Below are 67617 nucleotides of genomic sequence, written 5' to 3'. Positions count from 1 at the left end.
CTATGTACCAGCTTCTTGAACCTGATGCATTTTCAGTATTTATTCAGCGATTCTTGAAGATAAGGTGTGTGGAAAGCCCAATTGGTTTCACTAGCAGCAAATGTCCTCTGTCATTGTAGTATAGATGCCTCTCCAATTGTCCTTAGCAATCAGTTTATGATGTAAATGCAGAGAGATTTTGTGTATTGGGAGGATTGAAATATTGTTAGGTGGTATATGATGTATTAAACAGTGACATCATTATGAAATAAAGATGAATGTTTTGACATTTATCCAGGATGTTCCTCAATATACAACGTCATCATTGCAACAGAAGTACGTGTTATACTATATTTTTCAAACTATCTGAACTACAACTCAATCAGAAATAATGCAAGAATGCAACAGCAGTCCAAATCTAGCAGCTTACAATGGTTGCTTCCTACTACAAATAACTAAACTGCACTATCCATCAAATCTAGTATCATTTGCTAGTTCGCTAAAATGTAATTTCTATGCAGCTGAAGCCTCTTGATCAAGACCAAGCAACAGACTTGTATATCCTCCGTCCATGAAATTAGGCACATTTGTGGAAATGCTTGGGTCCACTAAATTAACAGCACAATTATCTCTTGTGTTCATCATTTCTTCTCCTACAATATAGCCAATATATTGCAACTATTAAAAAAAATAAGGTAAGATGATAATAGTAAATAGAACCAAACGTTGTGTAATGGATATAATGAGTACCTTTCTTCTGAGAACCTTTGTTTTTTTTCTTGACTTCTTTTCAACTACATTCTTTGCTCGTTTACTTTTGTGCCTTTCACTACTTGTGGAACTCTAAATAAATGATATTGCACTATTTACTCTATCCAAACAGCAGTCATTTGAATCAACACGAGGATCATTTTCTGGCATCTTGCTTAAAGAATCATCTGCTTCCAGTTCCAACTTTTGTAATGCTTTCTCTAAATCATCAAGAAGTGGTTTTGACACTGAACACTTCAATGCAAGGGATGTTGCCATTCAAGATAGACGTGCAGCATGTGCTTTCATATTTTCTTTATCACTTGGTTCTTTATGAACATATAAACCTCTTTTTGCATATTTTTTTCATCAATTCAATATATATTGCGATGGTAAAATAAAAATATCATTCATATTGAATACTTTGAAGGCGTGCTTGCACAATATACCTATAAGAAATGGAAGCCAAAGATCAACAATTTGTACTAAAACAAAAAAAATGTAATTTCAAATGTGTATGCATACCTGTGGATTCAAACTTTCTACATGCACATGTAAGGGTCTTATCAGCAGTGTTAAAACGAACTGTTGCTTCATAATTTGAATGCATATGCATAACCACAAATGTTGATATTGGCCCCTCAGTATGTAACAACTTACAGGAAAATGAAAATTGACCCTTGAATTCTTCCTCAAACTCTGAATACATCCTCCTTGTATACGACTCAGCAGCGGTCTTCAACAAAGGAAAATTTGGGATGTAATTAACCGGATCTTTTGTACGTGATTTAAAATCTTCATACAACTCATTTCACGAAGAGAAGCAGAGACCTTCTCACATTCTACAATGAGTTCAGAGAGACCGAGTTTTCTACGAAATCTTTTTTGAAGATATTGTTCATACCTTCACTCCTCTGAGTTGTTGTCTTGTCAGCTGTAAAAGAATCACAATAAATAGCAGCCCACTTTTCCCTCAAATAATATAGATTTAGCATCCACGAGTGTCCTCAAGCTTATAATCACTCAACAATTTATTCCACTTCTTTTGAAAACACTCCTCTGATCTATCTTCATGGACACAACTTTTGAAAGCAGTTAGGAACTCTTTAGGGTGCTCATGAATTACATGACTGAGATGTTTTGCAGCATTAAGATAAATGTGCCACAAGCAAAGGCGATGACTTGTATTTGGTAATACAAAAGCAATTGCTGCTGCCATAGCTACATCTTGATCCATGAAAATTGTGCTTGGATGCTTGCCTGATATTGCTATCAAAAAGGTTTGAAAGAGCCAAATAAATGAGGGAATTGTTTCATTTAGTAACAGTGCAGCTCCAAAAATTATTGTGTGCTTGTGGTAGTTGGTTCCAAGAAGTGGAGCAAAAGGCATTTCAAACTTATTTGTCTGAAATGTGATGTCGAATGACACATCATCACCAAAGCATTTGTAATCCATTATAGATTGACCATCAGCCCAAAAAAATTAGTTATCCGACCATTTTCCTTATCTATTTCAATGGCATAAAAAAAATTCTGGATCCTCTGCCTGCTTTTTCTTCAAGTATTCCAAAAGTGTTTGCGCATCATTGTGTTCTAAATATTTCTTTCGCTCACGACCAATCTCATTATCACAATCCACCTTTAAGAATGGAACACCAGTGGGACTATAAAATTGCTTCATGAATTCAATCACCTGCACTGGCTTCATCCCGACTTCCCGTATTTGACTGATAAGTTGTCTATCTGCTTCTATAACTTGTCGTTGGGACCTTAACATGCGCTTCTTGTTTGGACTAGCTAGAATATGGTTATGTTCAAGTTCAACCTTTTGAACTGTCCACATCCCCTCTCTGCTAACACTAAACTGAATGCGAGCATTGCAACCTGTCCTTGTTGTGGCTTGTGATGAATCAGTTTCTCCGTATCCTTGTTTGCTGCAAACAATCTGTTTGGAATATACAGTTTTATCGGCTCGACGCTTTGTATCATGCTTTCTTATACTAGACCCAACCTGACCGGCATAGGTGTTATACATGTCATAAGCATTCTTTTCGGAGTCAAAACACATCCCAACTATAGGAACAATCACAGATGGTCCAGCATCATCTACCACCTATTGTAAAATACGTTCAGAATAGAAGTCCCATGGTCACAATACAAAAAGAATTAATATGCATAATTCAATTACCTCCATAGCTTCAGGAATTGAATTGTCATTGCCTTGAGTGTTTGCACCAATTGTGTGTACTGTCTGCTCTTCCTGAACGACAAGCATTATTTTTTTTTGCACACATCATGAATGTTCAAACTACATGTGAGTATCAAATGCGATATCAAAGAAATAGTTTATTCTACCTGCGTGATCTGCTGTTCCTCGCCTCCATGATCCCCAAAAATAGTAGAGTCCCCATCAAGAAAAGGGGGCACAAGCTTATTTGCCATGTCTTCATGTCCATCCATGTCTTTGTACCATTTCCCTGGTGAGTAGCGAGTAGCGGCGTCGGAGGTACGATCCGATCGTCGTGAGAGGAGGATGGTAACAAAGGCTCACCAGAACAGAGTACGATAGTCTACGGCGGCGGCGGCGGCTCGTACCTACGATCCGATCACGTGAGTGGAGGACAGTAACAAAGGCTCAGTACCATCCGATCGTCCACGGCGGCGGCGGCGGCAGTTCGTACCTTTTTTTCTCTTCGGTGACTTCCGATCAGTTTTGTGTCTTTCCTTCCTTTACGTGTGCCTACCTGCAGGAATAGATTCAGCCGAATGGCTCGGCTCTGATCGGTAATCAAGCCGCTGAAAGGAATTGAGCCTATACCTGATTTGTGGGTCCGCATATCGTGTTTCTCTGGAGCTGCAGCGGATGTGTTTTACATCCGGGCTGTAGTAAATTTTTTTCCTATTTCCGGTGACGCTGAAAGAAGAATGTGTAGATGCCAAAACATATTCATGAGAAAGGGGCGACGAAGCTACCAAAAGAGAAACAAAAGAGCTCATTTCTATTCAGCATCGTGCAGACATCTTTTGCTCACAGCACGCTAACTGTGTCTTTCACACCAGGGATGGTAAAAAGGAAAAAATCTCCCCCTATCGTCGAATTCCTTTCCAGTGATCATTGTGGCCTCTACCTAATTAAACTTCAGTTTCGGGCAATGGAAAGACAGTTCCTACGCCCACCTTCAGCACCAGCTCATCCATGGAAGCGCTAGCGGGTACATCAGTACCACTGCCTGAATGATGCCAACACCCAACACCCTTGGAACATAAAACAAATTTGCTCTGCTGCTTATCTCTTTTTCTACATACTTCCTCTGTTTTTTATTTACGTGTCGTATTAGGTCTGTTCTAAGTCAAATTTGACCAACTTTAACCAAATTTATAGAGAAAAATAATAATATTTATAATACCAAATTTATTTTATTGAATCCATCATGAGATATACGTTGACAGTACGTATGTTGCATAGTATAGTTGTTGCTATATTTTTCTATAAATTTGACCAAAATTAGCTAATTTTAATTTAAAACAAACCTAATATAATATGTAAATAAAAACGAAGGGCGTCTCCCACTATACACACATTATCGTGGTCTCACGGCATAGATTTTTGGGCACGCACGTACAAAACAAAGTACAGTACTAGCAGACTTGGCTCAAGATTCCCTTGCTCTGCAGCATACTGAATGCGCTGGTGTCAGCAGACTGCCAGCAGAGGTTCGGGTAACTGGGTTACAGCTCCGAAGGAAGGAGGAGCGCATATAAATTTTAGCACGCACGCACACACATATAAATTTTATCCCTACCAGCCGGTGGGACAATGGATGTTTGCTCCGCGCTGACGCGCAGCGGAAGCACAAGCGAAACCGCACCGGGTGATTACAGAATGCGAGGGGGTCGTCGGGTAGCGGGCGGGGGCAGGTCGCGCCCATGTGCCGCGGGAGCTCGCCCGGCCAATCGGATCGCGCGCCGTGGCGGCGGCGGGAGGCGCGGCGCGAGATCGGTTGGCCCGTCCCGTCGCCGGGGAATATTATTTCCGCAGCCGCGCGCGCTTGTTGCTTGCTTTCTCGCCGGTGCGTGCGTTTTGGATAGATAGGGCAGGGTGGTGGGTGCCCGGCAGCTCGGGTGCGTAGCGCCCGTCCGTGCCCCTGCGTCTGATGAGCAGGCCGGGCTGCCTGCTACTTTCCTCGCCTTCGCTGCGCAAGCTGCGTCGATCCACCCTCCGCCTTCCAAAAGTGCACACCGCAATGCAAGGCACGATTACCTAGGAGGAGAACATGTTCTAAAACACGAACCTTTGTAAAAAAAGGAAATACTCCTACACAGTAGGTTCGCGCGTGTAATGATCCTACTCGCCTGACTAATAAGCCTGCCAGCCAATTGTAGAAACCAAACCAAAGGCGTGTTGACATCATACGGGGCTGTGGGGGTTTTTTTCTTCTCTTTTCTTTTCTGGGGATGAGATCAGTTTTATTTCCACCTCAGCAAAGTACTCCCATATGCAGGCGAAGACCTGCTCAGAGATCTAGAATACTACACTAGGCAGTAGCTGTCGCTGGATGGTGGCCCCGGCCTGAGAAATTTCACGGCCAACGCAGCGTCACGCTCGCATGTTGGCTCGGTGAATTAATGCTGATGCTGCATGTCGGGTTGACTGACCCTCGCGAGACGAGACGACCGCGGACTTGTACGCCCCCGGTGGATCCCGACCTATTAATGGCTCTTGGGAGAGACCATCAATTTTTTTTTTAGCAAATCTCAGAGTTTGTGTGGTGCTTCCTTCTCTCGTGCCGAGTGAATGTGCGGTACGACAAAAATCTAGTCTCCGTCCCTTTCTTCTACTGCTAAAATGGACCAAGATCATTGTCTCTTTTTTTTAAGGACCAAAAGGCTTTAAATATCATTGTCTACAAGGAAAAAAAAATCACGTGCTCCAGCCTCCAGATGTGCGCCGTAACGTGGCAGGTAACTTACCAGACTGACGTGCAGTAATTATCCGAATCCTTTGCTTCAGGACAACCAGCTCTGTGCCCCAGAAGCGGCTGCAATCAGAAGCCGACCTACCTCACTCTAGCCCCCCGGCTCCGACAGGCCGCCAGGCCAGGCCGGGCCTTATATAAACCACTCGCCAGTTTGCTCGGCCTTCACACGCCACTGGACCGCGCAACCACTCCCTCCCTCCTTCCATGGACTCCCTCCTCAAGGCGACGAGGGTCGCCATGGTGTTCGCCGTCCTCGCCGCCACGGCGGAGGCGGGCCCCGGCTCCTACGTCCCCGCAATCGCCACCGCCGACTTCCTCATGTCGCCCGTCTTCCTGTGGGTGGCAGCCAACGCCATCATCGTCGCCATCTGGCTCCTCTCGTCCTCCCACGGTGGTAGCACCAACGACGCCACCTCGTCCCCACCCGGCGACGACGGCGAGGCCGTGCATGACGCCGCGGATAGCCTCTACACGTCTTCGTCCGAGTACGAGTATTTCTCCGACGCGGGCAGCGCCCGTCGCGCGGCCGACGCGCCGCCGGTGTCCAGGAGGCTGGCCCGGGAGGCCAGGAGAGCCGACCGCCCCCGCGTGCGCAAGAAACCGGCCGTCCAGGACGACGCGCCGGGCCCGAGGAGGGCTGTCGCGGCGGCGGCGGCACGCGAGCCCGACGACGAGAGACGCGGCGCGGAGACGCCTGTAGCCTTCGCCGCCGCCGCCGCCGACGGTGTCGACGGCGAGGGCGAGGACGAGGACGTCTCCATGGACTCTCTGTGGCAGTCCATCGTGCAGCGGCGCGCGGCGCGGCCGGTGGTCGTGCAGAAGAGCGAGTCGTGGGGCAACGACGAGCTGCCCCGTCTGCAGCGCGTGGCCAAGACGGCCGCTGAGACGCGCCGGGAGATGCGCAAGTCCGTCTCGGCGGTCAGCAACACTGCTGCGGCAGCCCCGCAGCCTCCGTCGGCGCTCCGGCAGCTGGGGTGGCGCACGCGGGACGTGCTTGAGGCGATCGCCCCGGACGAGCTGCTGCGGCGCGCCGAGAGCTTCATCCGGCGGCAGCACGAGCACCTGCGCCTGCAGCGGCAGGAGTCCGAGCAGCGCCAGCTCCAGCTCCAGCGCCGCCTCCAGCAGGTCCCCGCCCTCATCCGCGTCTAGCTAGACGGCGTGGTGCCGCGCCGGCAGGCCGGCCAGCGGCCTTACAGACACCGTACCCATGCATGCTTCATCAACCGACGATCGATGCCCGTGGCGGCGCAAGGCCATGTACAGAAGCCGTCTACGTGTGCCAGACTCAGGCAGAGGCCGCAGCTCCGGCACCAGCATCGATCGAGAGGCAAAGAGGCTGCAGCCTTTGGATGATCGAATGGACAAGATGGAAGAACTACTAGTTTATGTGTACACGTAGGTTGGACCTTGCCATGTTTGTGTGCGTCGGAGAACTCATCAAGTTTCACCCAATGTAGATTACTTAAGGAGATCACTATGTGCAAGTAGGATCATATGTTTGCAACTTTGCATGCAAAAGTACCATAATCTCACTGTAAATTAGTATACATAGCCTATAAATAAGTGTAGAGGTGTGCACACTGCACAAGAGTACCATGCATGTTTCTTTGTTCTTTGGTATGCATATCGTTATGGTTTTCATCATGTATCATGTATGCTAACTTTTACCTGTTGATGGCACATTTAAAATCTACCATGCTTTTATTTACTCTAGTAAGTAGTAACTAAGTATATCTTAACTTAGTACAACCTACTAGATGTATCATGGCTCACTGCTACAGTGCTACTAGGCCAGCAACATCACAACAACCAGACATGCATGTTTGCAAACTGTTAGCCACTACGATGGCCGCAACATTATTTGGCTGCATGCGTCTGCACTTTGCAGAGCAGTAACCAAGAAGTCGGATAGATAGATTTGTATGCTGTCGGTTGGGAAGAAAGAGCTGGATTGGAGTCCAGGGTTAGGTGCTGATCGCCATCCTAGGCTAGCTCTCGTAGGGGAGACAGCAGGGCGCACGCACGAGTGACAAGATGCATGGCCTGTACCAAGGCTCCCCTTGGCACCGGATATACCTGTGCCACAACAGTGCTGCCTGCTGCGCTAGTGATTGGCTGATTGTTCTCTGCTATGACAGTGTGAGCATGTACACGGCTGGCAGCAACCAATTCTCTCGGCAGGCGACAAAAGCTAGCAGCTCTCGGATCTTTTTGAAGCTTATAGTGGGTTCCTTTAAACAGCATGAAAGTATGTTCGCCACACAGGAAGTTTGGAGAAATCATAGCAATTGAATAGGGATTTGCCTTGATTTTTTGCTCAGTCATACAGTAATCATACTGAATGTTGTTCATAGTTATGCCAGTCCTCTTTAAACATACTTTCCAGGTGCAAGATAAAAGATTTCAAGTTAAAAAACAGTCAATATCCCCTGGGTGGCCTACCCCTGAGTTCCCAAACTAAGCCTCAAATGGATTTACAGAAATGCCTGTTGCAGCTGCACTGCACACAGCACACGCTACAGATAGACAGTCTAAATTGAAAGGCGAGTATATATGTAATAAGGTCTCACTCACATCACACGTGTTCTGATCGATACCGGTTGCCGTAGTATGTATGATTAACTGACGCTTGCATGTAAACGCAACGTGAAAGACTAGTCAGAGCTTGCATGACGCAACCGCATTAACCAATTACTAATTACTGGAGTGCAGGCCGTGCAATTTGCATTGGTTAGGATGTCAGATTATTCCTTCTTACAAGGAACTATATATGTTTTCTTTGGGTTAATTAGGAACGATCATACATACATATATATATATAGCTGGCTGACCCATTGTTTATATCTAGTTATTCCCATCTAAATGACTAATGAATGATAATATATGGTAATTATATTGAGAGGTGAGTTTTCACCTCCTATCACTCCATATTCTTAAAACTGAAAATTCAGTTTTCTTCGTTGTCGCAAGCGACGACGGTCGAACCAGGATGGGTAACTTAAGTGTGGAACTCAGTACTGAATTGCTTTGCAGCCAAGTAAGCAGTCAATCATGCTATTAATTATTACAAATTGTGGCGCTAGTGTATTAAACACTCCAATTACTCTGGGTTCTGAACCATGAGATTTGCCATTAGTTTAACCCAAGTGGTTGCTTGCACCCAGTCGAGGACAGAAGCTGATGTGGGTGTTTCTCCCAATCCAACAAAAAGATCAATTTTGTTCTCCAGTTAAAAATAATTGTACTCCTCTCATTTTCCTCTAACAAAAAGGGGCCTAAATCTCTAGATTGAATTATCGAGTGTTGTCAGTCAGTGGTGAAAAGGGAAGTTTGATGTGGAAGGGAAACCATTAGTTAGGTTGCTTCTTGTCACAAAGCCAGCTTATCTCCTCTAGAAAACCATTGTCTCTCTTGACTTGGCCATGTTTCATTTTTTTAAGTTGACTCTTGACTATGCTGGCATAAAGCATAGTATAACTTCTCTGATGTTAATGCCTGCTTTTGGTGATATAACATAATTGTTCTTACCCTTTCGGTTCCAATTTTACCCCTTCCATGCGTGGGCCACTATCTATATGTTGTGGTCACTTCACTAGTTACTACCACTTGTTTGGTGCTAATCCATTCAAGTTAATTACTGGTTTAGTCCATGTTTTTTTACTATGCCCTAGCTAGTGCCAACTCATTGTGCTCTTACTGGTCTCCATGCTTCCATTTTCAATTTTCAAGGTGTCTGTTGGTGATGGCAGAAATTCAGTCTAGTGCTCCTTAGGCAATCATGCATGGAATCAAATCTATTTGGTATCATTTCACAGTGTTTTTCTCATTCTTTTCAGCGATCTTATCACAAAATAAATAACAAATAAAATTTGACATAACTCCTTAGCTGAAAAAACAAACGCAATTATCTTACCTTTTGCCCTTTTTGATTAGTCAAAGGTCGAGGCAAATATAAAGGGTTGTCGCTAACTCATCACTACACACGTCAGACGAATAAAATTTTCTCTTCTGAGCTATCGATCTCTCTGGATGAACAGGCTTTCGTGACAGCTTACGCTGTTTGTATTTAAGCATTGACTTAGCTAGCCTGATCCTCTATCTACGTGTATCACCACCAAAGAATAACTTCTGCGAAATATCTTCAACGGATGCACTGATACTTTACTTAGAATTAAGTCAGGACTTCTTTACCACATGAACTAAAAGATATTTCACTTGTTGAACATAGCCATGCTAATTGCAGTCAAATTGATAGGGCAGCATACTGTTTTTCCCTTGCAGGCCACAAGTGTATTTTTAGACTGACTGCAAATTCAGATTCAACTCGACTTGCACCAACATGCCCTATGATTTGGCCTGCAATTACGGCACAATTTATAATACAAGGTCAGTCAATAACACTGATGGTCCTTCATCAAATGGCAAATGATTAAGAGAGAAGCAATTGGACCCCATGAAAAAACCATCCAAGAAATACAAACGAGGAGTAACCGACAAGAGCGATACTAGCTCAAAAGAGTTGGCATATTTCTCTCTCAAGTAAGACAATGAAGTATACACGTTCTTATATTGAGACATGGATCCTGAGCACTGATCTTATGAAGGGGACATGTGACCTATGGCAGGCGAACAAGAACTAAGCTGAACTCCAACTTGGCACTGAAACAGCTTCACAACGATTGTATATTATTCTAGACAGTAGCAGGCAATAAACTAGGTCAGAAAACCTGTTAGTCATATCCAAGTAGTCACATGGTTCTGATTTCCTGACACGTCGCAAAAGATATGCATCAATCAGGGATTCATTTCATGGTTAATCGCCCCTATGACCAGTTTTCAGGTCGTGCTAGAGTGAACAAGAAAAAGAGAGCAAGTACTGAGGAGTTACAAGCAAAGTCATACTCCCTCCATCGTGAAATATTAGATATTTTAGTTTGTCCTAAGTTAAAGTAGTGTAAATTCAACCAAATTAATTTATAGAGAAGAACATTAACACCTAATGCATCAAATAAGTAAATTATAAAAATATCTTTCATAATGGATCTAATTATTCTCATTTGACATTCAAAGTATTATTATTTTTTCTATAAATATTGCCAAACTTAGAAGAAACCAAAATACCGGAGGGAGTATGTTTCAACACATCACTAGACAGGCATTATTAAATTGGCATTCGGGAGAAAATGGTAACACCACTGCATCATGCACAAATACACGTCCAAACTGAGTGCTCTTAAGACGGGCTACTGAATGAAGCTATAGTGAAATCAGCACCAAGCTAGGCCATAACCAACACCAACATTATAATAGGTGTACTTTACATGCAACTAGCTAGAAGCACTTTGGAACTATATGCGCAACTAGGATCAAAGGGTGCTCAACTTGGACTCCAAGAAATCAATCTAGTAAGATTTTCCTAGGATATGATCAATCTATAGATCGTGAGATCCATGTAGGCAGACCAGCAGGAGAATTGGCCATGTTACATGTACAGAGTTCAGCACGGCTCGGTCGCCTGCACAAGGTCAGCAGAGGCACCAAATAAAATAATAACATTTTGAAGTCATCCAAAGATCGTCACAAGAATGGCGTCATTCATTGCACATCGATCACCCGCACATGAGTTGAGCTGGGATTTGTCACCTAAGCATGTTACCCACTATACTATACACATAGGTGGTGTTTAAACTGCACGAAATAAGAAAGCAGGTGTAATAGGTTGCAGAGGTAGTTCATTGTTCACTGGAACAAGCAGATGTGGATTTAGGTACTGACGAATCACCAGTTAAAAACTCAATCTCTGATCTCTCGTCAATCCCTATTGAATCAACTGAACAGTACAGTTGACACAACAGAGAGAATGAATATCTACGGATCCTTTTGCTCAGGATCAAATACTAAACTAACAACTAACTCCAGCAGAGACAAGATGCCATAAAAAAATTGGGAGGCAATAGGGTTATATAGTTGCATTATTATGATTCGGTGCAGTTGTTTGCGAGCATATACTAGAGTTGGTTGGCCGATAAGCTAGCGGTTGGCAGTTGGCACACAGGACTACAGGAGTCAAACCTGAAATTGGTTGGTATTTTCGTTTTAAGCAACCCTACCGTGTACTACTCCCGTTTTAAACAACCTAGACGACTAGCTCCCGCCTCGATCCAAAGCTTGATGTCGAGCTTGATCCGGTCTTGGAGCTCCAGCACGGTAGATTCTTGCCGCGGGCCGTATACCGTCGTGAGCCACCAAAATGGTTCACCGGAACACGGCGTGACCTTAACCGTCACTGAGAATGTAGAGATGACTTCAGGGGAATATATACTCTTCGCGTTGGAAAACAGACATATTTCTTCCAAGATGAGTGTCACCCCATTTCCATTAACCAGAATGGAAATACAAGAGTTTGGGTTGCAGAAAAAGGAAGCAGAAGACAAGACATAGAGTTCAGACACTTCAAGCGCGCAGGCCAAGGCCTCGAACGGTAATACGGCTCCTCGTTTACACATAGTACTAGTGAAAAGATGATATTGTAGTGAGAATAAGCACAGCGCAGCAGTGACGTAATAGCAAGAACTGGCTGATGTTGCATAAGCTAGCCCTACCAAAATAAACAAGGTACTGTGTGCCTGTCAAATAATGCAGTGCCTATAAACATTCTACCAATTGTCCACGCAGCCACAAACACACGAATATACTGAATATATGATGAAGCAAAGCTGGCGTGCATTTCGCATGTTGTACTTGTACCGTCTCAAATCATTCGGAGTAGGATACTCAAGTTCTTGAACGGGTAATGATGAACCTGTGATTGAGCCGGCAACAAGCAATCAATCAACAGCAGCTTGACCTGAAGCATTTGTTTACAAGGCCGTGGGGCAGGGCTGCCTCCCTTCCCGGAAATCTTAAATCTGCTGCCTGAAAACGAGCTGTATATTTTATGGCCAATTGCATGCCGGTCGATGCTGTTTGGACGAGCTGGGAAGATGCTAGATCGTTTGATTTGTTCAGAAACAAAGACGTTTCGGACGATAGCAACAGGGCGAGTGCCGAAGCCTGATGCCGATGGCATTTTCAAGCTGGTTTACTTAGCTTGTTGCTGAGGAAATTTCCTCATTAGCTGCCCGGTTTTCGGAGCCTGCCTCACTCCATAGTCCATACGTGATGAATCGTCTGAGCCCGTCACCTGAACACATCACATCGCTCAAATCTGAACGTCTGCGACTAAACCAAGTACAAATAATCTGGAGGAGAACTTTTGCTTTGGTAAACTGCAGGGGACTCGACGAGTCGACGTGGAAGACAAACGTTATCTCTGCAGTAAACTGCATGGCACTTTCACGGAGTTTATTGCTCTGCCGCCGCCAGAGTTGGTTGGCCGATCAGGTAGCTAGTAGTCTCTGATTTCTCGTCACCCATCATGAGGCCATGATTCAAAGTTTCAAACCTGCAACTGCTTGGTCTTTGCCTACCGTGTCTTTGGTCCTTGGCTAGATATCAAATTTTAGTGCTTCGTCTCGGCGCGTTATTAACGGCTTCAAGTTGTTGGTTCCATTTCACGCGCGGATACAGGTCAAGCAAGAAAGCTCATTCTGAGTAACCGAGTCAAGCGTCGATGGTCGATACCCTATGAAGTTTTACCAAGAAACTAGTACGCGGTTATCTTCTGTTCGGCATCTGGATACTATTGTCAGATCATGAACAATACCGTTTCATTCTGAAATAAAATCAATTCGGGATCTCACAAGTTTGTGCTCTCTGCTCTGTGCTAGATGAATTCTGCTAGCTTATCCAAGACAAAATACAGCGCAGCAGTGACGACAACAGCAAGAGGTCGCTGACGCCCCCAACAATAGCCCTACCAAAAGATCATCTACTCTGCTTGGCAACAAACATGGATTAAAAAAAACAATAAGGAAGCCGGCGCGCATATTTCTCACGTCTGCACCATCCCAAATCATCCTCCAGAAGATATTTGAATTCCTCGACAAGAGCAATAAACTGAGGGAGCTAGCAGGTGACCTGGCGATGCAAACTGCCAGATCGGAGGGCGTGATCGGATCGGCGACCAATTCATCAACAGCAACATGGCGGACCTGAACCTGAACCATTTGTTTAGAAGTCATGGGGCAGGCCTGCCTCCCTTCCTGGAAATCTTCGGCCCGCACGCGGCATGAAAACGAGGGATGGTGTGTAGTTTAGGGCAAATTGCCGGTGCTGTTTGGCCAAGCTGGGAAGCTAGGCTGCTTGGTTTGTGTAGACCAGAGCCGGTTCAGACGCCTGCGTGAGGGATTCTATTTGATAGCGATGGCGTTTGCATGCTTGTGTACTTGATGAAGGGGGAGGTTTTCTCATTAGTCGGCCGGATGGCAGCGCCGGCGGATGAGGCCTGGCCGTGTACGACGCGGGCCCTGCTCCCACGACGCCGGCCGCCAACCCGTCGCCCTCTCGCCGCCCGCAGGTAAACACCCCCTTGCTCTTCCCTCCCTCTGTCTAGAGCGATTAGCAATTGTGGAAACCCGATTGTGTGCGCCCACCCGGGGTTCATCCGCAGCAAACCGATTCGTTCTCGGTGCTAGAGCGATTAGCAATTATAGAACGGCGCTGCTAGTGTCCGGAGGTGCGATAGGAAATTTCCCATCGGACGGTCCGTTGTAACATGAAGAATTCACTGAGATAACATCGGGCATTATCTCTTGCAACATACGAAATCATACGTAAAATTGACTATGACATCTGATTCCGTGAAATAAAATTCCTACAGCAATATATACATCATATTTCATGCAACATCCGCTCAAAATGGTAACATGCAGAAATAATGTTTGCAACATTTACGCTTACCTTTCGGGATATCTAAAATTATATGTTGCAACATCAGAAAATCACAAATTGAAAACATTGAATAAAAACCGATCACCCATTGCGACAGCATAAAATCATCTCTTGCAACATCAAAAAAGAAAGTTTGCAACATCTCAGCTCGGCACCCTACGGCTGCAACACGGGGCGTGGCCAGCCCGCGCACGGCGCGGCACGCAGGGGCGGCCATGGCCTCGCCGGCGATGAGGGGCGGCAGAACGGCAGGGGCGCGCGCAGGGGCTGCACTGGGACGCGGCGAGGCTCACAGGGGGGACGCGGGTGTGGGGAGACTCGACGACGAGGACGTGGGCTCACAAGGGGTCGCGGGTATGGGGAGACTCGGTGACGAAGATGTTCCACGGACGGTGACGGCGGCAGGCGAAGCTCGTCGCTGGGGAGGGCCTGCACGGCGGCGAATGGAGGGGTGAGGGCTCAAATCAGTCAAGGAGGACGAGGGGGGTTGTAGCCGTGAGGAATTGAAGAGTGGCTCACTGGGGGCAGCGGATTTGACGGTGCCCCCCGCAAGGCCTTCTCCTGCGCCGGCGACGGCCGCGGCGAGCGAGGCGTCGTCGAGCGAGACGCAGGCGGAGAGATCAAGCCGCTCGAGCGCCGGGAATGTGCGGAGCAGGCGCGGGAGCGGCTCCTAGCGGAGCACCTGCAGCGCGCGGCGGTACGCGGCCTCAGCGCGCTCGAAGGTGCGGCTGACCCTCGGATGTTATATTAGTTGACTCTCCAAGGTGCTAATAGTGCATGGGAGAAAAATGAGTGGATTGGAGGGGTGGGCCTAATGGAGCGTCGGAGCGTCCGGACGACTGATGCCAAGCATTACCGATTATGGAAAGCCTCGAATTTGCTTGCCCTGTGTTGTGGGCCTATTTTGCCCGAATCTTAGTCGGCAGACGCGGGCGAGGTCGGTGCCGTGCACCTGCTTTATCCTTGATCGCTAGCCCTAGCAAATCCGGCGAGCGAAAAATCCCCAATTCCACCGCAGGCCTCGTCGAAGATCCACCCCCAGATCGTAGGAGGGCGTCGTCTATACCTCCATGTGCGATTGGAATATCCAATCGCAGCAGCTGAGCGCCCCCGCCTCCCTCGGCTTCGGTGGCGTCTCAGCCACCCCCACTGCCGCCCTCTACCGCCGCCGCAGCTAACCACTCTCGCCGCCGCGCCGGCCGTTCACCATTGCCGCCTTCTCCTCACCCCCGCCGCCGGCCACTGCTCACCGGGGGTCCTGCCCGCCCACGCCGCCTCACCCTCCACCGGCCGAACCATTGCCGCCGCCTGTCCTCTACCGCCCCCAACCCCCTCCTCTTCTATAGCCGGAGGCCATTGAAGCCCCCCGGACCCTGGTAACCCCAAACCCTAAAGCTCCGCCGCCTCGTCCACCACCCCGGCCGTCGGTGACCTCACCAGCGGCCACTCCACCCGTTTCCCTCCCCCCTCCCCTAGCTCGCCGGCGGCCGCTCCCCCTTCTGCGACGGCTCTCCTCCCACCCGGCGCGCGATATATAGATTTCCCCGATCGTAGCGCTGGCCTTTTTCATGTCTTCTGATCAATAGGGAGGGCCCCCTCGCCCCGGCTCGGGGGGCATTGCCCGTTCCCTCGATAAAGCCAATGGGTTCAATGACATGGAGGGGTTCCTGCGCCGGGGGAGGTCACCTGTTACCACGGGGAGGAGGATAAGCAGCCTCCCCACGACGAAGTCATGCTTAGGAACGGCGAGGAGATCACGAAGTCCATAGAGAAACTCTATGTGGAGGCGGCGCGCCGGCTACCCCTCGACCAGATCCCGGAGCTTGTTGGTTGCATCCGCTTGGGTGGCCACTGCATTGGCCTCGCCGATCCCGTCAGTAACATCATCCACAACAGCATCCATCGGCTCCCTTTGCCGCCCTCCACCACCGGAGGGGTGCAGTCACATCTGCCCGAGGGAAGCCACGATACTACAACCCGCTGCAACTTGGAGTGGTCTACGATGGCGGTGGCCTCCCACTTTGGTCTGCGCTCCTTCATGAGTGAATACTTCCGGTACCTCACCGACATCCAGGCTAGGTGCTACCTCCACCTGGCCTCCTACGACCTCTCCCTGACCATCAAGCTCGTCCACTACGAGCGTTTCTCACCACAGTCGCAACGACCCTTGCTCCCTGATGGTGGCAAGATCGTGGCTGCCTTAAGGATTGCCGCTCTTCAAGCAGGGCACACTGCGCCAGACGACCTAGCGGGGCTCACGACGGCACGTTACCCCTCTGACCTGCTCTCTAGTATTGTGGCCAACCTGCAGGGAGATAAGCTGCTCACCACGGGGGACGTCTGGGCCATCAGGGATATGCTGGCCCACTGATGGCCTCCAACCCCCTCGGTCAAATTCGAATTCTTGCTCCGTCCAAGTGGTGACACTTGTATTCAAGACACCTCTGATGGCGTGTTGATGCAGCTCTCTTCGTGCATTGGGGAAAACCTTCTTGCCGAAATCTCTATTGCAAGCCTACATCACAAACATCCTGTTCCACTGGGATACATCTCCGACCTGACAGTTGATAGTTCATACATGGAGACCAAGCTATCCAGGTGCCTCACGGAAACCACCAGGGGGGCTGGTGGCAACCTTGGCCCAGCTGTGGATTATGATGCCTTCCAATGGGAGCACATGATGTCTTTGAAGATGTGCCTGCTCGATGCCACCCACGCCTTATACATCAAGGCACTAGCCATACTGCCCACCAGCGCTGGGAGTCCCGCTTCCTTCGTGCCCTCCTTGTGTCTGGACATTGCTACGGCCCCATGGACCCTGTGTCCAACATCATCCTCAACTCCATCTGGTATGACATCGCCTTCCCCGTGCGAGATGCCCACACAGGATCACATTGAAGCACAAGGAGGCATTCTGGACACCAGCCCCATGTCCCGTGTGGAATCCTGTTCCCTCGATGGCCTGGTTGCCATCTTGTGCTCCACCAGCAGAGCCCCTCTCTCAGTGCACGAGGTCTTGGAGTACCTCTACTTTTGGAACTGCGACCTCTCCAGATTGCGCAGAGAAATACTTGGCATTTGGATCATTTCTCATGTCCCTGTCCCCTGAGAAGCTCACCCGCCTGCACTCTTTGCTGCAAGCCCCAGCTGGTGGGAGGATCTCTCATGCACACTGGATCCAGCTAACAGCAATCCTCCATGCGGAATCAGTATGCAATGCGGTACAATCAGCCCGAACATGAGAGGCTCTCTGCGCGTCGCCGCTGTGGCACAAGCTGAATTCGACTCGATCACGAGTAGGAGCCGGGTTGGATCTAGACTCGTCCTTACGGTTTCCGATTAGATTGGAAAATCAAATTCCGCCGAGATCTTCGGCGAGGTCATCAATATCGCGGCAGGATGCTGGAGCAGATGTCGTCGGCTCCCTGGAGTCGACTAGGCGGCTGTTGAAGCCACCACCTTGTCGGCGATGCAGATCCAGAAGCCAAAGGTGAACGTTGGTGAGGTGGCCGACTCTTCGTTGGAATCCAAATCGTAGTCGAGAACAAGGAGGCCCCGACGCGCGGTGGCTCCCTCGTCTCGAATCTTGAAGAGGCGATCCAAGTCCTCCTCCAAGTCGGGGAGGGACTTGGATCGCGAAGCCTCCTTAGATTGGTTTGAATCCGATCCGAGTAGTCGTGGTGCAGCACGAGTCGAAGTCACGTCGAAAACGGATGTCTTTTCGATCTGCCTGGGCAGATCGGGGAGCAGCAACTCGTCGAGGTTGCAGCTTCGAGTCGATGTAGATGTCTCTGGCTTCCTGGAGTCGACTAGGCGGCTGTTGAAGCCACCCAAGCCATTAGCGACGCAGATCCAGGAGCCAAAGATGAAGATTGTGCCCTCGTCGAGCACGGTGCCGGTGAAGCTGAGAGATGCCATCGAGTTCTTCAGTGGATGCTCGATGAACACCCCTACCTAGCATGCCAGCTGTCGGTGTTTTACCTCCACGCCCACCGAGGGATACCCCCGAGGTGGTGAGTTTGTAGGTAGGGTGTCATCAAGATCAGGAACTCGAAGGTACAAGGAACACAAGGTTTAGACAGGTTCGGGCCGCCGAGAGCGTAATACCCTATATCCTGTGTGGTTTGTATTGCCTTTGATGGTGATCGGGTGATCTCCTAAGTGATTTTCCTTGGAGTGGGTCCCTGTTCGCCCTTATATAGTCTGGGGGGACAGGTTTACATGGAAGTCCTAGTCGGATATATACCCTAGAATCCTACCCGAGTACTTTTCTGGTAGTTCTCTACTGTATCCGACTAGTTTTACTACTGTAGGAGTAGTTCTATTAGGCTACAAGTAGTTACAACAGATGTAGGGCGTAGGTCATGTCTCATCCCTTATCCAATGAAAAGTACGCCACGTGCACAGTCCCGTGTGTCCGGATCTGACATTAATTATACCGCCACATAGGACTTTTAGCTTATGTGGCACCATAATAAATGAGAGAGAGAGAGCGGAGAGAGGAAGAAATTGGATCTCATGCAAGATTCAGTGTTAACACGTAAACCAATACACTAGACACTACAAGTTGTCCATTGGGAGTGAGATGGTGTCTTTATAATAAATGGAGAACAAATATGATAGTTGGAGAAAAGATGGTGAGTTTGATAGAAATCCACACCAAGATATCATGTGTTGTAGAGTGTAATTTCTAAAGGTGATGACTTGATGATATGGCAACATAGACACTGCCTATAGATACTATGGGTTGAGATTGCCCTTACTGCTATTCTCCTCTTTATTCCATGTTTTGACAGTATATGCTTGGGTTTTTAGTTGATACCACTTCGCTGTAATTATTGTGTTCTTACATTCCTTGTTGGAACACCCATAAGTCATTTGACTAGCTGTCCAAGTTCACAAGTCACCTCTATTCAGCTTACGACTTGAACAGCTGTGCTCGTACTCTTCTGAAACCTTCTCATTCTTTGTGCTTGCTGCAGGAACCGAGGTATCAGCTTGACATTATCTGTGGAGTGCATGAATCCAGATCCTTTCGCTCCCCGAGATTCTACCATGCCCACTTTTTGGCAAGCAGAGATGCTGCTGCAGCTGATGGTCGTGTCTCATTGCCACGTGAGCGCACACTGTTCTTCGCTGAATTCTGGGAGTTAAATTGGTATCCTGAGCCATCCAGCCCCAGCTGCTGCCCTGTATATGATTACCATGCATGTATCGGTGTCTCCTCGTTCCTACAAACAAAGCTTGATTGTAGTAACCATGTTCATTATCATGATAAGCATCACAATCGGAAAACAACAAACCTGGCAGACACCCAGTGGGGTAATTCTAGCAACGATAGGAACCACAACTCAGTTTATTAGCCATCAACTTCATGTATGATTATTCCTTAATGCCTAGGACATGAACATAGCAAAGCTCAGTGGTATAGATTTCTACACTATTGCTATGCTGTAGTTCTGAATACAAAATCATCACGCTTCTATCTATCAGTATGAAATTAAGGATAGCAGCGTGACACTGTCTTACATAGCCAACTCTTGATCAATGGCATTGTGCATGCAGCATGCTATCAACAAATCGAGGGCCCAGACACTAAAAGGCCTGAAATAGCTTTGACCTCCAAAACCTCCCGTGTACCTTGATAATTGAACAGTTCTACAGAGCGCTAGAAGCCCTTAGAGCTTTCCCAAAACATAGCTTTTCATGATTCACATTGGAGAATTCCTTAATAGTGAGACAATAATAACCTGACTGAAAGGAAAGAGAGCTACTGATTAAAGCTGGTGAGTCTTTTCTGTTCAAACTTACAACACTGTTAATTCTCAACTTGTCACTTTCTTTCTGGGCAGGCCATTATTGCGATGCTTGCGGGTTTGCATCAAGCAAGATTGTGCATCCACCGTCCGGAAAGTCATTGTGGGAACAAAGATGCTGGCTCGATTGGAGTTGGAGGACACTGGACGTTGTACCACTCTGCTACTGACGCCGGCGATCGTGACTTGCTGGAGTCCGACTATATTTATTTCGATCCTTATAGAGATGCCGAGCTTGCGAGGGTTATGAATTACGTCACCATGCCACAGATGTTTTTTCCACCACCACCTTCTTAGCTTGATCTTTGGGGGTTTGTCAGCTTACAAAACATGTAAGCCTGTAACCCGCAAATATTTGACTACTTGTTGGATTAGATGAAAGTGCTGCTGGGTATTGAGAGCGAAGCGCTGTTTGTACACAACTCAATGTAAATCTGCGGAGAAGAAATGAAGAACCATGTTTCTGAATGTTTTCGTTGTGCATTGCGTCCTGTGTTTATGAAATGTTCCATTTCTTGAGGTCGCAAGAAGTCGAGAGCCTTGGCTTGGTTTTCTGCATGGTCAGGTTTGGTGTTTTCAGTTTACCCACGCAATCTGTCAGATTATGCTGTGGCGATCTCGACCGTAACACATGAAAGCCTATTATAACTGTTGATTCCTGTACGTGCATGGATTGTTCGCACCAATAATGTGCACTTGGCTGGTTTCGAAAAGAAAAAAAAATAGAAAATGAGAAAAAGCGGGTCCCAAACTTTATCCTGAAGCAACAGCTTGTGCGTGTCTTCTTCCGTCCTCTGCGCCTCTTCTAGAGTCTAGACCTGAGAATCAGATCAGTGTCGATGATCTGGAGGAGACAGCTTGGACCTTTTGGTTTTTTGGTTTTCTGAAACAGAGTGCTGCCTGCGTGCGAAGGAAACTGTTTTGTTCTGCTTGTAGCGTGGATCGGTAGCACCAAAAGTGAAACCCAAGCCCCAAGAACACTCTACCTGGCTACTAGCTGAATCGCTCAAAGGTTATACCACCCCTAACCCAGCCGCCCCACCCCCCCCCCCTCTCATGTTTGGCGGCGGCGGCTCGTACTCGTACCCTCTCCGACTGTTCCAGATTCAATATCGCCAGCTCGCCGGCTTCTTCTCATATGCCAATGCCATGCCACTACGCCAGTGCCACAGCCGGAGCGAGCTCTCTCGATCGGCCGGATCACCATCCACCACTCACTTTCCGATCGAATATACATGACCACCTCGCTCGCATAGTCCACGCATGGAGCGGCGGCTAGGACTACGCGAGGGCGCGTCGCGAGCCCGCGCAGGATAGAAAGGGCGGCGAATTCATGAAGTGAGTCCCTCCAAAAACGAAAGATAGTGTGCTGCGGTAGTGCTCGGCGTGCGTACGTCCATGCTCTGGTCATCATAAAAAAAATGGACTGCAGAGCACTAATGTGATGTACCTACTGCAGACCTCCAATCCAAAAGGAAAGGTATGTGCAGGAGCGTACGTTGTACTTTGGTGGATCCTTAAAAGCTGGGCTGTGCAAATAAGAACCACACACGTCCTACCTACGGTGTGCGGTGCATGTACATCCAGAAAGGGGGAGTCGCTTACAAAAAAAAATGAGTGAGCGTATCGTTGAAAAAATGGTGGTGGAGATGCGGGGTATCGATCCCCGTACCTCTCGCATGCTAAGCGAGCGCTCTACCATCTGAGCTACATCCCCGTTCTGTGTGCGCTACACTTACTTAATTGAGGTGAAACGTAAATATCAGCAGCAAATGGGAGGGAATTGGCTACGGATCCCCTTCTCCCCGCTGCTCCACCACTGGGCGGATCAATCGAGACACTGTTCGATCGAAGCTTCGCGTCCGCGCCAGCGTCTCGCTTTCCAACTAAAACATGACACGGGCGCGTACACGCGGGTCAGAATCCTATATAGCAGAGGAGAGCGACGCCGACGCTTCAACGCATGCGCCGGAACGTGCCCATCCAATAATCCAATCCCAGGGAGGAGCTGGAACAAGGGACCGCCCCAGCTGATCGGATCACTTGGCAGATCAAAGGCCGCCCTCGCCAATGTCGACCCACAGGTCAAAAGAAGAAACCGATCCCCGCCCCGGGACCCGGATCTCCCAGGAGTGGCCCGGGGGGGGGGGGGGGGGGGGGGGGGCACTACTCATGCCATGCGCGTGGCACGCCTGGTGAATGCCCCCGGTGGCCGCGCCGCTCCATCCACGGACGCATCATGCACCCGCGCGCTTGCCGTCCATGCCGGATGTGGCCCCTCCTCCACCTTTAATTTTGTGCGTGGTCACATGATCGTCATAAAGCACGCCACACGTATCATCATGCTAACTAAACAATCATTTTTCCCTTTTTTTTCTTCTCCCTAGCGGCTAGCGCATCATCTTCCACAGCAGTTTTTCCTAATTTAAAGACCGTTGTAAAGACAATATTTGGCCAATGCAACAGAATTAACGTAGTAAAATAACTTGCATTTGGGAGTTTGTACGACATCATGTCTAATTGAAAAGTTGAGATTTATTTGCCCCCCCCCCCCGGCATCGCAGTGTATCGCGGACACATGGAGAGTAAAGCCTCGCAGCAGAAAATACATGTCGTAGAGAAAGTTGCGCGGAAATTAAGTTGAGCGAGCATGCATGTTACATTCTTGTAGATCAAGATCAAGTTAAACATGAAGGGGAACTTCAGCACCTGCGATGATGGACAGCAAACCAACGGACAAAACAGTGTATCGGTTGCATCGTATGATTATGATTGATTGATCACAGAGGCACCGGATCCATGAAAACATTTCCACCTACCGGGAGAAGGTAATTTGTCCTTTTCTTTTCTTGAGAAACAAGGCAACTTGGCTCCTTGTGGTTTGGGAGATTTGGAATATGAGCGAGATGCGAGAGTTTTCAGAACAAGATACTCTAGTGCAGCTTCTTTAGTTCAGAATATCAAAGATCAAGCGAGAATGTGGTGCATGGCTGGTGCAAAAGATCTGAGAGAGATTGTTCCGGGAGAGTAGTTCTTGTGGACTCTACTTTTTCTTTTTCTTTCTCCCTATAAATTTTTTTTAAAAGTTTTGTCTCTCCTCCTCTATCGATACATGACGGACAGCAATACTGTTGGCGGTTTTAGAAGGAAAAAAAAAAGCAACTTGCCTCACTCTTCATTATTCTCGTGACGTGGATTGGCGGAGACTGGGTGCAAGAAGCTAAACTTAGCTTATCGTGAAGAGTTGCCCTACGAATATTCTTTTCTCGGCATGCATGACAGCATAAATACTGCCATTGCATTTAGGTGGTGCATTACTTTCATATGCTGCTATATAGTAACTCTTAATTTCCATGAACCATCAATCGTTTTCCTTTTCCTTTTCATCTCTTAATTATTAGCACAACGTCACCAACCGATTCCTGATTGACTCGGTTAAACTGAATTACGGTAAAGACTAGTTACAAAACGGCCGCATGTTTGCGTCTCTGCACGGCTGCCTCCATCTATCATTCATATTCGATCCAACACTTCACGGTGGGAGGTGACGTTTCAGGCCCGGGTCACGTGCCTTGGCTGCTGCCTCCGGGCCTACAATCACAGGAAGGGGAGGGGGTTCAGAGAAGCATTTTCATTTCTACTGCTCTCTCTCTCTCTCTCTCTTTAAGAAAATTGTAGTTCTCGAACTGGCCAAAAATTCAAATTCTGATGGCACAGCTGTATTTCTTTTGAAAAGACCTTCAAAACAAGAGACGCCACTTGCATATGTTTCAATAATATTTTTTTAAATACATATAAATTGGTTATGTAGGTTAGAAAAATACCAACATAAATTAGTAAAAATGCTCAATTGACTTGCTAAAGTTTCCTATCACTGGTCATGCAATAAATATCCCCCTACCCCAACACAGTTATTTGCCATCATCCACTAATCACATCATCCAATTATCTTCTAAATATCAACATCAATATCCACTTAACTAAACTCAGGCAAGTCAATCAACATTTTGTAAAATGATGAGCAACTTTTGCGAAATTCATAAGCAAATTAGAATATAATGAAAAGTATTTTCTCACACAAAAAAATATATCTTTGAAACATAGTGATGTGGGATCTTGTTTTGAAGCTCTTACTAAAACGAGTACAACTGTGTCACCGGATTTTGATTTGAAGGCTCAATATTGAAACTACGGTCTTTTTATTTAAAATCGTATATTATGTACATGATGCGGAAGTTGAGCGGAGTAGAAAAACTGCCAAAATAGAAAAACGTGATTAGGAATTTCCCCTAAAAGGAGCGGCCGTATGGCCGGCCTAATGTATGGCTGGCCGTACATTAGTCAGGACCTAATGTATTTTGTAGTACTCTTCTAATTTAATATGGCTTCACATGTATAAGTTCACCTAGGTTTGCACTAAGTCAGACTGTTTTTTTATCTTTGATTGTGAATATCTGAAATATTGTATAGATTGAGTCATTGAGACACAAGTTTTGCACATTATTACTAGATTTATTATGAAAAATACTTTAACAAGTATAGCTTAATTGCTTAGGCTGTGGTACGGTGGAACATACAAACCTAGGTTCAAGTCTCGATAGCTAGGTGTTGATATCAAAATTTGGTAAGATTTTTTGAGAATTCGGTCAAGAAAAGAAATGAATCAGCCGATGGAAGTCTATCCAAAAGAGACCAAGTTAAAAGAAGGAATTGTGAAGACCACTGCATGGTAGTTTAAATTTATTTATTAATTAGGCAGAGTCGGTTGTTTTTCCTTTTATCTTTAGGAAAGTTTGTGTCGCGTTCAACAGGGACTAGTATCCACATATGGGTATAAATATGTACACCCAGGGTCATTGTAATCCTTCTCTCGATCAATACAACACAACTTTCAGTGCATCACCACCCTTTTTTCTGAAGTTTTCATCACTGGCTAAACTTGGCACCTGACGCGGGGCTGAAGCGCTTCGATCTGCAGCGAAGGGGTAAGCTCTAAGTTCCGCCTTGCCTAGAAATTGTATCAGCTATATTGGCATTGTTCAAGGCTGCATCGTTTCGATCTCTTGGATTGCTCTGGTTCGGTTGGTATAATCGCCTACCAGTTATCAATTCTTATCAAGTATTGTAAGGCTGCATCGTTCGATCTCTTGCTAGATCTGATAGAATCACAGTTATCTTGACCTTGCTTAGATCTATCCGCTTATAGTTATTGAATCTGTTGCTTAGCTGCTAATAATAGATTGATTTCTTTAAAAGTATCAGATTAGTTTTCATTAGCCAATAGTTCTTTGTCTTGATCTTATTTAAGCTTTTACTGTGCATGTGTCTTGTCATAACTAGATTTATCGGCTTGTAGTCTTTAGTTTATTGCCATGTTGTCAATACTGTCTCGGTTAGGTCTGATCTGATTGGTGGCGACGGTAGATTAACTGTTATTGGCTTGGTGGTTCTTTTTCGATAAGATAGATGTTCAGTAATCGCTTCATCCTTGTCGGACTCCCAACTGATGTATGCTTCAAACATCGAGCCTAGATTTACTATTCTGTATCAATGTGGGCCGACTGTTTTGTATCACTATTTATGTGTCAGGATCAACATCAAACATATAGCCGATTGTTTAAACTCCTTTCAACATCGGCTGATATCGTTACATTGCCTATCAGCCGATCGGTTCTTTTTATCTATCTTGTTAGTTACAAGATCAAACTGGCTGGAACGCCACGAACCTCAAGACTCAGGACCTGCACTGGAGTTAAGCGGATCTCCCAGGCTGATGTGTTGCATGTGAGAAAGCATCATCGGCCAAGCGATTATTTGCGGCAACACTAGGTTATATGTTGGAGATTGTTTTGATATTCAATCTATATGTATATGGAGGGGGCGTCTAGCTGACTTGATATATATCCCTTCCTTGCTTTATGATATACGCAAAAATGTCGATATAGAGTTCCTATAGCTGGCTGTTTTGTCCTATTAATTTGAAATTAGAGACACCCTTAGATAATATGCAGTAGCAAATACACCATTCATTTTAATGTAGGCAAATACACCATCCTTTTAGTTTTGTCCTAAGTCAAACTTCATCAATTTTGATCAATGTTATACAAAAATATATGAACCTCTACAATACCAAATAAATGCACTTACAAGATGTATTTTATATATGGTGGATTTAACGAGACTGAGATTCGAAGTTATTGATATTGGTGCATTATTCTATAAACACAATCAAAATTAGAGAAGTTTGATTTAGGATAAAATTAAAACGACTTCTATTTTGGAACCAACGAAGGTAGTAATGCTAGTCCGCTAATATACTTGCCCATGATACGTGACTTCGGAACCAGCTACATTATTGTTAAATGCTGACCTCTTCTTTTCTGGAACAAACTACTCAGATCCCAAGGATGATCTGGACACCCGGAAGCCTTCTTAATTGTGGATTTTGTGATCAATACAACAAATGCACGGTACCGACAGTCTGCATGTAGAGCCAGAAACCCTGAATCGCGAGACGATAGAAATAACAAATGCCCTTCATCATAGGGAGCTCGTGAGAAAAGCTCATCACGACCTCACATGCCTGCCGATCTCGCGCCGCCGACGAGCAGATCGATCGCCCGGGCGCATGCATGCACGAGGCTCTGATTAATTACTCGCGACCCGTGCTGTGGGCACCAGGGAAAAGGAAGTAGGATCGGAATCGGAGTGAGTAGAATTAAACTCTGCAGGCACGGTGCTGAAAAAGGTTTTTTTTTTTGGGGGGGGGGGGTGTCAACATGACAAATATTCGCCACTGGCAGGTGCCGGTAAGCTAAACTATTTATGAACCGATCTGCCGATGTGCCTTTGAGCGGAATACACCAATTTTAAAAAAGAATCTTTTAAGATTGTTTTTTTGGCGAGTAATCTTTTAAGATTGTTAGTAGTGCACCGATTGTGAATTTGTGATCTGAATTTGTGAATTTGTGCTTTCATGTGATGGGGTCGTACGTAGTGTACTTGTGTAGAGAACAAACTTAATGCATGCCAGAATAATCCTGAATGCTATTGTTATTAGGTGTAACGTCTCTGTTTATCTCATACTGTTAGGAGCTTTTGGGATTGGGACCAACGTCCTCGAACTCTCGTAGGCAGAACAGGAAAAGTGTTTTGCTTGAAATGGTACTGCCTTTCTGCATTGCCTGTGATTTTCTGAACTGTGGTCCTGAACTAGTGCACGCATACATAGGCCCAGTTGGGGGGTTTGGGAGTCAGTTGAGATCATGTGGGTTGCGGGGTTCAGTGCACTTTTGTATATGGCGTTTCCTCCACGTTTCTCAGTGGATTGATTCGTTGATTAAGGAGTTCCATCAGGATAAAGGAGTAAAATTAACACGCAGTCGCAAAAAGAGTATAGTCAATTGAAGGAGAACACCGCAAGCTTGTTGAGCTACTACTTACCTCTTCCGTTCCAAATTATTAGTCATTAGGTGCATAATTTCTAGTTATATATCATATCTAGGTGCATAGCAAAATTGATGTATGTAGAAAAGTTAAAATAACTAATAATTTAATAATTTAGAACTAAGGGAATACTAACTGACGAGAAATATTCCGAAGTAATCAGGACCGAGAAAGCCGTGGTAGGCAAGTTAGGTTTGTTGTGAAATCGTGTTGGCTTTTGACTTCTCTCACCGTCAAGTTTCTGACAGCATAATAATGCACACCAAAGAACAGGCAAGCGCAAGTGAGAAGATATCTTTCAATTATGACGGTGGACCATGTCCAAACCCCAGATCCTTAACTGACTCCGATCCACAACTAACCACAACCCAACCAGGTATGAATCCAAGTGTGATGCAACATGGTAACGCCAGACATGCATTGCTTCAATTATCGATCCTCCCTATCAATGACAATGCAAGCTGGCTATTTACTTGCGATTTGGGGATCATCTAATTCTTTCTTGCGTCTACTAGAAATTAAAAGCTTTTTATTTGGGTACCGAAATTAAAAGCTCTAGGGTCTAGCTCGGTAATATCTAGTAGTATCTCACTTCAGCCGTTGGCTAATTCAACCCTAGTAATTTGGTGCTGAGTTGGCACATGACGTCTAAATGCCTGATTGGATGGGTTAAAATTAAATGCTAAACTTTAGCACACTCGTACCTTATTACTAAAGTTTTTGAGTCTTAAAAGTTCAAACCACCCCATTAACACTTCTGTTTGTATAAAGTTTAGCACTTTTGCATATTAATATTTGGATCCAAACATCTCATAATTGATTACTATATCTCGCTGTAGAAAGGTGCCTTAGCATTTTCGCCGATCCGATAAGAAAGGAAAAGGACGACACTTGAAAACAAAGGGTTAAACAAACGAAAGCATCTTCCGTGTCTCTTGTGCGATCCCCATCAAACACGAAGCACCCTTCGAACCAGAACAAAACCGACCATTTTGGACGACACGGCCATACAGACTACACAAAGCCCCCAATTTTAAATGGCTCGCAAGCAACCCGACCACTGTCATGCCGCCACGTGGCAAACGGGGACTCGTTCCCCCGAACCACCTCTCTTCTTCTCTGTAGCCGCCGTCTCTCCACCGCTGAAAAGGCCAAATGAAAAAAGAAGGTAACCACCCTTCCCGTCCATCGGATGTCCATCCGGCGGCTGCGATTCAAAGCGCGAGCGAGACGTTGGACCGCTACCCAGTCAAGAGGCCGGGAAGTATTTGTCTACCGACCGCCCCCTGCAGTCTTCGGCCACGTCACGTGCTCCACGGGACCAGACCTCCGAAATCCTGGAGAGGTACGGGTACAATGCGCGTGGGTTTCGGAGCGCGTGAAGTCCCGGTCTTGCCCCTGGTGTCAGCGGTCACTGTTCAAAAAGCAGGGGCTTCCGCGTCATTTCGCCGGAGCCGTTTAACCGACTCACGTGCTAGCGGTAGCGGGAGCGGGTGGTTACTGCAGTACTCCCGCTCCGTGCGCGCTGACAGAATTTTGACTGGTGGGCCCACGTGTCATTGGTCGCAGACTGTAAAATTCGCTTTCCTCTGCCCGATGCCGTGGGCGTGGTGTGGCCTGCGAAAAGTGCCGTGCGGTAATGACGGAAAAGCCCTTTGGCTGGTCTGGTAATTGCGGAGGTGATCACCACACCTGCCGCCCGTACCCTGACAGAGTGGTTTCTAGAGATCATTTTGCTCTTAGGCAATGAGCGTACTTGGTACCTGGTTAATCAGGACCAACCTAGGACCCCCTTGCATGTGAGAGCTAAATCTACGTCCTAACAATCATTCAATGTCTAGAGGAGTTGAGCTTATTATGGCCTACTCTTTGTTTCTACTGTTGCCAAGAGGATTCATCCCAAAAGGTATGGCTGGTTCCAGGTAATCAATGTGCTAGCATTGCTCCACCTCACAAAGAAATTCAAGTCCTTTTCGACATGAAAATTGAAATTACATCTTTTTGATAAATTTACTAACATCAATCTTACACTATCATCGTATCTAATGTGTTGTTGTAAATATTTTGGAAAGCCTGAAAAAAAGAGGAAAATTAAGCGGCTTATAGTTAGATCGAAGGGGGTGCTAGCTTGCAGAATCAGTTTCGGAGCATTTTGCCGAGAAAATCAAAAAAGAAACTCTCAAAGTCCCCCAGATCGCAACATTTTGCAAATTTGGAAAACTCCCGGGGCAATCCTGCCATTTTCAGTGCACGTTGCGGCAGCACGGGCGGGCGCGCACTATGGCCGTTAGCGCCGTTAACGCGGAACCCGGCGGCCGTTAGCCAACCGCTCGTGACTGGTGCTGCTGCTCCCACTCGCTTTTTTCTGGATCTGACGGAGCAGAGCAGCCGAATTACGTGCGCCATGTGGCGGATTCAAAACCTTCCCGATGCGATAGCGAGGCAGCCCTCCACCCACTGCTGCCCCCATTTAAATTTAAACATTTTTAAACCCAACCCCCCCACGAAATTCGCAGGCCACCTTAATTCCATTATTAAATTATTATTATTTCTCCCGACCCAGCCCGCTGCTTCCTTCCTTCCCTCTCTTTCTCTCTCTCTTCCAGCGACAGAGACAGGCAGAGGGGAAGCGTTCGCGACGGGAGCTGGAGGAGGCGGTGAGCCGCGGCCGCGCGATTCGCGTGCCGGAGGGGTCGGGCTAGCGGCGCCGCGCTCGCCATTTCTCGGGTGGCGCGGCCGGGTGGGTCTGCCCGCGAGATCGGCAGTTTTTTCTGTGGGTTTTTTCCTGGCCTGTTTTTGGGAGGTGTTTTGCTAGGCGCGAGCGTGGATTCGCGTCGGGCGGAGGTGTCTGGGGGCCGATTTGAGGCGGCCGGGGCGGAGATCCCGCGGGGAGCCGCGGTTTCGCTGCGGCCCGTGAGGTGATTCCGGTCGCTGTGCCTGCCGGCCGGCCGGCGAGGCGATGGCGTCGGTGTCCGTGCGGAAGTCCACGGCGCTGCGGGCGCGCAACGGGCCCAGCAAGCTGCAGCCGGCGCGGTCCATGCCGCTCGACTACAGGTACTCGGCAGCGGCGAACGGGTCAGGCGGCGCCCCTGCGGCGAACGGCGGCGGCCGCCGAGCTGCCGCCGCGGAGGCGGAGAAGGAGGAGAAGGAAGGGGAGGTGGTGCGGTTGGAGGGGGACGACGCGGACTCGCCGTACAGCTCCAAGGCGGCAACAGCTGAGGAGGAGGAGGTGGGGGAGATGGGTGGAGGCGGCGAGGAGGTAGATTCCGCAGCCGCGGCAACGCCGAGGCGGCTGTCGCCCACGGCAGCTACGAGCCCCACCCAAGGCGATGCCAGGTGGGGTGACACCAGCTCGTACGGCGCTAAGAAGGTGAGCTGTTCTTCCTTTTCATTCATGAACCTTTCGGAATGTGACCAACAGGTTGGGACTTGGGAGCTCCAGACATTTGGGAAATTAATTTGGTAAAACCATGCAAATGAAATGCTGATCTGCTATGAGTGGTAGTCTTCCAGTATTATGTGAAACCAAGCACTAGGATGAGCTATGCCTATTATTACCATTTTTGGGGCACATGCAAAGGTGTGGCATTTGTGTGCTTTAGGTTGTTTTTTGCATAGCATTTGCTAAGTAAGATGCTACAGTTGAGTTGACACGAGAGTTTTGGTAATTTGTTTTTTTTTTACTTTTAGATCTGAATTTGATTTCTTTAGTGCTATCCTTCTAGGTTGTTAGTGCACCACAATCTGTCATAAACCTTTCTCCTAGCAATTTCAATTGCATAAATGTGACATGGGGAAGTGATGTATCTTCTTTGAACTTTTGTTGTGACTTGTGAGTTGTGACCAGGTCGTTTTACAATTTAGTCCGAAGCAACCTTTTACTTTCCATCTGTCAAAGAGTTCAAAACCTTTGTTTCCTAGTAGAGTCTAGTAAGAAAAACCTTGGTAACTGTAGCATGTTAAAACTAAGAGAAGCATCTGGGTTGGTTATTTAGATTTCAGCCAGTTAATTAGCCTCTCTGTCTATATGATTTCAAAATTCAGGCATGCCTGTTTGAACATTCACCTGCTGATATTGTACATGAAACATAGCCCCTAGTTTCCGTACTTATGTCTCTTTTAACAACTTGGACTTGGAGTACAATGCCAATTCAAATTCGACGCTATTCGTGTTGCAGAAGCATAGAGTTTTTTGTCAGCTTCCGAATGGTGATTGGGCATTATGCACTGTCCTTACAACCTCTGGTGACGAGTCCGTCCTAAAGGTTTCTGAAGGAAAAGTAAGTTTCAGATTTTTTTCTAAGATATACTCTTATCGCTTGGAAGCACGACCATTTGACCCCATTCTTCTAATTCTAAGGTCCTGAGGTTAAAAACAGAGAGTCTTCAACCTGCAAATCCTGAAATTCTTGATGGAGTGGATGATCTTATGCAGCTAAGTTATCTAAGTGAACCATCAGTACTGTACAATTTGCAGTACAGATACTCCCAAGACATGATTTATGTAAGAACTGATGTGAATGTTGCCTTTTTTATGGGGTTGGATTAATGGCTTTATTATTGATATTTATTATATTATAGACTAAAGCAGGCCCAGTTTTGGTGGCTGTCAACCCTTTCAAGAAAGTTTCACTATATGGTACTGAGTACATTGATGCATATAGAAATAAAACAATGGACAACCCACATGTTTATGCAATAGCAGATGCAGCTCTTCGTGAAATGAAACGAGGTCAGTCCACAAATGTTGATGCATCAAATCTTGTTTCTACATCTACATTGTGCCTAACTAAGTGTTCTATTCATTTTTCAGATGAAGTTAACCAGTCTATAATTATAAGGTGGGTTAGCTTTCTTTTTTTCACCTTGAAGTATTATTAGTGTATTAAAGCCATGAACTTTGATGGTAAGTGATGGTAATATATAGTCAAGCCTCAGAAAATATTCTTTTTCAAGGATGCTGCGATTCCATTTGTATTAGTTTCTCATCAGCTGAATTGAATAAATCTGTCCATCCAAGTTTATTTTACTTTTGCCAGTTGCCTCACTGATGGAGAAATTCCTATGGCTTCATCGAACAAGTTAAATTTTTCTTTAAGTTAGTTTTGTTGAGGCCATTTGAGAAATTGACTCCATTAATATTCTAATAGCACCGTTATCAATAATGTGAATAGATGATGCCATTTTTCTTCTTTTGATACAGTGGTGAGAGTGGAGCGGGAAAAACAGAAACTGCGAAAATTGCTATGCAGTACCTGGCTTCTCTTGGAGGTGGAAGTGGCATTGAGTATGAAATTTTACAGACCAATCCAATACTCGAGGCTTTTGGGAATGCAAAGACATTGAGAAATGATAACTCAAGTCGTTTTGTAAGTTTTATTCTTGTATGTATCACTATACTGCAGTTTGGAACAAAGACTAATCCTTATTCTCAATTGCAGGGAAAGCTTATCGAAATTCATTTCAGTACAACTGGAAGAATATGTGGTGCCATGATTCAAACATGTATGCAGATCCACTAAGTCCTCTTTTCAATATCATTAGCTTTTGCATATTAAATTTCTAACTATGGTTACTGATTTTTTCTGATTATCTGTTGCATGGACAGTTTTACTTGAGAAGGTAACCTCTAATCTCATGGTTGTCCTTAAAAAAAGCAACAACTGTAGCATTTCACAATAAATAGTCTAATGTTGCATATTTTCACCATGACAGTCCAGAGTTGTACAATGTGCTGTTGGTGAGCGATCCTACCATATATTTTATCAGCTATGTGCTGGTGCACCTGCGTCTCTTAAAGGTACATAATCTATCGATACATCTAGACACAATTAAGGTGATGACATCTGATTATATCCTTTAACACATTCCAACTTGTTCTATACTAGAAAGGGCTAGAAATTGATGCCTTCATATTCTCAATGACAACTCCATACTGCTCTCTTTTCCTCTGCACAAGCCAGGATTTAATCATATAAATTTCATATACAGATAAGTTGAATTTGAAAAAGGTGGATGAGTACAAATATCTTAAGCAGAGCTGTTGCTATTCAATTGCTGGTGTGGATGATGCCCAAATGTTTCGAACTGTGACGGTATGTTGTTTTCTATACCTCATTACATGGAACAAGACCTTTATTCTGTTTGCTCTTTCCTCCTTTTGCGTTTGCTGACTTCTTTCTGTTTTAGGAAGCTATGAACATTGTCCATATCAGCAAAGAAGACCAAGAGAATGTTTTTGCAATGGTCTCTGCGGTCCTTTGGCTTGGGGATGTCTCGTTCACTGTAATTGATAATGAAAATCATGTTGAAATCATTGTAGATGAAGGTAAACTAAGACCTTTGATCTTCGCTCAATAGTTTAGTGTTTCAATTTTGCCCCTCATTGTACTAATTTTGTTGGCCGTCATTTTCCTAATATTCATCTCAGGAAGTTTGCTTTAGTTTCTGTTTTTAGTACATAGCAATGCTAGCAACATTTTGAATAATACCTTTTATTGGATTCTGTTGACTCTGGTCTACCTTTTTTTTATTAGCGGTTTGGATCCTGAGGTTTGAAGTTGCTCCTTTCCACAAATCTTTATTCAGATGCTTAAAAGCAAAAGCACTAACCTAGGACGAACTAGGTGGCATCGTAAATAAGAAGAAATAGGTACCCAAATGCGCCCCGAAGAGGATTCGAACCTAGGTGGTGGCGGTGTACACCCACACCTCCTACCAACTGAGCTTAGCTATGTGCTGGTGTACACCCTACAAAATAATGTTTTTAACTATTGTGGAATCGACTATGTTTTTAATGCTCAATTTCCCTTAGAAGGTCAAGATTTTTGGGGAAATGGACAAATGGCTGGTGTATGGAACTTTGTACTGTAGTCTAGAGCTATGAGGTCCCGTGTCCTGTGCTTAAAAGCTATCCTGATTATCTGTTATGATCAGGAACTGAACGATAGCTTGGTTGGTGGAGCCTCCAGTTGAGAGGCCGCCCACCGAAGCTTGAACCAGGTGCTTGCAGGTCCTGTGAATACCGTCGCAAAGGGTTTGGTACCCCTTTCTTAAGGCAAAGCCTCCAGGGGGATGTGTTCTCCCTGTGGCCAAGTATTTTTTTTACTAGTCTGTTATGATGAAGATTGAAGACCTACTGAGATTATTTACTAGGTAAAAAAATGGTAGCCACAAGTTTGGCAATGATGGTCTGTTAGAGTCCATATGTTTGGCCTGGTCTAGCCTCAACATGGAACTGTTGACATATGATCAGGATTGTCTTATCTTTGACAGTATAAGCTTTCCTGTGACAGAGTGCATGTGCATAAAACTTACCTCTTGGTTTCAAGGAATCTGCTTAATGCTGTTTTAAAAGTTTGAACACAAACTAGCATTTTGTATCACTACACGTCGCTACTATATTTATTAACAAAGGTGTCCTGCAATTGCAGCTTCCAAAACAGTTGCAGAGCTTCTTGGCTGCAGTATTGAAGATCTCAATTTGGCTTTGTCAAAGCGCCACATGAAAGTCAATAATGAAAACATTGTCCAGAAGCTTACGCTTGCCCAGGTTAGTTGTTTCTCAACTAATGGCAAGATAACAACCATAGTTATTGAAAGTACCAATGAATTTGCATATCTGATGCATGCACCCCTTTTATTTCAGGCTACTGACACAAGAGACGCACTGGCCAAATCAGTCTATGCCAGTTTGTTTGAGTGGCTTGTAGAACAAATTAATAAGTCTCTCTCAGTTGGCAAGCGTCGAACTGGGAGATCAATCAGTATTCTTGATATCTATGGCTTTGAATCATTTGATGTAATGTACTTCCTTTTGAACTAAAGTCATCATATATTAACATGTAAATGGTTACTCATATGACATGATTGGATTTGCAGAAGAACAGTTTTGAACAGTTCTGCATCAATTATGCCAATGAGAGGCTACAACAACATTTCAATCGTCATTTGTTTAAGCTTGAACAAGAGGTGAGTTACTTTTTATGTTTTAGCTTGGAAAGTCTATGGTGTCAAGTCACAATTCTGTTATCAACTTTACGATGCTTAGCTATGTTTTCTTTCCTGTAATGTAATGTCCATCCTATATTCCTATTAAGTCTGCGTAGTGATTCATGGTTCTAGAATTCCGTTATCTAAGTGGAAAGTGGTGAACTTGAAATGTTTCTCATTCTGTCATTTTTTTTTCTGAAAAATACCGTCAAACATTTCTCAAAGAAACAAATTATTTCTGTGAACAGGAATATGTTGAGGATGGCATTGACTGGGCAAAGGTTGATTTTGAGGACAATCAAGACTGTTTGAATCTATTTGAGAAAGTATGAGCCACTGCATTCTTTTCACTCATTGTCCCTTGCAAATGATTGTATTAGCCCACAAATTCTGGAAAGTCATTAAGTAGCAATTTCTTTTATTTCCCCTCGACCACAGGGGAGATATTCCCAGGCTTTGAATTTGTTTAGGTGAGAGTACCGAAACGTGGTCGTCCTGGATCACTTGAAACCAGATTCAAAGGGTTCTAACCCAGGTGGGCATTCCATCAAAGGGGGCTCTATGGATGCTTGGTTCTCATGTACAAATTCTTATTCTGGGAAAAAAAAAATCTACAATACTCCCTTAGGAGAAAAATGTTTTCCTACTTTATTTGACAATAGGCAAAGCTGAGTGCTACTGCCTACTAGGATGCTAGTCCATTATTGATGAGGAAAACGGAGACGTATTCTCTTTGCCTTGTCTGCATTCTTCTGGCTGAAAAATATGTTAATGTCAGAAGAAGACTTGAACTTTGCTGTACCTAGTCTTCCAACATTGTGTCCAAAGTAAAGATTTGTCTGATTAAAATAATACTAGTCAAAATGAAAATTTGGTAAAATGTGTCCAAAGGGCTGAAAGCTAAGTCTATGACTTCCAGAATACGCGACTATTTAGATATTTTCATTGTTAGATGTCAATTGGTGTTGGTTCTACAGAGCTTTGTGAAAATTTTTGTGGATTGACATTTGTAGACCTGACCAATATTTTACAAGTAAAAGGAGTTGCTGGTTTATCAAACCATGATGATAATTGATAAAACAAGGTTATGCTTAGAGCCATTGGATTCTATGTTTCTTATCCAGGGAAGAGATTGGGTTAATATTCCATGGATTCTAAATAATCCAATAACATTTAGACAATCCATAGTGTTTATGGCTTTTTTCTTATCACGCTTCATGATTTCGTACACATATTTTCTATTATCATCTGAAAACTTGGTAAAGGATAACGTCCCAACTTGCCTTGCTTTGTATATCTTTCAAACTTGACCTGAAACCATATATAGTAACATATATGTGCTTTCTGTCTAATGTTTTTAATACAGAAACCACTGGGGTTATTGTCTCTGCTGGATGAGGAATCAACTTTCCCCAATGCCACAGATCTTACTTTTGCAAACAAGCTTAAGCAACATCTTGACTCGAACTCTTGCTTCAGAGGAGAAAGAGGCAAGGCATTCGCTGTCCGTCACTACGCAGGAGAGGTATACTACTGAAAATATGCTGTTTAGACTTTAGAATATATGTTTTCTTCAATCTCTGTTTTACCATTTGTCAACGTTAGTTCTGATTCCTGATAATCAGGTGGCTTATGACACTTCGGGTTTTCTGGAGAAAAATAGAGATTTGTTGCACATGGACTCCATACAGCTCCTTGCCAAATGCAAATCTTCTCTGCCACAAATGTTTGCATCTAAGATGCTAGCTCAATCGGATAATTCTATATCCGTTCCATATAGATCCAGTGCTGCTGATTCTCAAAAGCTAAGTGTTGCTATGAAGTTTAAGGTGCGGATTTTTGTACTCGCAAGAATATCCTCTTTGCTAGTTCTTGAATGAAAGAACAATTCTTAATTGACCATACATGTGCAATTTTTGTAGGGACAACTGTTCCAACTTATGCAGAGACTGGAAAGTACAACACCACACTTTATTCGCTGCATTAAACCAAATAATCTACAACTTCCTGCAATTTACGAGCAAGGTCTTGTGCTTCAACAACTAAAATGCTGTGGAGTTCTTGAGGTTGTCCGGATTTCAAGATCTGGATATCCAACTAGAATGACTCATCAGAAGTTTGCTCGGCGGTAAGTGGAATCTCTTAACAGCTGCATTAAATTTCTGCCAACTTGTTTAAAAGTTAATGCTTGATTTTGATTAGGTATGGCTTTCTTCTTCTTGAGGATGTTGCATCTCAAGACCCACTCAGTGTTTCAGTTGCAATTCTTCATCAGTTCAACATTTTGCCTGAGATGTACCAAGTTGGCTACACAAAATTATTTTTCCGAACTGGTCAGGTCAGTGGTTCTATTTATCCAATTTGCTGGTATATTGACTACATTAGAAAGTAAAGCTGTTTTCTTCAGTACATGTTTACAAACCATGTCTTGTACTTGATTCAGAGCACATGTTGCCATCGGTACATGTCTTATGTATATATGAATGCATTACCTTTTACATAAAGCGTTTAGTTAAAATAATCTTGTGTTACTGTTTCGTTTTGATTTTGTGAACTGAAGATCGGCAAACTTGAAGATACTCGGAATCGTACTCTGCATGGTATTTTAAGGGTGCAAAGCTGTTTCAGAGGACATCAAGCACGGCATCATGCGAGAGAACGAATAAGAGGAGTTTTGGCTCTTCAATCATGTAATTCTCCCATTTTACATATTGCATATTTTACTTTTTGTTATTTTTGGTGCATTTTCCTCTTAAGTTTACTGTATGGATCGGATCCACTCTTACTTGCAGTCATTCGTGGCGAGAATGCGCGTTACGTTTATTCGTCTCTGTTGAGGAAACATAGGGCAGCAACTATTCTGCAGAGAAATGTGAGATGTTGGCTTGCAAGAAGGTATTTCACAAATATCCGGAGGGCCTCAGTGGTAATACAGTCTGGTATGTAGGCTCGATCCTCCTATTCTATATAAGTTCATCAAAGGGAAGTGGTAATCTGACACACTGTTGCTGTTTCTTCCTATATTCCTGATATGCAGGTATTCGTGGTGATCTTGTTCGAAGATGTAACGGCAATATTGATCTGATAAACGTGTTAAGAGAGTTTGAATCAAAACAGGTATGGCAAATGGGTGCCTTATATTGTGCTGCTGGCAGTCATATGCTCTGTAGTGTTGCTATTGATCCATCTCATTTAATTCAGAACCGCATGAATGTTTGCATTATTATTATTGTTTCAGGAGGCAGAGGGTGACCAAATTTTGATCAAGGCATCAGTCCTTGCTGAGTTACAGAGGCGGATATTAAAAGCTGAGGCCACAGTTCGAGAGAAGGATGAAGAGAATGAGATGCTTCATCAGCGGCTTCAGCAATATGAAAACCGATGGTTAGAGTATGAGCAGAAAATGAAAGCTATGGAGGAAATGTGGCAGAAGCAAATGCGGTCATTGCAATCAAGCCTTTCAGTAGCGAAGAAGAGCCTTGCTCTCGACGAGACCCCTAGGATGTCGGACTCATCGGTTGATCAGAGCTGGGAGATCAATGGGAACCATGTTGGAAGTGGGTCTCAGCTGGTGCCACTCACCGCCGGGCGGGAAATGAATGCAGGCCTTAGCGTCATCAACCGCCTAGCGGAAGAATTCGAGCAGCGGAGCCAGGTCTTTGCTGATGACGCCACGTTCATAGTTGAGGTCAAGTCCGGGCAAGCGGATGCCAGCCTGAACCCAGACATGGAGCTCCGTAGGCTGAAGCAGAATTTTGACTCATGGAAGAAGGACTTCGGCAGCCGCATCAGGGAGACGAAGGTGATCCTGAACAAACTTGGGAATGGCAACGAGTCATCGCCCAACTCCGTGAAGCGGAAATGGTGGGGTAGGTTAAACACCTCCAAGTTTTCGTGAATTTATGCATGAATGCGATGTGTAGATGCGCCGGCGCGGTTCCTAACGGCCTAGAGTTTCTATTGTACGGGTGTTGTGAAAGTCCAGCGTGTTGGGCTGGATTTGTGATCCGTGGAGGGCGAGTTGTATAGTTTCTTTTTCCACGAGGGCTTCCTTTGAGAGGTCAAGGACCACTAAGTTGTGATGTAATTACTTGCTGAAATAGTTGTTGAAGGGAAGATTGCGAGGTTGCTCACTGCTCCGCTATTCTCATGCTCTATTACTTTCTCCACGTTGTAGATTAGCCGTTTTGAATCTGGCTTCTGGGCACGGTGTAATCAATCATCTGTGGCCTGTGTAAATTAATAAACACGTTCCATTTCAAAATACAATGTATGGTTTGATTTGACACTATTTTGAAAAGCATACGTAATGTATTGTTCATAGCAAGATTATAATAAAGTATGTACTTTCAAATTGAGTTAATGTGTATCACTCTTCTATGGAAAAAGTCCCTACATTGAGCTAAATAAACAATGACATGCACGATCCTATTCCTAGCATCCCAACTTTGCCTAAGCAAACTCATGTTTGACTGACTGACAACGGGCCCCGGCTCTAAGCCTTAATAGAATCTAAACGCTATACCGAAATATGAAACCTGTTAACGTGTGCAAGTTTGCGATTTTTCCGAAGAGGCGTAAAAGAAAAAACCCTGCACACGGCAGTTAACAGCTGGAGTAAAAGTACACGCGGGGTCTCTCGTCTCTGACTGCCGGTCCGGCCCGACCACGCATGGGAAAGCTCCGGGGCCAGAATACGCGCCCGCCGGACGCCGCCGCCGCCGCCTCGCTCCTCCAGTCGTGCGGCCGCAGCGGTGACCTCCGCCGCGGCCGCGCGCTCCATGCGCACCTCTTGCTCTCCGGCGCGGCCGCCGCGTCGACCTTCCTCGCCAACCACCTCATCACCATGTACTTCCACTGCGCCGACGCCGCCTCCGCCGTCCGCGTGTTCGGTGCCGTGCCCCGCCCCAACCTATTCTCCTGGACCACGCTCGTCTCGGGGCTCGCCCAGAACTCCATGCACCGCGACGCGCTCGGGGCCTTCGCCGCCATGCGCCGCGCGGACGTCGCGCCCACGCAGTTCGTGCTCTCCAGCGCCGCGCGCGCCGCGGCCGGCCTGGCGGCCCCGCGCCCCGGCGCGCAGCTGCACTGCGTCGGCGTCAGGCTCGGCTTCGACACCGAGCTCTTCGTCGCGAGCAACCTCGCGGACATGTACTCCAAGTGCGGTCTCCTTCGTGAGGCGTGCAGGGTGTTTGACCAAATGCCGCACAAGGATGCTGTCGCCTGGACTGCCATGATTGACGGCTATGCCAAGAACGGGAGTCTCCAGGCAGCTGTACTGTCTTTCCGGGATATGAAATGTGAGGGACTGGTTGGAGCTGACCAGCATGTCTTCTGCAGTGCATTGAGTGCATCAGGAGGGCTCAAGGATGGATGGCTTGGTCGTAGCCTGCATTGTTGTATAGTTAAGGCAGGGTTTGGATTGGAGACTGTTGTGAGGAATGCGCTACTGGACATGTATGCTAAGTCTGGGGATTTGGAGAATGCCTCTCGTGTGGTGAAGATTGACCCTGGAGGTTGGAATGTTGTGTCCAGCACCTCACTGATCGATGGTTATATTGAAACCAATCGTGTTGAGGAGGCCCTTGAGACATATACTGAACTGCGGAGGCAAGGTATTGTGCCCAATGAATTCACTTTCTCGAGCATGATCAAGGGCTGTGCCATGCAAGCTCTGCTTGAACAAGGTACTCAGCTGCATGCTCAAGTGATCAAGACAAGTTGGATCGGTGACTCTTTTGTTGCTTCCACCCTTGTGGATATGTATGGAAAATGTGGCCTCATAAGTTTGTCCGTTCAGTTATTTAATGAGATTGGATACCACACTGAGATTGCCTGGAATGCAGTGATTAATGTATATGCACAGCATGGTCATGGTTGGGAAGCAATCCAAGCTTTTGACAGGATGAACTCAAGTGGTATCAGGCCAAATCACATTACGTTTGTCAGCCTGCTGGCAGCATGCAGTCATGCTGGATTAGTGGACGAAGGACTAAAATATTTTTACTCCATGAAGGATGAACATGGTATTGAACCTAAAGAGGAGCACTTTTCATGTATCATTGATATGTATGGTCGAGCTGGGAGACTAGACGAAGCAGAAAAGTTCATAAGTGAGATGCCTGTCAAACCCAATGCACATGGTTGGTGCTCCTTGCTTGGAGCTTGTAGGATGCGAGGAAACAAGGAGCTGGGAGAGATTGCTGCGCAAAATCTTATGAAGCTTGAGCCAGATAACACTGGTATTCATGTATCCCTTTCTGGGATATATGCATCATTGGGCCAATGGGAGGATGTGAAGGCAGTCAGGAAGTTGATGAGGGATAGTAGGATTAAGAAGCTGCCCGGTTTTAGCTGGGTTGATGCTAACAAGCAAACACATGTTTTTGGATCTGAGGATTGGTCACACCCACAGCAGGAGCAGATATATAAAAAGCTTGAGGAACTCTCGGAGAGGATAAAGGAGGAAGGTTATGTCCCGGACACAATCTCCTTGCCACTTAACCTAGAAGATAGTGCAAAGGAGAGGCTTCTGCGCTATCACAGTGAGAGGATTGCTGTGGCTTTTGCTTTGATAAGCATGCCACCTACAAAACCAATCATTGTGAAGAAGAATTTGCGGATCTGTGCAGACTGCCATTCTGCGTTGAAGTTCATATCTAAGGTAGAAAGCAGGGATATTATCGTTAGAGATAATTCCAGGTTCCACCATTTTGTGAAAGGGAGGTGTTCCTGTGGAGATTACTGGTGATTAACTTGTATGCATGATCCATCATATCTGTTGGCATTAGAAAGGATACAGATGGCATTGTTACATTGCTGCCAGCTGATCGTTTCACAATGCTTAAACTTTACTTGATGTCACAGTGCCACTGGCCCACTGCATGTGAGTGTACAGTTAACAGATATAACAATTTTGATGTTTCAGACAAAATGTAATTAAAACATTATTTAGAAAAAGGAAAAGGTGCGACTCTATTGCAATAAACAGTGAGTTGCTTGCCAGTGCTTAGTAAATGAAAGATTCAATGCCAAGTTAATTAAAAAGAGTCATCATTTGAAGTGTTTCATTCTCCTAAGATATGCCAATATTTCGAGGCACACCGAACGTCAGGTATTCAGTCTTCATCTATTTCATGCCATTTTATGTTTCATGCAGGCTTTTCTTTTTTCTTAAGGATGTAAAATAGGAAATGAAGTTTAAATGACCTTCCTTATGAGTATTCAATATTATATTAGGGAACTGAAGGGAGAGGCACAATTCTTCTGTTTGCCTCTTACCCTAACAATTGTTTTCACATGAAAACTGTGCTCCTCAAAACTGCTCTTGTGCTGTGTATCCTTTCTGTTAGGTAGAAGAACCTAACAAGAAAACATTCAAAGGAATATGCAGCTTAGATTAATTGGTATACTATGCTTTCCTATAAAAGAAATCGTTAAGTCATCTGCAGTGTGATAATCATATTTGTGATTTTGAGTTAACTGTTGTGTAAAGATGATAATATTGGGGCCCTATCATCGTTTCACTCATGAATAGGTATATTTCCTTCTGTATCCTTCCTCTTAATTATCGACTAAACTTTTTGCCAGAACATGGAAATCTGGTAACGGCATGTTAATTGCAGAGGTGTTCCTTTTTTTTGTTAAGCGATAAAAGGCTTCAAACTGGTTGCTTAAAACTTCTTTTCATGCTCTTGAATGGAAAAAGAAGACTTGGTTGGTATCGTTATATGATTTATACAATTTCATACAGAAAAGTTGCTTCGTGTTATAATATTTGCCTGTGGCTTTATACCAGCATTATCCTCTCTAAGTTTACACTTTTGGGATCAATTTTCACGAAGCCATGTTTTCAGTGGTCCAGTACTCCAACTAGTGAAAGTTACACATGGGTATTTTACAAGAAAGAAAAAACTTGATCCCTCTGCTTTTTACTGCATGTACCACTTTCCTGGTTGATACCTGGCTATATTTCTGTGAAAGGTTCCTTTCCTTGTAAGAAATGATCCCTACTCCTGCCCATTAAAATAAGGTGAGACAGCCTAAAAATTCAGAAGTGGCTTTGTTTGATAGAATAAAGTAGTATAACTAACTCAGCACTTTCTCCTGCAGTGTCATCATCTTGCAAGTCAGCACTTTGTCACAGAGTCATCATCTGGTCATCAGGATCATAAATATGCAATGGTGAAATACTTTATTAACTTCAGTAGAAAAGTGGTATTCAATTGTATACTACTGCACCTTGAACTTTGTCAATGTTATTTAAACCTGAGATGAATTTAGTTAAACATCAAAGGGAGCTGTTAGAATAGCTAGCAAGTCATTTAAGAGACTTATCTGCTGTGCAAACGAGGTTTTTTTTCACTTAAAAATCTGAGATTTAGTCAACACATTTTCTGTGCACCTGTCAACATTTAGCTACAATGTGGAGAGCATTGGCTATTACCTTCTAACTCCTTACACTGCCACTTTCTTACACTCATTAACAGTTTTTGACCCTTCTGTTCTGTTTTTATGTTTGAATGCCTAATACCCCTTAATCTACTGAATCCCAGAAAATACTACAACCCATCACACATCTGATGTACCACAGAAAAATAAATAAATAACATAAAAGGAAAGAGGTGCATGGAACATGATAATCCGCTATCACATGCAAATGGAGCATAGACTAGTTTGTGACGGCTATAGATTTAAGAATTTCACATAAGAATGAATTTTATTTTTTAGAAAAATGGAGGGGCGCCCCTACTGGCTACAAATACAAGATGAGAAAACTGTACAGGAAGAACAACCAAAGAACAAGAAAAGGATGCCAAATTACAATAATGGATCTAGCCAATCAATGTGAGGAAAGTAGCTCTTCTTCTCTTAGTTAGAAGAATTAGAAGAACTGTATGCATACATTTACTTTGGGTGAGACCTTTAGTTCAGCATAATCCCTTTCCGGTTATAGTTTTCAAATGAAAGCTTCTGTTGAGAGCTGAGCCTCTCTAAGATAACCTCTTGGTTACAAAAAAAGGGGTGTCGACAGGATCTGATCAATCAGTTCATTCGATATGATTGATCAGTGTATTTGACAATACTGAATCCTTCAAAGACATCATTGGAAAACTTTGCTTTCCAATCAAATGATTGATCAACGCTATGTGTTCAATGTACATATACCATATCAACATGGTATGTAGTATGTTTCAGATTAAAGAACTACTCGTATCATCTCAGCTCCTGAATTACACGCTGAAGATATTTGAATGACTTCTCGTAGCTGACAAAACCCATGAACCAAAAATCAAAACCATCATCAGTAACTACATCAATATACTTCTCATCTGGATTGTATAAATTTTCCCGCACTGAAGCACTCTTTATCCTCTTTGTGGGGATCAACACCTGCGGAAGGTACAAATTTTATTAGCTTAACTTTGAGTATGTCCAAATATCTTTGCGTTGCATTTTCTATCTGATGAACTACTGTATATTGAGACTTTGCTTCAATTACCTTGTAAGGCACCCTTGTACTGCCTCCTTTGGGAGATGCTAAGTTCAAAGGCCTATCACTATGGAAAGCAATTTTCTCAGTTGAGATGAAAAGCATTCCAGCTATTGGACCTGCTGTGGTTGAAAGATAGCATTGGAATGCTTTCACTAGTTTCTCATCTTTCTCGACTGCAAAGTATTCTCTGAAGACCTTGTCAATACCACCAGCTTGGAGAACCTTTGCACCGAAGCTTAGTTTCCCTTTGATAGTTTCTGAAATTTTTGGTCCCAGATATACTGCAAAGAAAAAAGATTGTACCAGTGATGAGAATTTATTTTATCAATATAACACAACTTTCATTTGCGAAAAAAGGACAATGGTTGAAGTCTTACAGTGTTCTTTGAACCCTTGCATGTAGTTATCTTTTTTCTGGCTCAATTTGCTCATCCGATAAATGAAGGAACTCTTCTTATCTGTATCATGCAAAGAATATCAAATCAGTATGGGCATACAGCGTAAAGTTATTGCAGAGGGAGAGGGAGAACTGGGGAAGCAGGTTGTGAGATTCTTACTCTTTTTATGAATCAAGGAAGAACAGGAAGGTTTTCCTTGCATTTCCTCTTGGGCATATGCAAACGAAGCCAAAGGAATTCCAATGACATGCTCCTGGGCAAAACTTTCCATTGTTTGGAGCAGCTCTATCTGCACTTCTGCTTGGATGCTGGTATTTGGTTTTTGCCTGTGCGAATTTGATGCCTGCTAGCGCTCAGTGTCTGAGCCATATGTGTGCATTTATATGGTGAAGCTACTGAAAAGGCAACTTTATTCCAGGGGACAATGTGGTGTAACTGAATCAGCACTTTATGCTGCATACTCACCATCGTCTCATCAGGAACAAAAGCAAGGCCTGCTTTCTTGACTAAAGAAATGGGCATGAGCAGAACAGATGGAGAGTTACCCATGCTTTCCTTTCCTACTCTTTCTATTGCTTACCATGAGGTGTTGATGACAAGCTTTTAGTTGATTTTATTAGGTTCTGACGGGAGCACATATAGGTTTTGCTATTTAGATAATATAATGAACTCTAATTAGCCAATGACACGTTGCGCATAACTGATTCTTCTTCCCATTTCAGGAAATAGGTTCATGGAGAGTGGAGAGGAAAGTGAAACATACACGTGGTTGGTTCAAACCTGAAGCCGAACTACTGGTATATACTTGGTTCATGTACGTCTCCCTTTCACACATACTTGAGCCATGTTGTTGTGAAGAATGTTTGGAATCTCGAACAATCTAGAAAAGTGTGCACATGGTAAGTTTAGCTGACAAGATTGATGCCACCTGTGTGTTGAAGATGTGCTTATCATGAATCTGACGCTTAGTATGGAACAGAAGAGTAACAGAAACTAAAAGATGTTTTGTTCTGTGTACTCACTCTCACATATTTGTGTAATTAAGTTTAGAATCAAAACATACTTACTGACACCGGGAGGAAGGATGTGCACAAATGCTTTAATGTTTTCATTGAGTTAAGTATAGCTTGTTCACCCATGATATAAGAAGTTTAGTATCTGGCATCAATGACGCCATCCCTGCCTCATTACCTCATGACTTTCTTTCATTAAAGATTTTGAAGATTTTTGCAATAATTTAGTAATTAGTATCCCTTAATACCTGCCGATTAACACAAAACAAAATAAATAATATTATGCTGAGACTTTTGGCTTAAGATCTTTAGCTGTGGCTCCACATTAGTGTGCCTTTTCGCTTGCACCTGCGGGCCTCAGCATTGTCCTTACAAATAAGAGGTACAAATAATTTAGAATCTTAGACAAACATTTCCCTGCCAGATTCATGGTTCAAGAACATGGTGGCCCAGGTGATGGGCTCGGACTTGTGAATGATGTGGAATGGACTAATCTGATATGTAAACTAGTCACTTTCTGCAAATATGGACTTAAAGATATCATAATCTTGCTTTGTTCCAGGTCTGCGCTCCATTTTCCATGCCAGGTGGTGACCTGACATACGTGGATTATGGAACCTATACAGAACCCCTGGAAAAAGTGATCTTGCTCGATAAAGCCACTGGTATTAGCTGTCTTGTGGCATCCTTTGTTTAGTTTCAAAATTTGTGATATTTATAACTGTGTTATGTTAGAGATATTTGATCCGCACTTTGTCACTCTTGATCTGACATGTGGCAAGTCTTTGAGAAAATTCCTTATTTAACACTGGTAAAAATAAGTAATTCCTTTCTTGACCTTCAAAATTTCAGTCTCCCCTATTTGACATTAGATGTAACTTTTGTTCCCTATATGACATTCCGTTACCTTTTCCATCAAATGCCTGTGTCAGATGGTGTAAATGGATCAGCACTTTGTGCTGCATACTCACCGTTGCCTCATCAGGACCAGAAAGGCTTCCTTTCTTGACTAAAATAGCGGGCACAGGCAAAAAAACGAGCTTTCAACCCAGCTGATCAGGAGCTGGAGATTACCGATGCTTTCATTTCCTACTGCACTTTGTATTGCTTACCACAAGTCAATGATCGGCTTATAGTGGGCTTTATAGGTGTGGACGGGAGAGCATGAAGGCTTTGCTGATGATGAACTCTAATATTTTATGACACGTAGAACAGAACTGATTCTTTTTCCGTTTTAGGAAATGGGTTCATGGAGAATGGAGAGGAAAGTAAAACAAAGTGGCTGGTTCGACCCAAACTACACGTACACATTTGATTCATGTACATGTCTTACTTTCATGTATATTTGAATCAGGTTTTTGTGGAGAACATTGTTAGGAATCTTGACCGGTCTATAAAAGTGTGCACATGTCAAGTTTACATAACAAGATCGATGGCATTTGTCTGATGAAGATGTGGCTTTGATAAATCTAGTGCTATTAATGGAACAGAAGATTAACATAAACTGAAAGTTGCTTCTGTTGTGTACTCACCATCACGTGCTTGCTTAATTATGTTCATAAATCAGAATCAAACTGTATTTACTGACACTAGGGGAAAGAAATGCAGAAATGCTTTAACATTTTCATTTCTGCTAATGCACTAAATACCATTTCAATTTTTGAATGACCTACTATACTGCTGATTAAGTTGACAAAAGAATACTGTTATTCTGAGCCTTTCAGCATAAGACTTCTTTTCAGTTGTGGCTCCACATTGGCGGTGTGCTTTTTCACTTGTGGGCACAACCTTGTGTTTTAGTAGAATCATTCAGGATCTTAAACAAACTTACAAAAACATTGCGTTGCCAGATTCATGGTTCAAGAACATGGTGGCCAAGGTGATGGGTTCGGACTTGTAAATGATGTGGAATGGGACTAGTCTGATGTGTAAAATTAGTTGCTTTCTGCTAATCTTGACTTAATTCCAGCATAGCATAATCGTGCTTTGTTCCAGATTTCAACTCCATTTTCCATGCCAGGTATTGACCTGGCATACGTGGACCTTATGCAGAACTCTGTCAGAAAGGTGATCCTGCTCGATAAAGACATTGGTATGAGATGTCTTGCGATATCCCTATTTTAGTTGTAATATTCATGAGTGGTTTATAATGAATATTATCTTAAGAGTATTGTATCTACACTTGTCATTTTTGGTCTAACATGTGGCAAGTCAAGCTAAGTTATCTTTGCATTCTATTAATCCATATCAAATGAATTGTGATGTGTTGGGCAAGATGTCTAGGCGATTAGTAATCATTTGTCTACTACTGATGACAGTATAGAATAGGAGTCCGCTGTGGTTGCCTGAAATCTCATCCTGCATGAGGAAAGGGCACAATACTAACTTCTGTACATAAACAGCCTTGTTTATATTTATATGAATAAATATATTTAGTATGGTCCTCCCTTGGTGTTCTCATAGAAAATGTGTATTTGAAAATGATATATCCTTCAAGGACATCACTGGAAAAATTTGCTTTCAATTCAATTTGATTGATCAATTCTATGTGTTTCATGTACATATACATATACCATGTCAGCATGGTATGCAGTATGTTTCAGACTATAGAACCACGCGTATCATCTCAATTCCGAAATTACATTCTGAAGATATCTGAATGACTTCTCGTAGCTAATAAAACCCATAAACCAAAAATCAAAGCCATCAACAGTAACTACATCAATATACTTCTCGTCAGGATTGTACATATTTTCTCTCACTGAAGCACTCTTTATCCTTTTTGTGGGGATCAACACCTGCAGAAAGTAGAAATTTCATTAGCTTTAACTTCATGTGTACATGCAAATATCTTTGAACTCTATTGGCTATTGCAATGAAGATTTTGCTTCAATTACCTTGTAGGGTACCCTTGTCTTGCCTCCTTTGGAACACGCTAAACTCAGAGGCCTATCACTATGGAATGCTATCTTCTCAGTTGAGATGAAAAGCATTCCAGCTATTGGACCAGCTGTGGTTGATAGATAACACTGGAAAGCCTTCAATAATTTCTCATCTTTCTCGACTACAAAGTATTCCCTGAAGACTTTATCAATGCTGCCAGCTTGTAGAACCTTTGCTCCGAAGCTTACCTTCCCTTTGATAGTTTCTGAAAATTTTGGTCCCAGGGTTACTGCAAAGAAAAAAGATTTATCAGTGATGAGAACTTTTAAATATTTAACATAACACAACTTTCATCTTAAAAAAAGGAGACTGGTTGGATTCTTACAGTGTTCTTTGAACCCTTGCATGTAGCTATCTGTTTTCTGGCTCAATTTGCTCATCCGATAAATGAAGGAACTCTTCTTATCTGTATCATAGAAGGGATGAAAAATCAGTATTGATTTACAAAGTAAAGTTGTTGCCAAGGGAGAACTGAGGAAGCAGCTGTGAGATTCTTACTCTTCTTATGGATCAAGGCAGAACAGGAAGGTTTTCCTTGCGTTTCCTCCTGGGCATATGCAAACGAAGCCAAAGGAATTCCGATGACATGCTCCTGGGCAAAACTCTCCATTGCTCGGAGCAGCTCTATCTGCAGTTCTGCTTGGATGCTGGGAGTTTCTCTTTGCCTGCCTGTGAGAACTCGATGCCTGCTAGTGTTCGGAGTCCGAACCACATACGGGACTTTTTATAAGGTGAAGCCACCAAAAAGGCAACTTTATTCCAGGGAACAATGTGGTGTAACCGAATCAGCACATAATGCTGCATACTCACCATCGCCTCATCAGAACAAAGGCAAGGCCTGCTTTCTTGACTGAAGGAATGGGCACGAGCAGAACACTTGGAGCTTTCAACCCAGCTAATGAGGAGCTACCGATGCTTTGCCTTCCTACTGCACTCCCTATGTCGCTTTAATTTGTACAAGTTGTTGTTGAGGTAGTTGATGACATGCTTATGGTTGGCTTTAAAAGGTGCTGATGGGAGAGCATGGAGGCTTTGCTACTTATAATGACGAACTCTAAATAGTTTATGACACGTAGTGCAGAACTGATTCTTTTAGTTTTCCCATTGTGGGAAATGGTTTCGTGGAGGGTGGAGAGGAAAGTAAAACAAACACGTGGTGGTTTGTTCATACTTCAGACCAAACTACCGGTATGCATTTGGTTCCGGCACATGTCTGATGTCTGCCTTTCACGCATATTTGAGTCACGTTTCTGTGGATAATGCTGTTAGGAATCACAGGAGCAAAAGATGTGGTTGTGATGAATCCGATGCTAAGGGCCCCTTTGGTAGGGCTCCCAGCTCCGGATTCTCCACGAGAATCCGAGGAGCCCTACCAAACAGGTGTTTTCCGGAATGGATTCTGGCCAGGATCACCGATTCGGATTCCTCATTTTACGAAAGGATCGGAGAATCCAAAAAAACTGGCTCCTCGCGCGGCCTAAACAGATTCTCAACCAACCAAGGATGGACCTCCCCACCAAGTTCGGGCGAATTTACCCGCAAATGCCACTGGACAAAACTCCCGTGCCCCCCCTTCTCTCCCCTCACGGACACCCTCCCAGGCTCGACACAGAACCCATCGAGCTCTCACGCGCAAGACATGGAGCTCCCGGCCTAGGGTTAGCTCTGCAGCCCGCCCCCACGTCCGCCGTCCGCCGTCCGGTCGTCCAGGCTGCAGTTCTCCGTCGCCGGCGACATCCATGTAGTGTGAGAGCATGCACTTTGCATATTCCTCTGTACCTTTGCCAATTTTCCGGTGTGGTTGTACCATTTTCACATGAACACATGACTTGTTTTCTACCAATTTCCTGGTGTGATTGTACCATTTTCATATGAACACATGACTTGTTTTCGACCAATTTCCTGGTGTACTTTTGTTTCATTAATGGTTATTCATGTTGTAGTAAAATCATGATTATCTTATTTCTTTTGTGTATCTAATGTACAGATGTCTTCTCCTGAGAGTGAAAGAGACTCAAGTGACTCGGAAGATTATGATTTGAGAGTCGTGGAGGCAATAAGAGAGAACCAAAACACTATCCATGTTGCTGCATCATTTTTATCTTGGTACTATGCATCTTATATTGACAAAAAAGAGCGTAAAACTCCAACATATTCTGGGTTGGCTTGGGTGATGGATGCTCTGAATGATCCAGAGGAATGTTATGACATTTTCAGAATGATGCCACGGTTATTCTACAAGTTGCATGATGAATTGGTTAGTGATTTTGGCTTGACTTCCTCTATTCATATGTCATCTATAGAATCTCTTGGCTTGTTCCTTGTGATTTGTGCTCATGGTTGGTCCAACACTGGTGTCAAGAAAGATTTCAAACATTCTCGTGAGACTATTAGTCGCAAATTTACGGAGGTGTTGAATTGCATGGTGGCAATGTCTAAGAAGTATATACAACCTAAGGATCCTAATTTTCGAACAGTTCATAGTAGAATTACCAATGATCAAAGAATGTGGCCTCACTTCAAAGATTGCATTGGAGCAATCGATGGCACTCATATATCTGCCACACCACCTAAGAAAGACTTTATTAGATATATGGGAAGATCTGGAAAGACCACTCAAAATGTGATGGGAGTTGTTGATTTCGACATGCGTTTCATATATGCATCGATTGGTCAACCTGGTTCTATGCATGATACTACAGTGTTATACCATGCAATTGAAAATGATGCAGATATCTTCCCACATCCTCCTTTAGGTACGCTTCAACGGTCTAGTGTGTTACATATTATTTTAACGATTATTTGTTGTTTTAACACTCAATTTTTATCGTCTATGACATAGGGAAGTATTATGTTGTCGACGCCGGTTACCCAAATAGAGATGGTTATTTAGCTCCATACAAAGACCAGAGATATCATGTTCCAGAATGGAGGAACGGGGCTCCACCCAATGGAGAGCAAGAGAGGTTCAACCACTTGCATTCAAGTCTTCGTAATGTTGTGGAGCGCACCTTTGGTGTATGGAAGATGAAATGGAGAATTCTTTTGAAGATGCCGACATATCCACTAGATAAACAAATGATGATTATAGCTGCTACAATGTGTCTCCACAACTTCATTCGTGAGAATGATGAATTTGATGAGGAATTCCAAAGGTGTGATCGAGATCCTGATTATGTGCCTACAATTCCTACCCGCTATAGGAGACATATGCCTCAAAATGCATCAGACACATCCACCACAGCATCTAGTAGTAGAAACATGAATATGTTTCGTGACGATCTAGCTAAGGCAATATGGGAGGGAAGGTGAATGGTCTCGTATTGTAGTCATGACTTGTGTATTTTGGAGAGCTCTGCTTTGCATTGTATTTTGGATTATTGTATCTCAATGGTATTTTGGATGATTCTATTTTAATTGTGTTTTGGATGACTCTAAGTTCTTAATTATATTATTTTATTCCTAAATTTATATTATCTCAGTTCTTTATGTAATAGTTGCGAATAGTAGATATAACAAAAGGTAATATAAACATTCTCATCAAATCAGTACAAGAATCTGTTCGCCAGCCAAACGTTTTTTCACAGTGATTCTGATTCTTCAGGAGAATCAGGAGAATCAGCTCCTCATGAGGATCAGGATCCGAATCCGGAGAATCAGAATCTGGAGCCCTACCAAAGGGGCCCTAAATATGGAATAGACCAGTAACAGAAATAAAAAGATGCTCTCTGCTGTGTTCTCGCCATTACGTGTTCGTGCAATTAGATTAAGAAGGAAATGCGCAAGTGCTTTCATATCTTCAGTCCTGCTAATACGCTAATGAAACTTTTTCTGAGGATTTTTATGGTGCATTATACTGGTCTACACTGGTATTCGAAAAGGACTAGTATACAAACATCTAACTGCTCATATTAATTGTATACTGCTAAAAAGTTCAGCAGTAGCACAGGTAGTATAAGAGTATTATAGGAATAAAATATTAAATATTAATGACAATAGGATTATATTACTTGGACTATCTTTCTAATTCTATCTCTTCATTTTTATTTCTTCCTCTGATCCCTTAATTTCTAAATTACCTTTACTAATAGATGATTAGATCTTCTCTATAAAAAGTCTCTTTTTTTCATCTACGTATATCCTTGTTCGCGTCCATGGCTTGAGAAGTTGACGATCTGGCATTTTTGGCTGCTTCATAAGGGCAATAACGCCATGCTTGCTGCTTGCCTCCTTGATTAGCTACTCGGTTTCTCTATTTAAATCTTGGAGCTGTTTCCAGTAGTTTACTAGTATACCCTTAATACTACACTGCTGATCAAAGCAGAACAAAAGAATCCTCATTATGCTGAGCCTTTCGGCTTAAGATGGATCTCCCTTTTAGCTGTGGCTCCGAATTGGCAGTGTGCGTTTCAGTTGTACCTGTGGGCCACAACCTTGCGTTTAGAATCATTCAGAATCTTAAACAAACTTAGAAAACTGTTTCCCTGCCAGATTCATGCATGGTTTAGGAACATGGATGGTGACCCACCAGGTGATGGGCTCGGACTTGTGAATGGGTGCGGGGTGGGACTAATCTGATGTGTAAAACCGCTCGCTTTCCGCTAATCCGGACCAGGTTTAATGATATCATAATCTTGGTCACCAGTCCGTTTTCCATGCCAGGTGTTGACCTGACATACGTGGAACCTATGCAGAACCCCGTCAGAAAAGGCCATCGGTGTTAGCTGTCTTAGCTTGCGAGATATCATGTTTGATTAAATATTGTCCTGATTGGTGAATAATGAGACTACATGTTTGATTTAATATTCTCTTGATTGGTGAATGATGATATTATGGTAGAGATATTATATCTCCACTTTATTTGCCACTCTTGTTCTAATGACAAGTGGCAAGTCCATTGTACATTAATATTGACTCTACATTCTGTTCACCCATGTGTCAAATCATCCGTGATGTGGTGAGCAATAATTTTTCGGCAACTGATGGCCGTATAGAAAATAGAATTAGTCTCCACTATGACTGCCTGAAATTCTGTTTAACAAAAAAGGCGATCTTTATGAGAAAAGGCCATTGGTTGTTAGCTGTCTTAGGAGATCCCATGTTTGATTTAATATTGTCTTGATTGGTGAATAATGAGATTATATGTTTGATTTAATATTTGCTTAATTTGTGAATAATGAGATTATGGTAGAGATATTGTATCTCCACTTTATTTGCCACTCATGTCCTGGTGACAAGTGGCAAGTCCATTGTACTCCCTCCGTTTCACATTATGTATGGATAAATAGCAAAAACTCTGTATATAGATTTGATTTTATTATATACATCCGGTAAATTATATATTTATATATTGGCACGTTACATATAGTGTTAGAATAAAATTAAGTTAAGTTAGACCACCCAAAGCTGAAATTCTAGCTATGCCACTGGTTCAAGGTGTATCAGATGATGGATAAGCCAGTGATCAAGAACGATGTCAGCAAGATTGAGGACACCTGGAGTGCATTGAAGTCCTTGGATGGTCGCATGTTGTTTGTTGGACAAGGATGCTCGCGATCCTATGTACATTAGTGCTTTGAAGTGCACGATCCATCTTATGGACAGAGCCAACTCTGAACAGGTTCCACCAGTTTACGGATGGGAGATGCTTCTGTGGAAATTACTGCTGATGAAATTTGATCCATCACTTGTTTTACTTTTGGCATTAGAAAAGATATAGATGTCATCATTAAGTTTCCGCCAGCTTATAATTTCACAATTCTTAAATTTTACTTGATGTCACAGTGCCACTGCATGGAATATAATAATTTTGATGTTGCTGACAAATTGTAACTAAAACACTATTCAGGATTTCTCCCGAATTTGAAATATTTTTATTTATATTTTACGCTTTGGTACCAGTTGGCAAGCAAATTTAAGTACCAGATCATGCAACCGGTACTGAGACTATGGGTTGCTCAGTACAAAATTAGATATTTTGTACGGCTGGATAAGAATAAGAGAAAATTCTAAAGTTAGATATTTTATAAATAATAGTGTGAAAGTTGCCACATGGTAACACTACAACAACTATGAGCACCTATAAATAGAGGTACTCCCCTTCCCTCTTGCCATATCATGTCATAAGAAGTCTAGTAGAAGATGGCATGGTAGACATATAGTGTTGTTGTGCCGTGATAGAATAGCCACATAAAGAGTACAAGAGTCTTATATTGTATCAAGTTATAGTAAATAAAGAGTTAAATTCTTTTGTATAGAGTTGATTTCCTGTGTTGGTGGGTACAGGGTCCATATAAGAAGTGGTATCACACTACTTTGGTACCGTTTCTTGGAAGTAGGTATCAAGCTTAGGGCACTGATTTCTTAATATAATACAATCGGTACAACTTGTGAAACTCGTGACTGGTATGATCTAGTCATGCTCTATTCTCAATATCTACATCACTCAAAAAGTCACACCAATCTTCTTGGAGCAAATGCAGATTTAAATTAATGAAAACAAATTTTAAGGTTATTCATCTAACTTGACCATTGCAGCATGCATTGATTATCCAACATGACATTAGGGAAATGTATGAAAGCAAGGTTTAAAATTTAAGAGAAAGATATCATGTAAATTCATAATGCAATAAAAGAACAGAAGGGTTTGTAAATAGTATATAAGAGGTAAGGACACATGCCTCCTTAAGCCTTTTTTATGGATTTTTCGATGATTGCTTTATGTACAGGTTAGGAATACCACATCTAAAAATTACTACATTTTACTGCAGACAAAATACCTAAAAATTTCTACAGTCCAACTTGACCGTAGTACGGTGTGCCCCATGTTCATAGTCTTCTGTGATCCTAGGCGCCCGATCAAAGATCGGCTCATGCGCAAGGTTGACAAGCCTCCCCCGATGCCATGCCACGTAGCCAATGAAGCCTCCACGGCTAATGTGGACGACAACAAAACTCACTGGAGGCGCCAACTATCAGTGAAGTAGCCGGCGTATGGGATGCTCGACTCATTGGGATCGGTCCACAGGCTAGACCCACCCGTCGGAGTTAGCATCCCGAATAGGGCGTCCCTGCTGAGCCCACAAGCAAACACCTAGAAGCTCACAATGGGCTGAACTCCGACATGTGTTGGTAAGGCCACTAACACTTCACCTGCCTCAGGATCTGCAAGGGAATATGTATTCGACCAGCTACAAAATACAGTACATTACTGCAATTGAGTAGAGAGTTAAATAAAGGATGAAGAAAATAAACAACATGAATGGCTAAATCTACTCAGGAATTTTGAGAGGGAGGAACAGGGTGGAATCTAGCCGGCACTAACATGTATCATCCACAGAGATGATCCGCATTTGGCGTCGTTGATTAGCGTATGCAGCGCTAACTAGGTGATCGGGCACCCACCTCGCCGTTGCTGCTCCGGCACCAGTGGCACTCCCCGTACCTTGCTTAAGGAAGAAAAAAAGTCATAAATTTACAGCTATCAAATTAACAAACCACTTGCCCTTTTATGCTATTTGAACAAACCAAAGCTTAGACCTTCATCACAAGAATCAAGATCCAACGACAAACCCATACTCAATTTCCATTCACCTCCACCAAGGTCGATGGAGTTCGGATCGGCAGCAAATGCTTCTTCGATCGACACCTACCCTAGATTCTGCCTCTGCAGAGCTGCAACACAAGCCACAAGAACTAAAATCAAGAAAATCAAGTGTATGAAGATTCAGTCAAGAACGTTGCAAAACCTCTACACAGAATAATGGCATCAAACATGATGTTGGGCTTAGGTTTGACATCAGCACCAACATCAAAAGCCCGAACCCAGAGCATCTTCGTCCCCACAATCTCCGAGTTGGGGGCATTCTGCTTCTTCTGCCTCTTTGAGGCCGTTGCACCTGCAACGCAAGCCAAGAACTAAAATCTAAGAACGACGTATCAAGAAAAGGGAATCGTATCAGGATTAAGCCAGGAATTCTGCTACACATCTAGTCAGAATAATGGCGTCTGAGATGATGTCAGGCTCCGGCTTGACATCGCCGCCGGCATTAGAAGCCCGAACCTGGACCATCTTCATCCCCGCAATCTCTGGGTCGGGGTCATCGCTATCTTCTTTCTTGTCCTCGTGAATGTCTCTAGCCGAATACCTTCGCTTGGCAACATCTTCCGTGCCGCTCAGGGCTGCATGAAGCCAAGAAATCAACTAAACACTGAACACCCCCAAGAACTATGAGATGATGTCGCGATAAGTATCGGAAGCACGGGCTTTCTTCGCACCCAGAATTTGCTACGACGTCTCATCGCCATTACGCTTCTTCTTATTCCGTTCATCCATCTCACCCGGGGAAGCACGTGGACTGAATCTTGCGGATGGTGGTGAAGGTAGAACGATTTCTTTTTGAGATGATGGCAAGGAAGAAAGCTACGTGAGAGAAGGAATTGGAGCCTTGGATGGGAGGGATGGACCGTGAAGGAAGATGATGCTATATAACGGCAGGCAGAAGCTCTCGGGTTGCCACTTCCACTGCGTTTGATTTCTTGAAGCAAAAGCAGCCAACCTGGGATAAGGGTCTACGTGGGCCTGAATTTATCCCCCAGATGACATGCGCCGGGAAGCCCATAGGCCTTGGGGCATATGGGCCCAACTATAGCAATAGAGATACCTTATGGGTGGGCCCAACCACACAAACATTACCCCCCCCCCCTTTGCTACAAGCGAGAGCATCGACAACAGGGGCGATTTCATCTCCTCCGCCGATTCGGCCGTTCCTCGCCTTCAGCACCGTTGCTAGCGTTCGAGAGCATGAGGCTAGGTCGGTCGGCGGTGGATTAGTCTATACCTAGGCCTGGCAACGGGTACCCGAAACCCAAGACCCGATGGGTAAAAACTCCATTAGGGTCCGGATTTGGGCAAATTGTTGGACCCACGGGTCTGTTAATGGGAAAAAAGAGGACCCAACGTGTATAGTGGGTACAAGTTCGTTCTCCATGAACCCATACCCGTTTACCCATGGGTAAAAAAATCCAATTAAATTAGCCTAGCCCATTTAAAAATTGTAGCCCAAGCCCAACAGGTAACAGCCCAACTACTCCTAACCCTAGTCTTCTACTCTTCTCTCACCCAGTCACCCACGACCCACCCCATCCCCACGCGGCCAGGCGCCCAGGCCGCTGCCGCCTCTCTCTTAGACTCTCTGCTCTCCCCGTCCCGCCCCGGCACGCCGCCACCCCGCCAGCTCGCCCACGCGCCACGCCGCCGCCTGCCGCGCAGCCCGCTCGCCCACGCCGCCGCCTGCCCGCGCAGCCCGCCCCGGCACGACGGCACCCTGCCTGCCCGCGCAGCCCGCCCCGGCATGGCGGCACCCTGCCTGCCCGCGCAGCCCGCTCGCCTGCCCACGCCGCCGCCTGCCCACGCAGCTCGCTCACCCGCGCAGCCCGCTCGCCCGCGCCGCCGCCTGCCCGCGCAGCCCGCTCGCCCACGCTGCCGTCTACCCGTGCAGCCCGCCGCCTCGCACGCTCGCCCACGGCACCACCCCGCCAGCTCGCCCACGCCGCCACCTCTCAGACTCGCCGTGGTCCGTGGAAAGCCGCCGCCGCCGCCGCCTCTCAGGCTCACAGTGGAAAGCCGCCGCCCTGGCCGCCTCCGAGGGTTCCGCTGGCGCCAGCCCGCCAGGGCGCAGCCCGCTCCCATCCGTCGGCGATGTTTCCGATCCAGGCGCACAACAGACGGCGACGCACGTGCACATGGCGGGGATCACAGGCTTCAACGAGGACACGGGCCGGTGATCTTCTATTCTCTTTGACCTTTTTCGCCATGGCAGTTGCAGACAGTTAACCTCCCAAGTCCCATTCAAAGGGACACCGTCGCCAAGCGCAAGGACTCGGGAAGCACTGAGCAGACGGGCACTAGAGCTGGATCAAAGTTGAGGCCACCAACAAACAAGAAGAACAACCGGCCCCCAATTTGTCCAAGTTCGACCACTACCACCGATTGCAACATTCTGCAATCTCTTGTGTAAGAAAAAGTTCATTGCAGTTCTTATTATCTTTGTAGTTAGTGTAATTAGTATGCAAAAGTTTAATTAAATTTCTTGACAGATTTAATAAAATGGCTGCACCTAGTGCCAATAGTAATCAAGGTCCAAATAGTTGGTCTGAATCTGTTAGTGACTCAAAGCCGGTTGAAATAGATGATGAAGATGCGGTTCAAATTGTAGAAGAAAAAATTGATGGTGCTAAATGTGGTTCCAAGAGAAAACTAACTTCACCTATTTCGAATGAGTTGAGTAGAATTATAGTAAGAGGTGTGGTAAAGGCAAAGTGCATGCACTATTCAAAGTACCTCTCCGGAAACAATGGAACTAAGCACCTTCATGATCATTTGAAGATCTGTACATTGAAAAAAATCAAGATGGCTGAGAATAAGTCACTTTCCCAAGCTTCTTTAAGGTTTGGTTCGTCGAAGTCGGGGGCAATTTCAGTTGAAAATTATACATTTGATCAAGAGACAGCTAGAAAAGAACTTTGTGCAATGATAGTACTGCATGAGTATCCCTTGAGCATGGTTGATCATGCTGGTTTCCGAAAGTTTGTAAGCTCTCTTCAGCCATTGTTCAAGATTGGAACTAGAAATACAATCAGGTATTTAAGATGCTCATTATGCTACTGTCCTTATGTTTAGTTGCTTACCTGTATTTTGAAATGCATTTGTGATGGTCTTTTATTTTATTTTTAGAAAGGACATATTGATGCAATATAATGTTGAGAAGAAGAAAGCCATTGAATACATGGCTGGAATTGATTCTAAGGTGGCTATTACTACAGATATGTGGACCTCTGGTAATCAAAAGAGAGGTTATATGGCCATCACAGGTCATTTCATTGATGAATCTTGGACTCTTAGAAGCATTATCATGAGGTAACTTATTGAAGGCTGTAGCATATTGTTTGGTATTCACATATAGGTTTATATTTATTGAGTAACATATAGTTATATGATTACGCAGGTTCATTTATGTCCCTGCCCCTCACACCGCTGATGTGATTTTTGAAGAATTATATGAATCTTTGGTTGATTGGAACCTTGATGAGAAGATATCCACTGTGACTCTTGACAACTGCACTACAAATGATGCGGTAATTCCTTCTCTTGTGAGAAAGATTGAAAAGAGTAAACTCATGAATGGTGGTAAACTTTTACACATGCGTTGCTGCGCTCATATCCTTAATTTGATTGTAAAGGATGGTCTAGAACCTTTGAAAAATACAATTGAGAATATTCGTGAAAGTGTAGCATATTGGACAGCCACACCAAAAAGAATTGAGAAGTTTGAGGAGATTGCTAAGTTTGTCAAAGTTCATATGAAAACTAAGATCTCTCTTTATTGTAAGACTAGATGGAACTCAACCTTCAACATGCTTAGCATTACATTGCCTTATAAGGCTGTTTTCGTTACAGCCAGTCGTGTTGATAAGCAGTACATTTGTTTGCCTAGTGAGGAAGAATGGAATTTTGCAGCAGAAGTTGTAGAAAGGCTTCGCATGTTTAACGATATAACTGAATTATTCTCTGGAACTCAGTATGTTACTGCAAACATTTACTTTATGAAGATCTTTGAGATTAGAGTAAAAATTAGGCAATGGTCCACTTGTGGCAACCCATTACTAGAAACAATGTCAGCTAATATGATTGCCAAGTTTGACAAGTATTGGTCTGATATTCAAGGGCTAATGGGCATTGCAACTGTTCTTGATCCTCGGCTTAAAACTTTGAGCTTGCTGATGTGTTTTGAGTGGTTACTTGGTACGACCGGACAAGTTTGTGAGGATAAGGTTGCCTTAGTCATGGATTTGCTACGGGATCTAATGATTGAGTACCATGTCGAAGTGGAAGAAGAAGAAACCACAACAGCACCTACTAGTAATATGGAGTTCTTATCATCCTTTAGTGCACGTGTGGCAAGCACAGGACCAGAGTCCATGATGTATAAGTCTGAGGTAGAGAGGTACTTAGAGGATGGACTAGTGCCATTAGATACCAAGGATTTTAATGTTCTAGATTGGTTGAAGGTAGCTGGATCTCGTTACCCAACTTTGAGGAGGATAGCTAAAGATATTTATGCAATCCCTATTACTACAGTTGCTTCAGAAGCTGCTTTTAGTACAAGTGGAAGAGTTCTCAGTGACCATCGCAGCAATTTAACCCCTCAGATGATAGAGGCTTTGATGTGCTCACAGGATTGGTTTCGTAACAAGTATAGAGGTAAGTACATAGCATTATCAAATTCATATTTTTTCACTGAATTGCAACTAATAAATCATTTCTTGTTGGCTGTTGGTTGTTGCAGTTGATGACAAAGATAAGAATGCTGCTTCATTTTGGTCTTGTCTCCAAGATATTCAAGAAGGTCTTCAGGAACTTAAAGTTTAATCCATCAAGTATTTAAGTAGTTTGAGACTATATCAGTTCTAATTGTAATTAGTTTGGGCTACTAGCATTTTGACTTTTGAGACTAGCATTTTGAGACTATATCAATATTATTGTTGCTGAATGGTTTGCTTAATTTTGTTGTTGAATGATTTTTGTTTTGCTGGAGAATGGTCTGTTGTGTTCAATGTTGATTTGGGTATGGGTACCCGATGGGTACCCATCACCCACGTGGGGATGGGTATGGGGAAGAACCTATACCCATGGACGGGTATGGATTTACCCGTGGGTATGGGTTTGCCTTCGTGGGTGTGGGTTTGTGATGGGTAAACCCGGTGGGTTTGTACCCATTGCCAGGCCTATCTATACCTACTTGGTATTGTATTTTCCCTCATTTTTACATCTTCTTTTGTAGTTTAGAGTTAGGGTTGGAGTTGTCTCTGATGAGTTTTTCGTCGGAGATCTTTTGTATCCTTCAAAGCTCTATTGGTGTCTTCTGTGTTGATTTGGTGGGAGCATGGTGGTGTTTGATGGGTTTGTGGAGCATACTGGTGTTGTATGAGGGGGATTCGAAATCAACGAGGTTGTTCTTCTTTGTTTTTTTATGCGTCGGTTCTCGTTTCCCTTGGGGTTTCCTTTATGCCGGATGTATCCATGACACCAGCTTCATCACTGGTCTTGCATCTATCGACATGGCTGCTGGAGATTGGCGGATTGTTTCATCCCTCCAAGGTGTTTCTGGTTATGGCTGTGAGGTTACCTCTCCACCAGCTCGCTTGTTTCGGTTGGTGTTCTTTGATCCCCCTTGCGGGTTTGCTGCTTGTTGACTGGAGTTCGCCGGTGAGGCGATTGGCATCTGACTCCGGTGAAATTGGGGACTGCCTGGGGCTTTCAATGAAAAAAACAGTATGTTTCAAGCGTGCTACTGATCGGCTTCAAACTTGAAGACTCTTCGTCGAATCGGAGTTCGGCTGTGAGCTTCATCCTGAGTTACCTTCTTCATTGAGGGAGGTGGAGGAGGGCCGGGATACGGCAACGATGGTTGATGGTGGCGACGAGTAGGGATAAAAGTGGAGCGGATAATTTCCACATCCGGTCGGATCCGAATCCGAATTTTGCAGATATGGAGAAGAGTTTTTGATATCCACACGGATTAGTAATCCGGATCCAATTGTATGCGGATACGGTGTAGGATATGGTATTAGCAAAATCCGGCGGATATGAATCATCCAATAATTGAACACGGATAATCCGAGACTTATAATAGGATATCTGACTTTTCGAGCCACACACACTGTATAAATCAAGGCCTGCCTAAATACACACATAATATTTTTATAGCTCATTAAGCAACAGAGAAGGATAGAGGGGATTTTCTCAATAAAGAATCTTTATTTTATTTACGTGTTCGCTCTATACACTTAGTCTGAACTGAGACCTATAATATATACTTTTTGTTCGATATCAAGTTTGAAGTGTCACTATCAACCTAAATGTGTCATGAACTATAAAAGTGAGTATTTTTTATGATATTATGTTGTTTTATGGCTTTAATTTAGAAATTATTAATCATCATAAAAAGCTACACACAAACATGTATTATCCGATTTGTTTTACCTCGCATCCGGTCCGACACCGACCCGACTCCGCACCATATCCGGTATCCTCAAAAACTCATATCCATAACCGCATTTGTGTAGTATCCGCTCCGCTCCGCATCCGACCAAAAAATATGGATGAGGATGTGAAAAAGGTATTATCCACTCCGATCCGATCTGCTTTCATCCCAATGAGCACTGGTTGCTCCTGTAGAGGACTTTTGTGTAATATTTTGTTTGTTCAGGGGTGGCCAGTTAGGGGGCTGGTTGTAGGACTTTTGTATTAATAAAATCCAACCCTTTCTAAAAAAATAAAATAAAACTTGCATAATTGTCCTGCACAACATTACATTTTGCCTGCAACAAATAAATTGCCATTAACAAGGTATTTGTTGACATCTCACCACTGAAATTGCTCATTTCTGATCACAGATAAAACAGCTACTGGACCATAATTTTAGTGCTGGGCAAACTGCCATTAATTTGTGCTGCGCACAGATCATACAGATACAAGATCATATGTTCAGAACATGCTTTACATCTTCAGAACCATAACACCTACCGCTACTGAAGCATAACACCTACATCTACTGAACCTGCACTGCATGTCCACAAGACCACAACCGCATAACCTTGACACCTCACAACATTCCAGCAGCAAGCACAAATACAAGTGCAACAGATGTGCAACTTTCACGCACTTGATTCCCCCTCCTGGGCTTTAGCTCCTTGATCCCCTTCAGCAGCTGCTTGCGAGCTTGGATTGCTTTCTTCAAACATCACTTCTGTCACAAGCCTCTTGCAAGAGGGTCACTGAGCAGCACCAGTGATTTCAATTGATGGCTCTGACCCTTCTAGTTGTGAACATGATGCTTACAATGCAAATACCTGGAAGCCTTGGGCCATGTCTGAAAGCAAGCAATACTCATTGTTCGAGTCGTATGTCTTTGTTAATACTGCAGGAAAAAAATAGAGGCATGAGAAGGAAATGTACATTTGAATTTGATGCAGGTGACAATGGAGGGAAATATTCACTACTAGTAATTGCAGTTTAATATATATGTGGTCAACGATGTGAATATAAGAGATTGATTGATTATTGGCAATATACCTACATAAGTCCCAAAGATTATCTAGCTATTTGAACATCAAATAATTTGTCCTGTTGAAGTTTCAAAATGTTTTAGGTTAATTTTAGGGGGAAAATACACGAAATGTTTCCTAGGCTTTTTAGCTCCTTGGTTTTTTTAATTAAGGAAAAGTTCCAGCCTTTAGCTCTTGGTTATCAGAAGCCGCTTGTTCAACTTGCCCAAAACCTGTCGAGATTGCAACATCGCATGAAAAATTGAGGCACCAAATCATTTGGCAATCCACCCATACCTCACCTAGTACCATTCATATTTGAATCGCATAAAAAAACAGCAAATTCCTAAACACTAATCCTCAATTCCTAAACCTTAATACCCGTGAAATTTTGATATTTGGACTCCAAATGTTGCACTTTGCAGTTTTGTCATCCCTAACATCTAACATCGACTTCGTAAAAATGGGACTCCAAACATGTGACACTTAATTTTCTTGCCATTATCTGTATTTTCTCTTTTTTCTAGTATTTCTCCATATATTTGGCACCTGAATGGACCATATTGCCCTTTTGTGTTTGCACTTGCATGATACGAGTCCGATGTTTCATCTCCCGTTTTTCCTGATCGTGACCTAGCGCCGGCGGCCATGGACGGTCAGCCGCTCGACGAGCACGCCCCGCCCGCCTCCAGCCTGGCCGCGGCCGCCGCTGCCGCCGTGCCCGGCTCTGGAGGGGCTGCAGCCGGCTGTGCAGCGTCCGCGCCTGAGGATGGCTTGGCACCGGCGAGCGCGATTGCCCTAGCGAGATCATTGCTGCCCACTACTCCTTCTCCGGCAATACAGTACAATTACAATTTTCTTGTACTGGATGTGCCAAGGTGATACCCTTAATTATTTCTGTTATTGTTCGTGTATAGTACTCGCAATCATACAGATAGTGATACATGTGCCCTTAATTATTTCTTTTAGTTCAAACTAGAGCCTGTGGAAATATGGCAAGAGTTGATTGAAATAGCTTACAGATAGTGGAGACACATGATGAGGAAGGTCGAATTGCACTTATATGAGTGAAAATCATTTGTATGAACTTTTAGGCTTGAGAGAAGAGGAGACAACAAATGTACCTGCAGAGGTTTTTGATCGCGGAATGGATGAACAGGATCTTGATTATGATGGTGCTGCCATTCCTACTAATGATGCTGTACCAAGTGAGATGGTGATTTCATATGATAAGAACAACTCACCAATGGATATTGGTTCAATCTACCTAACAATAGAGGAGTTCGAGATGGCAATGCGATAATTTATCATCAATAAGGAGTTTGATTTAGGGATAGAGAAGTCAGATAAGAAGAGATATAGGTGTTATTGCAAGTTAAGTGATGATTATCCTTGGAAAATAAATGGCACCAAATATAAAAGCCAAAGCACTGTAGAGGTGAATAAACCAATTTATTTTGATTAATTCTCTCTTTTTTAAATTAATATGGTTTTTATTATTTGTGTGTTTTGCAGTTGAAAGTTTTGGTTGATCACCTTACATATGTTTCTACCATGGAGGTGATAATGGTACTACTCCAACCAATGCAAAGGGAGAGAAAGTGATTAGAGGACCTATGACTTGCACGAGATGCGGTGAAAAGGGTCATATGAAAGCTAGTTCCAAGTGCCCACTCAATGGGACGATAAAAAAGGCAAACATTGATGTTCTTCATCTACAACTTGAGGTAACATGTTATTATAAATTTAATTTAGTTTACTTGTAGGAAGCGGAAGTAACCAAGTAGGAATGTTACAAAAGCTGCCACAGGAGAACTTAGCACACCACATAGGCTAACTAGAGAAGAAATATTGAATGTTAGTCCAGGAAGGATCACTAGAAGGTAAGGAATATTAACACATTTACGATATAATAAGTTTTGCGTATATCTAATTGCCATGCTATATTTCAGTGCAGCCGACTTGCGTTCTTATTAGGAGATGGCGGCTCTTCACAACCCGCCACCACTAGTCCTGAGAGGATGCCTACTGCGGCTGCAAAAAAAAGATGACTCCAAAAGGAAGGTTTCATATTGGATGAATGATATTTTTATCATATATGATGGTTTTATTTATGATGAGATGTAAACCGAAGCTTTATTTCATATGAGATGGAACTCGTTTAGACCAAAATTCGTGGATTTCTAAGATGAACTCATGACGATTGTGCTTATTATTATGCTCAGAATTTTTTATTGTGCCTTGATTATTTTTTGTGCTGATTTTTATGCCTAGAATATTTTTCTGCTCATTATTGATATGCACAAAATTTGCTGTGCCCAGGCGACGGCGGCGGCCAGCCAGCCCAGGTGGCAGCGCAGCCAGGAAGCCACGAAACGACTCGTATCATGCAAGTGCAAACACAGAAGGATAATATGGTCCATTCAAATGCTAAATATATAGAGAATACTATAAAAGAGAGAAAATATATATAATGGCAAAAAAAATATCAAGTGTCACATGTTTAGAGTCCTATTTTTATGAAGTCGATAATAGAGATAGTAAAACTGCAAAGGGTAACGTTTGGAGTTCCAAATATTCAATTTTCTCTTAATACCTAGAGTTCAAGATTGAGGGCACACCTGGTCGGAGCAAATCTGCGAGATGGTCCTGACATGGCCGCCTCGTCTCGCCGCTAGCCGCCTACTCCTACATCCATTGTGCCGAGAACGAAGCGGCGGCCGGGTCGCGAGTCTGGCTCGGTCGGCCACTTGACTTGGTGCGTCTTAACGGGGTCCTATTTATCAATCGGAAGATGGATAAGCTCCATAACTTCAAGCCCAACATCGGCCCATTATTCATCTTCTTCTCCGCCTCCGGCAGCGG

General features: G+C 44.0%; 6 protein-coding genes, 1 long non-coding RNA gene, 1 other non-coding gene and 1 pseudogene across 8 annotated transcripts; 6 read left to right on the top strand and 3 right to left on the bottom strand.

The window, feature by feature from the left end:
• The first annotated feature begins 5886 nt into the window (after window positions 1-5886).
• LOC112876415 lies at window positions 5887-7388 on the top strand. Its single transcript, XM_025940518.1, has one exon. The coding sequence runs from the start codon at window positions 5913-5915 to the stop codon at window positions 6855-6857; it is 945 nt and encodes a 314-aa protein (XP_025796303.1). The 5' UTR covers window positions 5887-5912; the 3' UTR covers window positions 6858-7388.
• Window positions 7389-14755: 7367 nt separating this feature from the next.
• Window positions 14756-20659, top strand: LOC112872817 (annotated as a pseudogene).
• A 1341-nt stretch (window positions 20660-22000) lies between these two features.
• On the bottom strand, window positions 22001-22073 carry TRNAA-AGC. The gene has a single exon. It is a non-coding gene; the product is annotated as a tRNA-Ala (tRNA).
• An 8311-nt stretch (window positions 22074-30384) lies between these two features.
• LOC112874231 (myosin-1-like) lies at window positions 30385-39938 on the top strand. The gene is made up of 23 exons (XM_025937438.1): window positions 30385-31172; window positions 31981-32082; window positions 32163-32306; window positions 32384-32534; window positions 32616-32643; window positions 33006-33171; window positions 33244-33307; window positions 33411-33424; window positions 33518-33602; window positions 33794-33897; window positions 33992-34130; window positions 35236-35354; window positions 35451-35603; window positions 35684-35773; window positions 36043-36120; window positions 37161-37319; window positions 37420-37623; window positions 37717-37922; window positions 37997-38132; window positions 38355-38484; window positions 38587-38733; window positions 38832-38911; window positions 39033-39938. The coding sequence occupies exons 1-23, from the start codon at window positions 30762-30764 to the stop codon at window positions 39690-39692; spliced, it is 3570 nt and encodes a 1189-aa protein (XP_025793223.1). The 5' UTR covers window positions 30385-30761; the 3' UTR covers window positions 39693-39938.
• Window positions 39939-40429: 491 nt separating this feature from the next.
• LOC112878037 (putative pentatricopeptide repeat-containing protein At5g52630) lies at window positions 40430-42658 on the top strand. Its single transcript, XM_025942430.1, has one exon. It carries the CDS (start codon window positions 40467-40469, stop codon window positions 42543-42545), a length of 2079 nt encoding a protein of 692 aa, XP_025798215.1. The 5' UTR covers window positions 40430-40466; the 3' UTR covers window positions 42546-42658.
• A 1185-nt stretch (window positions 42659-43843) lies between these two features.
• Window positions 43844-46237, bottom strand: LOC112878038 (putative GEM-like protein 8). The gene is made up of 4 exons (XM_025942431.1): window positions 45848-46237; window positions 45668-45748; window positions 45297-45571; window positions 43844-45187 (listed from the first exon to the last, which is right to left on the bottom strand). The coding sequence occupies exons 1-4, from the start codon at window positions 45957-45959 to the stop codon at window positions 45011-45013; spliced, it is 645 nt and encodes a 214-aa protein (XP_025798216.1). The 5' UTR covers window positions 45960-46237; the 3' UTR covers window positions 43844-45010.
• Window positions 46238-46420: 183 nt separating this feature from the next.
• LOC112878039 lies at window positions 46421-49023 on the top strand. The gene is made up of 3 exons (XR_003225628.1): window positions 46421-46502; window positions 47264-47849; window positions 47940-49023. It is a non-coding gene; the product is annotated as an uncharacterized LOC112878039 (long non-coding RNA).
• Window positions 49024-49214: 191 nt separating this feature from the next.
• On the bottom strand, window positions 49215-50764 carry LOC112876598 (putative GEM-like protein 8). The gene is made up of 4 exons (XM_025940739.1): window positions 50143-50764; window positions 49970-50050; window positions 49599-49873; window positions 49215-49499 (listed from the first exon to the last, which is right to left on the bottom strand). Exons 1-4 carry the CDS (start codon window positions 50252-50254, stop codon window positions 49323-49325), a joined length of 645 nt encoding a protein of 214 aa, XP_025796524.1. The 5' UTR covers window positions 50255-50764; the 3' UTR covers window positions 49215-49322.
• A 786-nt stretch (window positions 50765-51550) lies between these two features.
• Window positions 51551-53090, top strand: LOC112876575. Its single transcript, XM_025940713.1, has 2 exons — window positions 51551-52400; window positions 52487-53090. The coding sequence occupies exons 1-2, from the start codon at window positions 51632-51634 to the stop codon at window positions 52954-52956; spliced, it is 1239 nt and encodes a 412-aa protein (XP_025796498.1). The 5' UTR covers window positions 51551-51631; the 3' UTR covers window positions 52957-53090.
• Window positions 53091-67617: the final 14527 nt, after the last annotated feature.

This window comes from Panicum hallii, chromosome 9 (genome assembly GCF_002211085.1).
Source record: "Panicum hallii strain FIL2 chromosome 9, PHallii_v3.1, whole genome shotgun sequence".
NCBI classification, from domain to species: Eukaryota; Viridiplantae; Streptophyta; class Magnoliopsida; order Poales; family Poaceae; genus Panicum; species Panicum hallii.
The sequence above is the reverse complement of the archived record's forward strand: the minus strand, read 5'-3'. Positions and strand labels throughout refer to the sequence as shown.

Excerpts from the sequence above, each read along its gene's own strand:
- LOC112876415 (XM_025940518.1), top strand. The coding sequence starts at position 5,913 with ATGGACTCCCTCCTCAAGGCGACGAGGGTCGCCATGGTGTTCGCCGTC.
- LOC112874231 (XM_025937438.1), top strand. The coding sequence starts at position 30,762 with ATGGCGTCGGTGTCCGTGCGGAAGTCCACGGCGCTGCGGGCGCGCAAC. Across the intron at positions 35,774-36,042 it reads TGTTTAAGCTTGAACAAGAG|GAATATGTTGAGGATGGCAT; the intron begins GTGAGTTACTTT and ends TTCTGTGAACAG. Across the intron at positions 38,133-38,354 it reads TATTTTTCCGAACTGGTCAG|ATCGGCAAACTTGAAGATAC; the intron begins GTCAGTGGTTCT and ends TGTGAACTGAAG.
- LOC112878037 (XM_025942430.1), top strand. The coding sequence starts at position 40,467 with ATGGGAAAGCTCCGGGGCCAGAATACGCGCCCGCCGGACGCCGCCGCC.
- LOC112878038 (XM_025942431.1), bottom strand. The coding sequence starts at position 45,959 with ATGGAAAGTTTTGCCCAGGAGCATGTCATTGGAATTCCTTTGGCTTCG. Across the intron at positions 45,749-45,847 it reads TTCCTTGATTCATAAAAAGA|ATAAGAAGAGTTCCTTCATT; the intron begins GTAAGAATCTCA and ends TGCATGATACAG. Across the intron at positions 45,572-45,667 it reads GCAAGGGTTCAAAGAACACT|TATATCTGGGACCAAAAATT; the intron begins GTAAGACTTCAA and ends TTTTCTTTGCAG.
- LOC112876598 (XM_025940739.1), bottom strand. The coding sequence starts at position 50,254 with ATGGAGAGTTTTGCCCAGGAGCATGTCATCGGAATTCCTTTGGCTTCG. Across the intron at positions 50,051-50,142 it reads TGCCTTGATCCATAAGAAGA|ATAAGAAGAGTTCCTTCATT; the intron begins GTAAGAATCTCA and ends TCTATGATACAG. Across the intron at positions 49,874-49,969 it reads GCAAGGGTTCAAAGAACACT|TAACCCTGGGACCAAAATTT; the intron begins GTAAGAATCCAA and ends TTTTCTTTGCAG.
- LOC112876575 (XM_025940713.1), top strand. The coding sequence starts at position 51,632 with ATGTCTTCTCCTGAGAGTGAAAGAGACTCAAGTGACTCGGAAGATTAT. Across the intron at positions 52,401-52,486 it reads CTTCCCACATCCTCCTTTAG|GGAAGTATTATGTTGTCGAC; the intron begins GTACGCTTCAAC and ends TCTATGACATAG.